The sequence below is a fragment of the Oryza sativa genome, chromosome 5 (genome assembly GCF_034140825.1).
Source record: "Oryza sativa Japonica Group chromosome 5, ASM3414082v1".
NCBI classification, from domain to species: Eukaryota; Viridiplantae; Streptophyta; class Magnoliopsida; order Poales; family Poaceae; genus Oryza; species Oryza sativa.
Window position 1 is genome coordinate 21,070,089 of NC_089039.1, and position 65,159 is coordinate 21,135,247.

General features: G+C 42.5%; 4 protein-coding genes and 1 long non-coding RNA gene across 7 annotated transcripts; 2 read left to right on the top strand and 3 right to left on the bottom strand.

The window, feature by feature from the left end:
* The first annotated feature begins 1,824 nt into the window (after window positions 1–1,824).
* Window positions 1,825–4,424, top strand: LOC112939063 (ankyrin repeat-containing protein NPR4). Its single transcript, XM_066310921.1, has 5 exons — window positions 1,825–2,266; window positions 2,372–2,419; window positions 3,152–3,681; window positions 3,902–4,131; window positions 4,367–4,424. Exons 1-5 carry the CDS (start codon window positions 1,825–1,827, stop codon window positions 4,422–4,424), a joined length of 1,308 nt encoding a protein of 435 aa, XP_066167018.1.
* A 10,226-nt stretch (window positions 4,425–14,650) lies between these two features.
* LOC4338864 (uncharacterized) lies at window positions 14,651–18,216 on the bottom strand. Its single transcript, XM_015781981.3, has 3 exons — window positions 17,814–18,216; window positions 17,222–17,685; window positions 14,651–15,334 (listed from the first exon to the last, which is right to left on the bottom strand). Exons 1-3 carry the CDS (start codon window positions 17,988–17,990, stop codon window positions 14,866–14,868), a joined length of 1,110 nt encoding a protein of 369 aa, XP_015637467.1. The 5' UTR covers window positions 17,991–18,216; the 3' UTR covers window positions 14,651–14,865.
* Window positions 18,217–25,394: 7,178 nt separating this feature from the next.
* On the top strand, window positions 25,395–30,566 carry LOC107280864 (uncharacterized). Of its 2 annotated transcripts, XR_010741428.1 has the most exons (5): window positions 25,395–25,649; window positions 29,073–29,128; window positions 29,203–29,378; window positions 30,075–30,145; window positions 30,260–30,566. It is a non-coding gene; the product is annotated as an uncharacterized lncRNA (long non-coding RNA). The 2 variants fall into 2 exon arrangements; XR_010741427.1 differs by lacking the exon at window positions 25,395–25,649 and having other exon boundaries at window positions 28,946–29,128.
* On the bottom strand, window positions 25,639–37,737 carry LOC9270707 (beta-galactosidase 7). 2 transcript variants are annotated; one of them, XM_015782562.3, is made up of 19 exons: window positions 37,239–37,737; window positions 30,106–30,201; window positions 29,885–29,997; window positions 29,666–29,732; window positions 29,470–29,562; window positions 29,250–29,393; window positions 29,042–29,136; window positions 28,842–28,950; window positions 28,649–28,733; window positions 28,410–28,528; window positions 28,167–28,328; window positions 27,886–28,070; window positions 27,696–27,793; window positions 27,353–27,465; window positions 26,864–26,971; window positions 26,675–26,782; window positions 26,453–26,598; window positions 26,053–26,362; window positions 25,639–25,956 (listed from the first exon to the last, which is right to left on the bottom strand). In XM_015782562.3, the coding sequence occupies exons 1-19, from the start codon at window positions 37,455–37,457 to the stop codon at window positions 25,846–25,848; spliced, it is 2,481 nt and encodes an 826-aa protein (XP_015638048.1). In that variant the 5' UTR covers window positions 37,458–37,737; the 3' UTR covers window positions 25,639–25,845. The 2 variants fall into 2 exon arrangements, with proteins under 2 accessions (XP_015638048.1, XP_025881690.1); XM_026025905.2 differs by lacking the exon at window positions 37,239–37,737 and adding an exon at window positions 34,293–34,466.
* Window positions 37,738–42,841: 5,104 nt separating this feature from the next.
* Window positions 42,842–45,877, bottom strand: LOC4338865 (uncharacterized). Its single transcript, XM_015782993.3, has 3 exons — window positions 45,330–45,877; window positions 44,112–44,230; window positions 42,842–43,343 (listed from the first exon to the last, which is right to left on the bottom strand). Exons 1-3 carry the CDS (start codon window positions 45,738–45,740, stop codon window positions 43,196–43,198), a joined length of 678 nt encoding a protein of 225 aa, XP_015638479.1. The 5' UTR covers window positions 45,741–45,877; the 3' UTR covers window positions 42,842–43,195.
* Between the last annotated feature and the right edge of the window lie 19,282 nt (window positions 45,878–65,159).

Consider the following 65,159-nt stretch of genomic DNA (forward strand, 5'->3'; position numbering starts at 1 on the left):
CCTCCAAAACCACCCAGAGTGTCAAATTGCACCGGTTTCAATAGGTCGGGGGGTCAAAATATCCGGTTTTACGGTTTAGGGTCATGGATTAGATTTATGTCACTTTTAAAGAAGTCAAAGTTAACTTATTCCTAACATTTATTCCTCGTAGAGAGATGATAGACAGATGGCGGGGCGGTCAGTTTCATCTGCGCAGCCCATGTATCCACAGTAGGCGATTCTGCTCACTGCACGGGCGGCGGCGGTGGAGGCGGTACGCCAGGCGAATCGGGTCGAGTCGACTCCACCACAGAAGCGCCGTGATGGGAGGAGCGGCAGCAGCAGAGAAGAGGGGAGAGGGAAATCCTTGAGTAGTGGAGTGACGTGACCACCGGGATCTCGCAGATGAGAGTGACCTCGCAGGGAGGCAGGAGCCTTGCTATGCTGGCCCTAGACGAAGGGCAGCCAGCAAGATGGCTCTCCACCGTAGCAAGATGGCTCCACCGTACGGCGCAGCTGCAGCGCTCTCTCTCTCTCCAGTCTAAGGTTGGCGAGAGCTCGCGGTATGCACGCTGTTGACCGCGTCCTGTTCCATCCTGTTTGCATCTGTGATTGTGCCTACATTTGAAAATTCCGATTAGAGTGATGGGGCTTAGTATGAGTAAATAAGCGGATTAATGCCTGCTCCCTCTGCCTACTGATTTACTATGTGCTAAAAACTCACTAAATTTCATTTCCATATTGTGGCGCTGTGGTTCTTCCACTGTGTGTGTAACTGCCGATAGTTGTTATATACTTCCTCTGTTCTAAAATATAACAACTTTTAGTCCTTAGGATTTATCCTAAAATATAAGAGTAAGTTTAATAGTATAGCCTACTAATAGCTCCAATTCATCTATAGATAATCTAATAGCCAATTTATATAATAGTTGCTTACTATACTATTAATATATGGTCCCACATGTCATACACATATTGTGTCTTAGAGTCCGCGCTGCAGTTGGCTATAGATTTGTAGCCCGCTGCTCTTCTCTCTTATCTGTTGTCTCAATAAAATATGTTTATAGCTGGCTAATGGTCTGCTATTGTACCTGCTCTAACAACTTCTCCACCAACATTCTCTTCCCAGCCAATCACAACCCTCCATCATTCACTTTTTTCGTCTACCTCCACTACTCATCCAATCACAACTCTCCACCACTCACTTTTACCTACTTTTTTAATAACTGTGTTAAACTTTAAAAATTCTTATATTTTAAGACGGAAGGAGTACATAAGAAAATGCATTTCTTTCGTTACTCGGTAATTCACCATATCTTGTCTGATTCTGTGACGCTGGATCATAAATGCCGTGTAGTTCGGTTTCACATTTTTCTTCCCTCATCTTCCAACAGATGGATATGTTTTGCTTATGTGTTTAATCCTAGTATGAGATTTTGGATCTAACAGCATGACAGCTACGATGGGCGCATGCTACAAAGTAGCCAGATGACTTAAAAGTGTTACTGCTCATGTTGACTTTTATACATTTGTAATTTTGTATTACTGTATGTATTTCAACACATTCATACAACCATTTTGCGCCAGCTGTTTTAGCAAAACTGCTGCCAGTGGACGTGGTTAACCATGTTTTTACCGTAGACCTTAATATATTTAATCCTGTTTCTTCGTTTGTGAATTAGCCAGTTGATACCCTCTACTGTTAAAAAAAATTTTGCAGCGTCTTGTCTTCGACCTATATATGAGCATGGGAACCAAAGATCTAATTTTTGGACCATATACCACTAGCATTCCTTGTTTACGTGGGACGGCAACAGTGAGGAACTGAGGAACATGTCCCACACGATGAACCACGAGTTGCTCCAAGCTGTCACAACAGGCAACAGGGACCTCTTTGAGCAAGTTATTGGGTCCAATGTGATTGTCACGGAAGCCCCCCTGACGGGCGTCACTGCGGAGGGGAACTCGGTGCTTCACATTGCTGCCAGCCATGGTTTCTTGGAGCTTGTCGAGGCAATTTGCCGTGTGGATGGCACACTTATCAGGGCAAGGAACAACTATTTTGATACGCCTCTGATCTGTGCTGCCAGAGCTGGGCATGACAATGTGGTCGCTCACTTCATCAGGCTAGCTGCTGCGGAGCATGAGGCGAACGAGGCACTGCTGGGTGCCCGTAACTCAGATGGTGCAAGTGCAATGCATGAGGCGGTTAGCAATGGCCATTTTGCTGTATTGGAGACACTTTTGTTGGAAGAAGCATGGTTGGGTTCAACGGTGAATGCAAGAGGTGTGTCTCCACTGTACTTAGCAGTTTTATCCGGCCGTGCTGACATGGTTCAGTTACTAATAGAACAATCTCCCGAAGTGGTGAGATCTCCAGCATACTATTCAGGTCCTGATGGGAAAACTGCTCTCCATGCTGCTGCTCTTGTGAGCGAAGGTACTATTTATGTATTTAAATTATATATTAACTATTTTAACTTCTTACACTATTTTTTTGAAATAAGCATGTCAGATATTTCAATAGCACCTTAGGCAATTTTTAATATCTGGAAATTTCTGCTGCATCGTCCTCACTAACCTGCTGGGATGACAACCCATTGCTGTTCTCCTGTCCTACATGCTTGAGGTAGTAATTTGGAAATGAGCCAGTGTACCAACTCATCTGTTCCAAATACGCTGTGCATAACAAAGATCTCTGCAGCCCATTTGTGATTTGTTCGATCAGTACTCATTCCTATTCATCTTATGTGTTCCGAATGATTTGAAGAACACACATGAGATTGCAGTGGGTGGTAAATCTTTATTGTTTTTTTAATCGAATAAGTTCATGTAGTTTTTGAAAGAGATAGGTTCATTTAACTTCCATTGGAACTCCGCGCTGTTGTTTCTTCAAAATAAATATTATGTGCAGTAAATACTCAGATAGATTTTTCTTTAGTACATAACCTTGTATGGATAAATCTGATAACTTTGAGGTAATTGCATGCTGAGCATTAGTTTCAGCTATACATGATACAAAGTGGTTGCATATCATAAAGCAGTGCATCAATCGACAATCAAATCTGTGTTCAATGGGTCAACTAATTGTAAATATCGTGCCTAGCTAGCTTTGCAGTTTTACTTTCTTCATACAATATATGGTTTTCACCTTGTTTACTTACAATTGAAGATATGACCGAGTCCCTGCGGCTCTCGATGCCAATGCTCACCAGAAGAGGCGATGATTTTGGAAATACAGCACTTCACTATGCGACTTCGGCTGGTAGAATTAGAGTTGTGAATCTTCTACTGGAGGATCCAACTCTCGCGTATCTTCCAAACAGTTATGGCCAATACCCTGTGCACATTGCTGCTATAAAGGGTCATGTCCATATTGTTGACCAGTTTTTCGAACTGTACCCTAACTGTGGTGAATTGCTTGACAACAATGGAAGAAATGCGCTCCATTGTGCTATTGAACATGGAAGGATAAAGGTGGTGACAAACATCTGCAAATCCCCAAGCTTCACACAGATGATGAATACAAGAGATAAGCAAGGAAACACACCGCTACATCTAGCTATAAAGCTTGGTTATGCATCCATGGCCTTCCCTCTTATGCTGGACGCTAGGGTGAGCTTAAACGCAACGAACAATGAAGGTCTAACACCTCTTGATGTTGCCATCTACAAGCGTGACCAATGGTGTACACTTTCCACAGTAAGTTAATTAGCACACGTTCATTCTGTTTTCTCTCATCCTTTTATTTATGTTCCTACTTTCTGTATAGTTCAACCCACGAATAATCACGATGATAAGCTGCTTGGAATGGCGTGGGGCTAACAGCCGTCCATGGTGCCTCCCTGAACGTCAAAGTGAGCAGCTGGACATGAGAGAGACTGAGAATATACTGTCAAGCTTGTACAGTAACTTGTCGCAGAACCTACTAACAATATCGGTGCTGATTGCAGCAGCGTCTTTTGCTGCGTTTTTTACTGTGCCTGGGGGCTATATTGCAGAAGGAGAGGATGCAGGCGTCCCGGTATTATCAGAGGTGCCGGCATTCATGTCATTCATGGAATTCAATGCTCTAGCATTGGGGTTCTCCATATCAGCAACAATGCTGCTTCTGTTAACTAGTCTACCCGACAGCTCTCAGAGGTATCGCAGGTATAACATTCGCTATTCCATCGCACTCGTGGAAACGGGGATTTTGGCTATGGTTAGCACCGTTGTTTACGTGGTAAGGCTGACACCCCTTCCAGCGGGTGATTGGTATGAGTTTCTTCATTTGAAGGGAGATCTCCATTTCTTCTTGCGATCTATGATAATAATGTTTATCCTAATCGCGAATAAACGGAGTCTTTGGTGGCCGCTGCGGTATGCAAGACTGATATACTCACAGTTTGGGTTGGAAGGTCTATTTGCAGCTCTCCTTGGCCATCGTCCGGTTCGACTGCTGAAGCAATTGAGGTCCATATATCCATGGCAGAACATATTTGGCATTCTGTCTAGTATTGTGATCTACGCCTTGATCATCATCCCAGTATCTCAAATGGACACAGGACTGCCTTGGCAAAGTTCACACAACTGGAACGTATGACTCAGCCACGGAGATGAAATTAAGTTTGTTGTACCCTAGTTGAGGAATGAGGATGTGCAAAATGTCTTGTATTTACTTGAAGGAATTCATTGTGACCGAAGCGTTATTTTTCCTTACGTCCAATAGCGCAGACACTGTTTCTCTTGATCTCGAGTTCGTTAATCAGAGAGGTTAGTTGCAGCAATTCCTTGTTTTTCTTGTTCCCTCGATTGTCAATTTGTCAGACTTCACCTTGTATCTCTAGCATTGCAAATTATATGTTCCTATGTCATGAAAACTATTCGCATATTTGTGTACTACTCCTATGTCAGGAGTATAAGTTTATTAGAGAAACATTTATTGTGGAGATATGTTTCTTCTGCTTTAATTGTCACTTATTTATGTCTTTATTGTTTGTCAGAAACAAGCCAGTTTTCCCGATGCTGTTATCTGATTCCCCTCCGCCCCCTTTTTTGCCGATGGTGTTCTTCTCTTTAATGATTTCCCCACTAGTAAAAAACCACATAAAACTCCCTCTGTTATGTTGATTTTTGAACACACGATTGGTTATTCGTTATATTAATTTTTTTTTGTAAATACATAATATATAAACTAGCATGGTGGCCCACGCAGATTGCGCGGCTAGCATAATTATATTTTCTCTCATATAATAACATATATGTTTTCTTAATGTATTATTCAAATATACTAAAATGATAATATAATTTTAAATTTTGTACTAACTTTACGAAACTACTTATGTGTAATATTCGTATTGTATTATATATATGTGTTAGTTATTAATTATTTTTAATATCAAATTTTAGTTATTTGTAAATTATATTTCTATATGGACTCTAGACTCCTCTTTCAATATTATTTTTAATTCCGAATTTTCGTTATCTGCAAATTGTATTTCTATGTAGACTCTAGGCTCTTCTTTCAATATTTTTTATTTTTAATTCTGAATTTTTATTATTTCTAATTGTATTTCTATGTGGACTCTAAACTCATCTTTCAATATTCTTTAATTTTTAATTTCGAATTTCAGTTACTTCTAAATTGAATTCCTATATTGACTTTAGACTCTTCTTCCCATGTTTTTTTAATTTTTAATTTTAGTTATTTGTAAATTGTATTTTTATATGGACTCTAAACTCTACTTTTAATTTTATTATGTTTATTCCGAATTTTAGTTAGTTTTAAATTCCTATATGGAGTCTATACTCTACTTCTAATATTCCTTATTTTTAATTCCGAATTTATACTATTTCCTAATTGTATTTCTATATGGACTCTATACCCTACTTCTAATATTCCTTATTTTTAATTTTGAATTTCTATTATTTTCTAATTGTATTTTTATATGGACTCTATGCTCTACTTCTAATATTCCTTATTTTTTAATTATGAATTTCAGTTATTATAAATTGTATTTCTATATGGACTCTAGTCTCCTCTTCCAATGTTCCTTATTTTTTAATTCCGAATTTCAACTATTTCTAAATTGTATTTCTATATGGACTCTGTTTTTCTTTTTTTTTCCAATTAATATGAGAATTTTTAGAAGTTAATAGATTATTTTAATAAGTTAATAGATTATACTTTTATTAGTAAAACAGTTCATAACAAAATAAATAATAATTATATAATTTTTAATAAGATAAATGATCAAATAAATATTTAAAAATTAATGCTGACGTCTATTTCGAGAAAAGTAGTACTAACTTAACAACAGAAGTCACCCCTCGATGAGAAACACCGAGGAATTGGGGTGAAAACGTAATGTTAATTCCTGGCGATCGATCGAAACGAAAATGTGCTTAGCTGTGCAACATCGAATATTCGAATTCCTTGGCTACTCGTGCAACAGTCTGCACAGTGCCACAGTGGTACAGGGAGCAAGGCGCAGTCCTGCAACCAAACGGCGAAGTGAGCGTTAGAGCGTACCTCAACCGACCGGTTAGTTTTCCTGGACTGGAAGCAGCTCACCCGGGTCATAAACTTGACCCAGGTACTCAATAATTATTTTTTTAGTGGTACACGACGTACCAGTCAACAGTAAAGTGTTTATGGTAACTTTGCCAATTTTAAAATATATCGGGTCGGTCTTTGAAGATATTTATAGAGATAGGGTATGTGCACGTTTATAGATGCGAGTGTGCGCGTGTTATAAGCGTACTGTGTTTTAAAAAAGGAATAAATTCACTTTGTGACCTTTAAAAGTGATAGAAATCTAATCCATGACCCTAAACCGCAAAACCAGATATCTCGACCCCCAAACTCTTAAAACCGGTGCAATTTGACTCCCTCGGCGGTTTTGCTGACGTGGCGCTTGCGTGGCATTAGAATTATATATATATATATATATATATATATATATATATATATATATATATATATATATATATATATATATATATATATATATATATATATATATATATATATATATATATATATATATATATATATATATATATATCTGCAAGACCAACATACTTTCCCGGAGAACCGGTAAAAACTTCTGCCACAAAAAACGGTTGTGATAAGAAGCGCTCAATTTTTCGTGCTCTTGCTACAGTTAAACGATCCTCCTCCGATAATTCATCCAACCCAAGAATTGCGATAATGTCCTGAAGTTCTTTGTAACGTTGTAAAGTTTGCTTAACTCTTTGCGCAGTTTCATAATGTTCGTTGCCAACGATCCGAGGTTGTAACATAGTTGAGGTTGAATCTAAAGGATCTACTGCAGGATAAATCCCTTTGGAAGCTAATCCTCTGGAAAGTACGGTAGTAGCATCCAAATGTGCAAATGTTGTAGCAGGAGCAGGGTCGGTCAAATCGTCCGCAGGTACATAAACCGCTTGGATCGAAGTTATAGATCCCTTTTTAGTAGAAGTAATTCTTTCTTGCAAAGAACCCATTTCTGTACTAAGAGTAGGTTGATAACCCACTGCAGAGGGCATTCTCCCTAATAAGGCAGATACCTCCGATCCTGCTTGAACAAAACGAAAGATATTATTGATGAATAGAAGCACGTCTTGCTTATTAACATCTCGGAAATATTCTGCCATAGTTAGGGCAGTCAAACCAACTCTCATACGAGCTCCTGGCGGTTCATTCATTTGGCCATAGACTAGAGCTACCTTTGATTCCTCAAGATTTTTTTCATTAATTACTCCAGATTCCTTCATTTCCATATAAAGATCATTTCCTTCACGAGTCCGTTCCCCTACTCCGCCAAATACGGATACGCCCCCGTGAGCTTTAGCAATATTGTTGATTAATTCCATGATGAGTCCTGTTTTACCTACTCCAGCTCCCCCAAATAGTCCGATTTTTCCTCCACGCCGATAAGGAGCTAAAAGATCGACCACCTTAATACCATTTTCAAAGATGGATAATTTCGTATCTAACTCGATAAAGGCGGGCGCGGATCTATGAATAGGGAATGTTGCACTAGTATCTACAGGACCCAAATTGTCAACAGGCTCCCCAAGAACGTTGAAAATTCGTCCAAGAGTAGCTCCACTGACAGGAACACTGAGAGGAGCTCCCGTGTCAATCACTTCCATTCCTCTCATCAACCCATCTGTAGCACTCATAGCTACAGCTCTAACTCGATTATTTCCTAATAATTGTTGTACCTCACAAATTACATTAATTTGCTTACCGTCAGTGTCTCGACTCTTGACTACCAAAGCATTATAAATATAAGGTAACTTGCCCGGGGGAAAAGTGACATCCAGCACGGGTCCAATAATTTGATCGACACGCCTTGTACTTTTTTCTTCAATTGTAGAAACCCCGGGACGAGAGTAGTAGGATTGGTTCTCATAATTATCACATAATTTTCAAAAAAAGGAATTTATCGAAACTTTGGTTTTTTTTTCTTGTTGAATAATGCCAAATCAACACCAAAAAAATATCCAAAAATCCAAAAGTCAAAAGGAAATGAATTAGTTAATTCAATAAGAGAGAAAAGGGGACCAGCACTTGATTTCGTTGCCCAAACGAATCCCATTCAATCGTTTACTCATGGAATGAGTCCGTCGGAAAGTTCGATCAATCTTTTTTTCATATACATTTTGCCTTTTGTAAACGATTTGTGCCTACTCTACTTTCTTATCCAGGACTTCGATATACAAAATATATACTACTGTGAAGCATAGATTGCTGTCAACAGAGAATTTTCGTAGTATTTAGGTATTTCCACTCAAAATAAGAAAAGGGGGTCTATTAAGAACTTAATAAGGATTAGAAGTTGATTTGGGGTTGCGCTATATCTATTAAATAGTATACAATAAAGATGGATTTGGTGAATCAAATCCATGGTTTAATAACGAAGCATGTTAACTTACCATAACAACAACTCAATTCTTATCGAATTCCTATAGTAGAATTCCTATAGCATAGAATGTACACAGGGTGTACCATTATATATGAATGAAACATATTCATTAACTTAAGCATGCCCCCATTTTCTTTAATGAATTGATATTAATTGAATATCTTTTTTTTTAAGATTTTTGCAAAGGTTTCATTTACGCCTAATCCATATGAGTAGACCCTGTCGTTGTGAGAATTCTTAATTCATGAGTTGTAGGGAGGGACGTATGTCACCACAAACAGAAACTAAAGCAAGTGTTGGATTTAAAGCTGGTGTTAAGGATTATAAATTGACTTACTACACCCCAGAGTACGAAACCAAGGACACTGATATCTTGGCAGCATTCCGAATAACTCCTCAGCCGGGGGTTCCGCCCGAAGAAGCAGGGGCTGCAGTAGCTGCTGAATCTTCTACTGGTACATGGACAACTGTTTGGACTGATGGACTTACCAGTCTTGATCGTTACAAAGGCCGATGCTATCACATCGAGCCCGTTGTTGGGGAGGATAATCAATATATCGCTTATGTAGCTTATCCATTAGACCTATTTGAAGAGGGTTCCGTTACTAACATGTTTACTTCCATTGTGGGTAACGTATTTGGTTTCAAAGCCCTACGCGCTCTACGTCTGGAGGATCTGCGAATTCCCCTTACTTATTCAAAAACTTTCTAAGGTCCGCCTCATGGTATCCAAGTTGAAAGGGATAAGTTGAACAAATACGGTCGTCCTTTATTGGGATGTACTATTAAACCAAAATTGGGATTATCTGCAAAAAATTATGGTAGAGCATGTTATGAGTGTCTACGCGGTGGACTTGATTTTATCAAAGATGATGAAAACGTAAACTCACAACCATTTATGCGTTGGAGGGACCGTTTTGTCTTTTGTGCCGAAGCTATTTATAAATCACAGGCCGAAACCGGAAATTAAGGGGCATTACTTGAATGCGACTGCAGGTACATGCGAAGAAATGATTAAAAGAGCTGTATTTGCGAGGGAATTAGGGGTTCCTATTGTAATGCATGACTACTTAACCGGGGGATTCACCGCAAATACTAGTTTGGCTCATTATTGCCGCGACAACGGCCTACTTCTTCACATTCACCAAGCAATGCATGCAGTTATTGATAGACAGAAAAATCATGGTATGCATTTCCGTGTATTAGCTAAAGCAGGCAAGAGATAGGAGAATTCCTTAAGAAAGAAAAAAGAATAAGAACACATATACATAACATAAAAAAAAGAATAAATAAGACGAAATTTGACCTCCCCCTACATATTTAATTTCTTCTCCTATACAAAAACTAGCAAGACCTACTCCATTCGTAATTCCATCAATGACACCCTTGTCGAAAATCTGCGTTAGTTCGGTTAATCCTCTTATACCCAAGGTAAAGATCCTAGTATAGAAAATATCTATATAACCGCGATTATATGACCAACTATATATCTTTTTTTTAGGTGATGGAAAAAATACTTTTTCGGACCCCCTTTTACAAAGGAATTTATTAAATCCAAATTCTGAAAAAAAAGATATATATATATATATATATATATATATATATATATATATATATATATATATATATATATATATATATATATATGACCCATTTATCATTCACATAAAGGATGGCCCACATGTCATCCTCTCACCTCCCCTTCTTCCTCATCCCCCTCCCTCTCTCCCTTCTCTTTTTCTCTCCCCCAAACTCTCTTCACCGGAGCGGCAGTGGGGACGACGGCGGTGTAGAGGGGAAGTGGCGGTCGGGAGCGGCGGTGTCGTCCGGCTCTGTTGCCGTCGCCGGCCACCATGACCGATGAATCTGGATGACGACGGTTGTAGTTGCGGATGAATCTGGCTCAGTTGCCGTTGCCGTCCGTGTCCATGGCGGCATGAAGGTGTGGATCTCGTCCTCGGCAGCCGGGCGAAGAACGAGCGAGCGGAGGAGCGCAACTGCGGCGACGGTGCTGCGACGACGACGTAGACAATGGGGGCGAGGCGGCGGCAGTGGTAGTGGTGGTGGGCGTAGCGCCTGGGGCCGCACGGGAGGAGGCAAGCTCGTCGAAGCCATTGCCGTCGGCGTCCATGGCGGCGTGGGTCTCGTCCTCGGTGGCCAGCAGGATTACAAGAGGACGAGCGGCAGGAGGACTGCAGGAGGAGAGACGGCGGGATGGGGGCGGCATGCCCACTCCGCCTCCTCTCCAGCCCCGCGCCCGCTGCCCACGCACTCCCCCTCGGGGCACGCTGCTCCCACGGCCGGCCTCTCTCCACCGCCGCCGCCGCTCCTCACCGCCCAACCGCTGGACGCCACCGCCGTCCCCATTGCTGCTCCGGTGGTGAAGAGAGTGTGGGGGAGAGAAAGAGAAGGGGGAGAGAGAGACGGGGGATGAGGAAGAAGGGGAGGTGAGAGGATGACATGTGGCCCCACATGTCAGTGGATCCCGCATGTCATCCTTTATGTGAATGATAAATGGACCATACATATATTTTTTTAATTCTAATGCCACGTAACCGCCACGTCAACGCCACGTGTAAGAAAGACCTGGTTAGCACCGTCACGTAGGTGCCACGTCAGCAAAACCGCCCTCTAAAACCGCCGAGGGAGTCAAATTGTACTGGTTTTAAGAGTTGGTGGTCTAGATATCTGGTTTTGTGGTTTAGGGTCACGGATTAAATTTCGATCACATCTGATGGTTACAAAGTGAACTTATTCCTTTAAAAAAATCGGTCACACCGGCAGGTGATTTGCGGTTTCTGTTCCTGTCACTGTCACGCCATCAACCATCACAGGAGACGGCCGGCCCGATGACCTTCCTGTCACCGCTCCTACGCTTGTCCGGTCCATACATGGCCCAAATGAGGGAAACTTTTTTATAATTATGTAACTGGAATAAGATCACTTTGGCTCCCTCAATTGACCACCGAATCTAAATAGCATCCCTCAACCACAATACCCGAAATCTTGACTCCGAACTTGCAAAACCGGTGCAATTTGACTCCCTTAATGGTTTTCAAGGACGGTTTCGCTGACGTGGCGCGCACATGGCAGTGTTGATCTGGTCTTTGTCCCACGTGGCATTGACGTGGCGCTTATGTGGCATTAAAATAAAAATATATATATGCGGGGCCCATTTGTCATTCAAAAAATAATTGTGGGACCCACTGACATCTGGGTCCCACATGTCATCCTCTCGTATCCCTTCTTCCTCCTCCCTTTCCTCCCTTCTCTATCTCTCCCTCTTTCTCTTCGTGCGTGGGGAGCGGCGTCCGGATCGGCGGCAGCAACGGCGGGCGATGGATGGAGCGGCAGCGGCGGGCGGGCAGCCATTGGAGTTGTGGACCCGAAGGCCGGATATGCCCCTCGCTTCCCTTCCTCCTCCTGATAGACCGCGCCATGGCCGCCGCTGTTGCGCCGCCGACCATCGCTGGTGACCTCTTCGGCCGTGTGCGGCAAGCGAGTGTAGGAGCGACGGCGGCAGCGGTGGCTTGTCGCGGTGGACCACGATGGTGGTGGCGCCGTTGACGGTGTCGCGCAACCATGCATGAGGAGCTCAGGAAGGCATGGCGACTCCGCGGCGTAGCACCGAGCTCCACCAGCCCAGATCCAGAGCTCCGAATCGGCCACAACGGGCGGCTAGAGGACGAGCTGCAGCAGCAGGGCGGCAGCGGCGGCGGCCTGATGTGGTCGCAGCGGCGGAGACGATAATGGCTCGGTGGAAGGCGTCGGCCTTTGTTGTCGGTGGAAGGCATCGCCGGAGACCACTCATCGTTTCACGTTGCCGCCTCGAGGCCAAGACGCGCCCACCGCTGCCGCAAAATCGGAGGTGGCGCTCAACCTTGAGCGCCCGCTCTGCATCCTCAAGGAGGAGCTGCTCCCGCGCCCGTCGCCCGAGGTCCACCGCTCACCGCCGCCACCACTCCGGCACCCGCCCGCCGCCACCGCCACCAAGCCCCCGCCTACCGCCGACTCATGTCAAAGGGAGAGAGAGAGAGAGAAATAAGGGGGAGAGGAGGAAGAAGAAGGGTATTGAGAGAGAAGATGACGTGGGACCCACATGTCAATGGGTCCCACAATTTTCTTTGTGAATGACAAATGGGCCCCACATATATATTTTTATTTTAATGCCACGTCAATGCCACGTGGGACAAGGACCAGGTCAACATTGCCACGTGTGCGCCACGTCAGCGAAACCGCCCTTCAAAATCACCAAGGGAGTCAAATTGCACCAGTTTTGCAAGTTCGGGGGTCAAGATTTCTGGTATTGCAATTGAGGGATACGATTTAGATTCGGTGGTCAGTTGAGGGAGTCAAAGTGATCTTATTCCCATGTAAGTGGATATCTATCCATTTATTACATGTCAACTAAATAATTGTATTTTTCTAAAAGAACTAAAAAATATATTAGTATGTTGCTACACAAATATGAAAGTCTAAATTCAACCTCTATAAATTATATAAAAAGGTATATTTGTATAAATTTGTTTATTTTTGTTATAACTTGTAGAAATCAAATATGATTTTGCATGTTTATTTGTAATTAGAAAAAATGCCCGTGCGTTGCAACGGGTGAAGTCTATTTTAATCTTATTATTGTTATATGGTTTAGTTAAAATGAAATTCACTGTGCGAGTTCGCTTGTATATATATATTTTTAGAAAATCATGAGTTGCAGTTAGGAGTCCAATCGTCTTAAATTAGCATGCGAGTTTTTTAAAACATATTTCTTATATGATTCCTTTTATATTACCAAAAGTGAATGATATTAAAAACCGACTCAAATACGGATATGTATTTCTAAAAGCAAACGAACTTAAAAACCGACTCATACACGGATGACGTACCAAAATACCGGCAAAAACATTTTCAATTTTTATAATAGTAGAGATAAGTACAGTTACAGTTTAAAAATAAGAAAAAAACACCCTTCGTCCCATTTTAAGTGCAGCTATAGTTTAAACATGCAAAATCAAAAGTTACTGTAACTGCACTTGAAATGGGACGGAGGGAGTATTTTTTTTGCAAAAAAAAAAATCTATACAAAAGTTACTTTAAAAAAAATCATATTAATTAATTTTCCAAAATATATATATTTAATACTTAATTAATCATACGCTAATAAATTGCTCCATTTCACGTGTGAAAGGGATTTGCTCCCACCATCTCAAACTGCCGAACACAACCATATATATTGGCTTACGCTTGAAGGCAGGCTACAATCTCGTACAACGCAAACAAGATGGTACAACGCCAAATCGCAGCACTCAGTCCATGGCGGCATGGCCCCATCTAGCTATCTCTCTGCACTGCATGAACTGCCTGCTTCGGTTGAAATCACGTGCCTGGTCATCAATTCTGCATTCTTTTGCAAATAACCAAAAGTTTGTATACACTACGGCCTCGCCTCGCACGATCTGATCGCAGTCTATTTGGCGTGACCAGCGTTTACGAAACCACGTGGTTATCGCGGTTACCATACACGGTAACCTTTTCAGTTTTTAAAACCACGGTATGTCTTGTGGTTACCGCGGTAACCGTCTTACCGTGGGGTGCGGTAACCACGCCAAAAACGATAACGCCGAAAACGATAACGGGAACCTGGGCGTGACCGCGCGCACGCACGCAAGCTAAGCTGTATATGAATGAATGAAGCGATGTGAAAGAAGAGCAAGGCGCCAAAACGTACACATAATGGCGAGAACGCTTGTTCCTGCAACAACCATCCCGTATTTATATACGTATATGCGTCAAAACGGTCGCTCAGATCTCATACTCGATCTTTATGTACTCACCTGCAGGGTGATCGATCGATCGATCCATCGCTAGTATATCAACACCAAAAAATGAAACCAAAATTTTCTACACGAGTAGAAACAAAAAAAAAAAACTTGTAAAAATGTGTACTACTATGCGTGTGGTAATTCGATCACGGACAGGCTCTGAGGATGCTGGCGAGGCCGGCGCGCTGCTCGCCGGTGAGGTTCTTGGGGAAGACGACGTCGAACTTCACCCGGAGGTCGCCGCGCGCGGCGGCGGCCTTCTCGCCGCCGCCGCCGGCGGCGACGACGGGCATGCCCTCGCCGGCGACCACCTTCTCGTACCCGGGGGAGATGACCTCGTCGCGGAACGTGAAGCTCATCTTCTCGCCGCCGATCAGCCGGAAGGAGAAGGACCAGCCGGTGAGCGCGCTCACCAGCGGCACCTCGGCCTTGAGCACCAGGTCGTTGCCTTTCCTCTTGAACACCTTGTGCTTCCTCTCCGAGATGGTGAACACGGCGTCGCCTGGGAGGCAGCCCGGCCGCTCGTCGCCCATCCCCTCGAACGTCACCTTCATCCCCTTCTTCCAACCCGGCTTCACCCTGATCGTCTTCGTCTCCTCCTTCTTGGAAACCAGCCTAAATAATGCACATATTTACATAAGGAGTCAGATATATAAATATTTGACGTTTTCAACAAAATTTGATCAAACCTTCAAAGTTTTAAAGATCAAGTTCATATGAAAATAAGTTTACAAAATCTACTGCCTTCATTCCAAAATATACGCCCAGATATATTTTGAGAAACACGCAAAAAATGATTATATTTTGTAACTGGTGTAGTAATCCCTCCGTTAGTTTCATATTATAAGTTGTTTTGACTTTTTTCCTAATCAAAATTTTTTAAGTTTGATCAAATTTATAAAAAATATAATAACACTTTAAAAAACATATTATCAAAATATATTATGCATTTCATTTAATTGAACTAATTTGGTGTTATAGGTGTTGCAAAATTTTCTTATAAACTTGATCAAATTTTAAAAAGTTTGACTAGAAAAATAAGTCAAAACGGCTTAATATGAAACAACGGAGGGAGTAGTAAATACTAAGCAAATTTTGCCATCAACGACAAATGTTTATGATTAGAGGGAAATATTATTTCTACCTCTGCATATACTAGACGCATATAACCAACAATCAATTGAACAATTTTGAATTGAAATCAGATTAGGATAACGATGAACTAACTCCATCTGAGAGCCACACACTCGGAAAAAAAAAGGGGGAAGTACTAAAATATATCAAGCCTGGTTGCTAGTACAGTAGTTGCATGATCAGTGATCAGTGGTGTAAATACGTGAGCTTAATTATCGGTAAGCAGGCAGTCCAATCAGTGGTACAACTAGGAGAGGAGAGTCCAAGCTGAAAGGAAGTGCAGAGTCACTGTCTCCAATCCCTGCTACACCAGCAAACCTCACATGCAGGCAGAATACATAACACACCACCTAATCCTAATGCCACACAAACACAAGGACCACTTTTGATAGGTGATATCCTCCAAAAAGAGAGGCATTTCATCCCCAACAAACATGAGCCCTAAGAATTGTCTACTCAAGATAAGGGCCTAATCCCTACTAACTGCTAAGGAATTTTCTTTCTCCAATTGCATGCCTTGTTGATGGTGTTAGGTCTAGATAATCTTTTCTTGCAATAATAGGGCAGCTGCAATATAATGCTAGGTAGATGTATATGCACATACAAGGACGGGAGAGGAGGGCAGACAGCAAAGGACGCATGAGTGAAGATTTCATGTTTGCTCTAAAGGAAAAGCTAAATATTCTAGTGATAAATGCAGCCTGTACTGGTTGGCTGGAAAAAAGGAAGAAAAAAAAACTCACCTGAAAGATTGCTGTACTAACGATGTTAAAACAGTGTTTCACTTAATGAGCTAGGAGATGGATTGTTGACAACTTACTTAATTTCCTAGAAGTACAGCACATAGTTAGCCTAATTAAAAATGCATTTGGTATCACAGTAACAGTTCTGTTTGCCTAGCCTGAAGATTTTTTTTCTTCTTCTTTTTTATGAAGGGGCGCCTAGGCTAAGGTTTCAAACGCAGTATGATCCTTCTTATTTATTTTCAAAAGTAGGCCCTCGAGTACTTAACACTAGCATTGTCAGACTCAGAATGAAAATTCCATTTCCACGCTGAAAAAAGCTTACCACTAAAACTAAATCTCCTTTCTAAATGCAGACACGCATGCATGATAATACCATGTCAGTAGTAAGACATATTACAAGCAGAAAACAATCTGTCATCTGTATATGTCAAGTAATGAATTATGGATTTCGAGTGATCAATGAAGCCGCAATGATGCTGTCGCGAATGAGTTAAAAACTGGGCGCATATGAACATTGTTTCCATGTATTTGTTGCATGCGAGACGCGCGATCGATCGATCAGCTGCATGCCATTCCTAGCAGGTAGCAGAGGCAGGCAGGTACTAGCGACAGCTCAACTTACCCGTTCTTGGCGACGACGTCGCGGGTGTACTTCACCTCCTTCTTGCACCCGCTGCAGAGCTCCTCGAGGGTGCACTCCACCCTGCGCTCCAGCGGCGGCGCCTTGCGCACGACGCAGCTCGAGAACTCGGCGAAGGCGCGCCGCCGCCCGCCGCCTGCGGCCTCGCCGAGGCCCGTCGAGCTGTACAGCACCGGCTTCTTGAACTCCCTCGCCGGCGTGCCGCACGGCGCGGTCCTCGTCGGCGGCGGCGCCGCCGCCGAGGGCGCCTTCTTCTTCTCGGCGCCCTGCGCCCGCGGCATTGCCGACGACGGCGCACGCCCGTCGCCGCCGACTCCGCCGGTAGTGGTGGCGCCGCCGCCGCCGCCGCCGCCGGCGGCAGCAGTCCTATCTCCCTTCTCGTCGACGGCGTCGACGTTGCCCCGCGCCCCGAACGCCGCCCTGTTCTCCTGCTGGTCCAGGAGCGCCTGCAACGAAAAAGCACAACACCGCCACCGTGTCATCATCGCCATCGCCATCGCCGTCGCCGTCGCGTCGAGAACTCGAGATCGACCATGGAAAGAGAGGAGGAGGAGGAGGAATTGGCATGTCTGACCTCGTAGGCCTCGGTGATGGCCTTGAAGCGGGCCTCGGCCTCGTTCTTGGAGGAGGGCGGGTGCTTGTCGGGGTGCCATTGCCGGACCAGCGTCTTGTACGCCGCCCTGATCTCCTTCGGCGACGTGTCCCTGGAGATGTTGAGGATCCTGTAGTACAGCTCCGGCGGGTTCCCCATCGGCCCGCACAACGACGACGACGAGGTCCAGGAAACGGGAGGAGCAGAGAGAGTGAGAGAATTCAGGAGCGGGGGTTGCAATGCAACGAAACACACTACATGTCAGTGCTATAATAGGCTTGTAGAGCAGAAACGGGGCGAGATATGCGTGTGGCTCCTTTGTAGGGATAGTTCGGACCAGAGAAGCTGCAGAGAGGGGGAGAGGGGAAAGAGCGATGGGTGGGGGTTGGTTGGTGTGAAGTGGAGGTTCAGTGGCATTACATGTAGGCCAAGGCGCCACGGGGGACGCGCTACCGGGGAAAACAAAGATTTGGATTCATAAGAATAACTCTCCCTCCGTTTCATAATGTAAGTCATTGTGACACGGATGAAGTAATTTTTATATATGTCATTTGGTTCGTAAGAATGCGAGTAAAGGAAAAGTAAAGATAGTTTCCCTTTCCTACTAGATGTAGAGAGAGAACGTAGGGAATTTTTCATTCACTCAAACCGTTTGAAAAATTCCTATGGATTGATGTGTACATGTATTTCTATTTCTCCATTTGTCCTATTCCTATATGTTGAAATTTCTTTAAACCGAATAAGCCTGAAGTTGGGTTTGAAAGGGCACTTATATATATTGGTTGTCAAAACGCAGAGGGTTAAAATCCAATACTCTAGCCATCACCCATCGGTGTTCAAATCTTAGAATTAACTTAGGTGATCATCTAGAATTATTATCTACGTATTTTTGTTCTACGAAAATCGCATATAAATTTTATGGTCATTGAGTCGTCATTAGAGGTATCATATTTTCTATAATAAAAATTGATAACTTTTTGGTGCCACCTCAGGCACCATTTTTTGAGATATTTTTTTGGGATCTTAATTAAGAGACACTGAGAGGTAACTATGCTACTTCTTGGTACCTATTTGTGAACGGTAAAACTACCTCAAAATCATATCGTTTTGCGCATATGATCAGTTTGTTGATATTTTACATTGAGTGTAACAATAATGCTCTTCTCTCATTTTAAAGGTTTCTTCTTACCTATTATGGATGAATAGATCAGATCATCAAAAGTTCAAAACTGAGGGCCTCATGGTCCTACACCCACACATTCTGTCCCAGAACTCATCTAGAGCAATATCACCAATTTTGTAGTATCCGAAATAGTGCCACCGTACCAGATAATCCTAGATATGCAAGTTCTTCATTTCTGATCCAACGCTCATGAAAGAAACACATGGTAGGGTAGCACTGTGAATTTATTACCTGAAAATGTGAGATTTGTAGCACTGCATTTGCACACTCAATGTGATGATTCCAACTTTTGGGAGGATGGGGGCCTAGGAGCAAATGTTCCTCCAACTTTCCAAGAATTGGTTGAGATATCATTAGTGTGGGAAAGAACAATCACAGGTGAGTAGTGAGGCAGGTAGGGGCCCTCTCATGTGTTTCTGCCATTGTGGAGATCACCACAAAAGCCTCCCAAGTGTAGTGACTCATGCTACTAACATTGGCTGCATGCACTGCTTGCTTTTTTAACTGCTTCCATTTACTCCACAAAGAGCATATAGATCTAGTACATGTTGAAGCCATCTGGACCTAAATGCAACAAAAGATTCTCCAACAAGGCCAGATCAGATGGTGTCAAAACCCCCTCAGTAAAACAGAGAAGGGTTGCAAAACATGACAGAATCAAATCAATGGATGATGAGATATATCCAGTCCGTGATCAATCGAGTTAACCACGGCCGTGAATGTGCTGATCGAGGCCGTACATGCAAGAACAGTTGTGATGCTGTCCATTTGCAATGATGTACTTTCAGGTATTTAGCTGCTGAAGCTATCCAGCAAGTATATATAGGCATGCAATGCATCCAGACTCTGCAGTAAAATTAGGCAGCAACGAGGCATGGTGGCCACTGGCCAACTTGATTAGGAACCGTGTTCTTGTGATCATGGTTTATCTGCTATGAAAAATAATATTAATCGTACGTGAGGCAAACAGTTGGGAATTGTTCTTCCCATCCGTACTGACATGTACAACAGCTAGCCATATTGATTGTGTTCGTAGACGGTTTTGTTTTGGATCTAAATCATCAAGCCAACCACAGTTACATTAGTTATTGATTCACTATTGTTGTCCAAGAATCAACATTGTCCTAGTGCAAATTTGGATGCATTTAAGTATGTGAAAACTGTAGATTGTACATTTGTCCCTATTGAATTGCCAGTAACTTCTGCACTTTTGCAATGTTCATTTATGATCCAAGCATGAACGCCGAAAGTGGAGAAGTAACAGGGGAAGAAAATAAATACCCACCTGAACTCCTGAAGTGATAACTGGGAGCAATTCTGATCCTTCTCAGCTGTTCTGATAGCTTGGCTGGTCCATTTCCATCAACTGTTCTCCATCAAAATAAGTTGCAAAAAGAAAGGGTTTCACATAGGGCAGCAAGATAGTGCCAATTATAAAAGAATGCGCCCCTACAGTTCCGAACTTGGAATCTTGTTTTATGTCTCGAAATTGAAATTTTTAGATGTTGTGGTCAAAGAGAGCAACATGATAATGACAATTAAAGAGAGGCCGAGAAAGGCCACTGCTTGTAGGTAGGGGGTCACTTTAGGCTGACAAGAATGCCAAATTGGAATCATGTAATCACAATGAGTTATACAAGTTTTAATTTCTTGATCCAGATCCATCAGGTGTAGTCAGCTTACACGTCGAGCTTATCCTCCTGGAGCCAATTTGTACAACCAACATAAGGAAATATGGCTGCAAACGCATTTCAAAAAGCAGAAGGAACCTACTCCATTGGCAGTTGATAACTTAATATACACATAACTGAGAAAAACAAAAATAGACTCCTAAGATAGCATATAGGTTTAACTGCTTAAGTAACACAAATCAACTTTTAGGTTTTACCTTATGAAATTTAAGGCTCCTGCAGTCTTGCTTATTCATAAGGCCTGAGATATTCTCTTCTCTGCTTCGCTCTCTTCTCCTAGATATGAGATTAGGATTCGCTCATTTGAATGATGTCTCCCATTTTGTCCTTGACTCTTAGAGGAAATAATAGAGTAGTAAATACCAATTTAATTATTGTCACTTGACAATGATGCAGGCCAGCAAGAACCGGATTAGACGACAGATTACATCATTCTGAAAACTAATACAGATGAGGGGGAATGTGATGACAGTTTTGGCACGCTCCTGCAGTCAAAATCATGGCACTATCAATTCCCAGGTAATTAATTAATTGAGTGGAGTGAGGAGGAGTGGCCCTGGATTTTTTTTTCCCTGTCTCTTGAATTGGTTTTATTTTCTTATGTCCAATTTGTTTTTCTGTTCCAAGGTGTCTTTGTTACTTGTTAACATCAGTGAAACGACCTGATGTAACCTCAAGATACGACCTCTGAAATACGATCATTATTGGAGCAGCAATCTTTGATTGTGAGCCGTTGAATTAAGACCTATGATATGTTCATGTATCTAAAGTGTCGGCAGATGGTGAAAAATGAAGAAATCCAGCGGAGCAACTTTTTCATCAAAAGAAATTTCTGAAACATTATCAACAAAAGTTTGAACCTTCGAGACAGTTAGCGTACACAAGTCATTGCTAAAAAGAATGATTTTTATAAGGAACGGGTTGCCTCATGTACAGTCATGCATGTTGTACAACAAAATCAAGCAATAATCCAAATTAAATTCTTTTTAACTCATCATCCCTTCGTTTTATGATGTTAGACTTTCTGGCACTGCCTATATTCATATAGATGTTAATGAATCTAGACCATATATGTGAACAGTGCTAGAAAATCTTACATTATAAAATAGATGAAGTAATTCTGTATTTTAATCTACCAATTTTCTTTGCGTTGCGCTACATCTTCTCTGACGAAAATAAAATAAGATGAAAAGAGAGGAGATAAGGGCGTTTCAGTTCACCCTTGCTGCTGACCTGTATGTGTTAGGGGGAATACACGAAGCAATCGTATTGAACACTCGATGCAATCAGATGCTGCCACTTGCTTTCCGACAAAAATCTGCACGAAATCGTCCAAAACCCAAGTGGAGTTCTGAGTTAACCTGCAGGATGAGCACTGCCACGAAAATGCAGACAAGATAGATAACCTCTGCGCCGGGAGCCCCCGCCTCATCGAGCTGAATTGGCCCGCAATCTGGCGGCGCCTTCCGCTAGCCGTCGGAGTGATCCGTCCCCACCGGCCGGCCCGCCACCTTGTCAGGCTCGCCGTCGACGGCGGAGCAGCCAGTACCACGAGCCCCAGTTGCGCCTAGCCACGATCCAGGAACCGGCAAAGGCGTGGCGTGGTCGCTCAACGAGATGACGAAAAGACGGCTTCGCCGGAGCGGCGGCAGGAAGAACGGAGGCGGCGGCGATGTGGCCATGTGGCCATGTAAAAAGTCGGCAAATATTTTGCAAACGTATTTGGGGCTAATCCGTTTATAAAATCTAGAGTAGATTGCATTAGTAGTATAAAAAAATTGGTTGGTGAGCGCGATTAGTGTAACAACTTAAAAAATTTCAGGCTTGTACATGAAACTTGGCAATTAAGTGCATTTTGATAAAAACATTTGTTACATACGTACGATTCAACCTATTTTATTGGTTCTATTATAAGAATAACGGCTACTCCCTCCATTTTATATTATAAGTAGTTTGACTTTTTTTTAATAAAAAATCTTTAGGTTTGATTAAATTTAAAGAGAAAATTAGCAACATCTACTACACCAAATTAGTTTAATTGAATTTAACATTAAATATATTTTGATAATATGTTTGATTTGTATTTAAAATATTAATATATTCTTCTACAAACTTGGTCAAATTTAAAAAAGTTTAACTAAGAAAAACAATCAAACGACTTATAATATGAAACAGATGGAGTAGATTATTGACCAGAAGTATGTTTTGCACTCTTTGTCACCGGAGACAATTGAATATGTTTGATTAGTTGAATCGCTTGGAGATTATGTTAGTTTGTATGCACTTGGTTTTGATAATCATGGAATTTCTTGATTTCAAACCAGCAGGTTATTTTATTATTATAACCAAGCAAATACAGCACATCTTGATCATTATTTTTTTCTGACAATCATTACTATTAGATTGTTGACAACAAGTAGCTGTTTTTTTTACATGGCTTAAAAAGTGTGGTGTGGAATATTTATCTTTTAATCAGAATGTATGTACTAGCCAAGTTGTTCATCTGCATGCTCATTTTTCAAATTGTTACACTGTATCGCACCCACTTACCAAGTTTATATACCGTGGATGTAATTTTACTTAAAATCTATCAGTAGATCATAGATATCGGATTAACTAGTAAATAAGGGACTATTCTAAACATAGTAATGGTCTTTCTAAAAATTCAGGACAGGTGCATAACGCAAGAGATTAGTATAATTGCAAATTTTATACTGGTTTGAATATTTTTTATTACTAGCAAAAATGCCCGTACGTTGCAACGGGTGAATAAATTCTAATGATAATATACGTTTTTCATACATAATTATGTCAATGATAATGTTTGTATTTTAATGAACGGTTTGTTTTTTTATAAACGGCGCATTTCTTTCTAACAGTTTCTTCTTAGCATGTTTTTTTTTGATTTTTTTTTACTGACAACGAAAATCTCCTTTTTTTTGCTTTTCTTTTCTCACGCGTTTTTTGCTTTTTTTTAATGTTCTTTTTTTTTGCTTTTTTTCCAATACATGAGAATATATGACGAAATAAAAGCCGTGTAATAGATGGCAAAAAATCGATGGATCCTATCCGACTCAAGCGTCCATCAATTTAGCTTTTTTTTTGACAGTTTTTTCAGAGCAATTTATTTTTTAATAGACGGTGTTTTTTTCTTGCACGGTTTTTTCAAATCATTTTTTAGAAATGGCGTATTTTTTCTTACATTTTTTTCCTTGCATGTTTTTTTTAAAAAATTTACCGACGATGGAAATAATATTTCTCGCACGTTTTTTTTATGGAAGATGGAAAACCTTCTTAGGATTTTTTTTTGCGCTTTTTTCTCACGCATTTTTTTGAACCGTTTTTATTTTTCTCATGCATTTTCTCTTTTTAAATAGTTAGATTAGATTAGAGATAGAGAAGAGATATATACTGATTAGAAATTGGAATTTGTTTCGCCCTTTCCATTTTTTTTTCTCGCGTGCATTTTTTATTTTTTACGAACCATTTTTTCGCCACTTTCTTAGGGAATCGGACGAATTTTTTTAGATGTTTTTTCAGATTTTTTCGCCTTTATAGGAATCAGACTTTATTTTTCTGTTTTTAAAGGAATCGGATCTAGCCTTTATTTTTCACCACTTTTTTTTGCCTTTTATAGGAATCGGATCTACGGTTTTTTTCGCCACTTAGAGGAAACAAAATCTTATTGTTGTTGCTTTTCTTTTTTTTCCCTTTTTTTCTTTTTTTTTGCAGTTTTTCTTTTTCTTTTTATGCACCTTTATGCCCTTGTTCTCTCCCTTTTATTATTTTTTCTTAAAAAAAGATCTCAAGTATATTATTGCAAGATTATAGGGACTCAAATGTAAATATAAAAATTATAGGGACTCACATAAAAAAGTACAAACCCAAAAATTAAAATCATATAAAAATGGAATACTCTCGACCAGTAGGTTCTGTTTTTGCAAACAGATCTTCAATCCGGCACATCAATTTTTTTTACCAAAATGTATGGGATATCATGGTATAGATTGAAACCGAGAGGAGTGTGCCTGGGATCTCGGACTCAAACCGAGACCGAGAGGAGGGGTGTGTTTATTTTCCTTTTTAAGGGGGAATCGGATCTTAGAGTCGGACTTTTTTTTTTCTGAGAGGGAGTTGGACATTTTTTTTACTTTTTTCGCTATTTATTTTGTTTTGACGGGAGTCGGACGTGAGAGGGAGTCGGACTTTTTTTTATTTTTTTCGCTATTTATTTTGTTTTGACGGGAGTCAGACTTTTTTTTTATTTTTTCGCTATTTTTTTTGACGGACAAAGGAAACATCTCTTATTTTTTAAGTAGTAGAGAAATGTCCAATTTTTTTAAAAAATTTTCGTGACATTTGTTAGTTAGTGTGTATGGAGTGTGTACGAGAAGCTGTATAGGCTATGTTACTATTGCAAGACTGCTATAAAAATTAAAAAATACCACTAAAACTATGTTACTATTGGCATGCTCGCAAAATTGAAAAGAAAAACAGTTGCAAATTTGCAAATACCCCCAAATACTGCAATTTACAGCGGCGCAAGATGGATTGTTTTGCAAATTGCCGGGGAAACGGCCGTGCCGCAGCCGGGGAAACGCCAAACCCGCCGCCGCCGCCGCCGCCGTCGTCCAACCAGAATCTTCCCTACACGCTGATTCAAACACCGGCCGCCCCTTCCCTCCACGCAGGGGGAGCTCCGCGATTACGCTAGAGTCAGTGTGACCTACTGCTCGAGTTCCCCTCCCGAATGCCGCCGCCGCCACCACCACCAATGAGAGGCTGCGACGAGCTCTCCTCGCGCCCGGAAGAGACGGAGGGAGGGGAGCAAGATCAGCATTGCTACGCGGTGGGGCGCAGGAGTCCCGAATCCGAGCGGCATCGAGTTGGTGTTGAGAGTTTCAGAAGTTCAGAATATTCAGAGTTGCAGTCATCTGAACGAAGGTATCGCACAGAACTGCTCTTGAAAATAATGGTACTTATATTTCACATACAATCAATTTACAGAAGAATTTACATGAGAGGCGATTACGCCTCAATTTTATTCCCAGCTTGATCAAGAATAGTAGGATTGCTTATTTTGATTTTGCTTCTCCTATATTGATATTGCGATTCCCCATGATTAGTTTCCTGTGTTGCATCACCTGCAATCCGCCACAACTAGAAGACTTTTTTGGATCCCGGGGCACGGGTCACCTCCAAACTTGGCTGCCATTACGGGAATAGAACATCCCCTCCTGCCTATGCAAGACTGAGAAAGAAACAAACAGTTAAATTGCTAATTAGAGAGCACATTATAACCTTGTGTGTATAGTTTACAAGTGATAAGAGGGTTGTATTTCTATACCTGCTTTACGACGGATTCTGATGATTCTGCATGGCAACTTCCAATTCTAAAGCTTCGGCAGTCTCCCACGGGGTTCCCGTAACTTGCGAACTCAATTGATGAGATACGATTGCCTCCCTGGCACCAGATTCGCACTTTTGGAACCTTTCCTCTAGACTGGAGAGGGGGGACGGAGAACTCATCGACATTTCCACATACTGTTGTGACAGACATTGTATTCACGGTAATCTGTAGCGGGTCGCCTCCCATTTCCTCAACAAGGACGAGGAGATTGTCTTTAGGTGTCAGGAAGCCTCGTGGTATGTGATATCTTCAGAAATGCATTGCGACGATGATTTTGTTCCTAAGGTTATAGTGAATACACAAGAACTTTGTGCTGAGAGGCAGAGGCTCTACTTACAGTGATTGAGAGGGCTGCCCACTTGGAGCCTTGAAGGAGACCCAATACCGTCCGATGCTCTCTCCATTGACCCATACTTCGCCCTTTCCCATGCTAGTAAGGTTTAGTGTCACTGCATCATTGCCCGGTGGTGTGGAAAAGGTTGTCTAGATCACAAAATAAACGATGTTAAGGTGTAGTTTAATGTTATAAAGAGGAAATCGAGTTTGCTATTTTCTTTACCTTATACCAAGTAAGCGGATGATATATCAAATTGTTGATATCCATCCATCGAACACTGTTTGTTCCTTCTTGCGTGTAGATACTATCCTTTTCTCCAAATAAGCCAACCTGCAATTAATATTTCAGCACAGGATTGAGCTTGTGATATTGCACTTTTTGTTTAAATTCCAAATGGATTGACTTATTTACTTGGTATCCCCATAGGTCGTTGTTGAGGAGATGCATTGGCTGTTGTCCCTGCTGTATACCCACTGTCTGAATCCCAAATGTTCTTCTTTCCATGTAGGCGCCAGAATCCTTCCAATTAGCAGATAAAGCTTAACTTTCATGGATGACTAGGTAGCTCACTAAGTAAGAGAGTGAATATTTATTATACAAATTTATGGTACTCAGGCTCAGGGGTTTATGTTGTGAAAATTATTGAATCAAGAAGTGTTAACACCCATGTGCCCACAAACAAAACACATCAAAAAACCAGGCAGCCATCTCCCATCCACCCAACCAAACACACCCTTACTCAATTTACTCTGAGTGCAACTTGCATATAAATATATACATATCACACCAGCACAACTTTCTCATTTGTTGAAGGCCCTGTTTATCTGAACATAATGGCTTCCTCCATCATAGTTTCTGCAACATTTTTTAAATTACCATGACAGATTGCAGGGTTCTTACCGGTGATCCAACCATTACACTAAGCAATGATATGGTGTTATCTCCTTCCTTAAGAGACATGTGCGTGTTGAGCACTATATTGCGAGGTCCATCATGACTGCCGTGTACACTCCCTAACCAAATTATTGAGGGCAATTATTCAACATTAGATAAAAGTGAATTCTGATAGGAGCAATGTAACGTATCATATGTAAAATATAATGGAGAAAATACCATTATCTGAGAGACAAAAATAGTGCACATTTAGTTCATGGCAATATATTGTCTAGTTATTGGTGTTAATTTTCATAAAAGTATATATTCAGAAACTTGGGGGACGACATTTATCTAATAGGATACTTACCTACATATTCATTGTTGACAAAAGCATGCAATATATGTGCTAGTGACTTGACATAGAGATGGGCAATCTGGTTGCCATCACTTGCTCTATTTTTGTAGCTGCATTTGAGTGAATTTCTCTTGTCATATAGTTATAATGATTGAAGACAAGTAAAAGTAGATCATGAACACTAACTTCGAAGCTCATTTACCTGACAATGTACCAGAGATAATCTGTCTCATCTTTAGTTGTTGTGAGCTGTTCAAATAGTTGGTTTCCAGTGTACGTAGACTTGCTCAAGTCTTGAGGAACTGGCTCTATGAATGCCTTCCAATTATTAATGTCATTGAGAGACTGTACTGCATTAGCTGTTCTTGAACCATGCTGAGCATTTACCTGTGATGAAAACAAATAAATAAATGAACATGAGGGGATGTGTTTGTATTTACATGTAATTAAAAAACAGAGTATATTCCTTAGTAGATCACTCACCTTGGCTGTTTCAAAAACTACATTTCTGCAATCTGAGAGAACACTGATGGACTTAGGGGCCAGCTCCAGAGATATATTACGGAATTCTACCTTTGGTGTGTTATGCTGATCGAAGTTTACTAGAAAAGCCACACACTTGAAATCTGTTTCAAAAACATGTGCCTAGAGTACATCCTAAATTATGTGCTTGTCTTGTGGAACTTTATTAAAAAATAAGAACCATAGTTCTTTCAGTAATTTCACCTCTTGTTGTTGGCCTAATGAAAAATTGGAGTAGCTCCCAAATAGTAATGGTTCTGATGATTGCTTTACTGCACAATGCAATTCTCTAAGATGACCCCATGTAGGTTGCCATATTAGACCTTAAGAAACAAGAAAGTTAAAATATAATATTCTTTCGTGGGGAAAATATAATTATTGTTAACTGTTAGTATATTGGTAAATGTATTTAGCATGATTTGTTTTGCATAAAAAGGATTTACCATATTCATCAAGAGGAGCTCCATCATAGTAGCTTGTTGTTACATATGAAGCAGCAAACCTCCCAAAGTTTGTCCCTCCATGGTACTGCATCATAAATTCGTCATCAACAATGAAACATTTGAAGGTTGTACTTTTTTTCTGCCGAAATGTAGCATTGGAAAATGTTCAGTGTGTTTCCTCTAAAGTCCATACCATGTAGTAGCTCACAAAGCTACCTTTCTTCCTTGCTATAAAAAGTGCAACTGCAAACGCAATATCTTCTGGAGCTCTCAATTTTGTATCATTACCATATATAGGGTAGCTGAATGCAGAGTTATTTTGACCGTTAGACCTTATTCCATCAGAACAATAAGATATATGGAAATCAAAGGACAAGTGCCATTTCAACATACCGAGATGTCCAATTTTCTGTCCACAATGCAGGCTTGTTAGGTGAGTTTGGTCCAACAAATGTTTCTCCGCAAATGAGCCCATTACAGGTATTAATCTAAAAATGAACTTGTCATGGGTTTATTTCTTTTAAAAAAAAAGACAGTATGTTTAATATTTTCAGGTAGCCATGTGGAAAATCATGTGAATTGCTGTAAGCATGACACTAACAACTGGATCTGGAGCATCATTCTGCTTGCACATCATCCATGGAACACCTGTTTGGAGACCAACAGCCATTGCAGCTGCCCAACGGACATAACGTGGTCCACTTGCGCCAAATGCAGGCTCAATCATCTGGTATTCATTCTCAATCTACATGTCAATTGATGTAGTTAGATGTAAATAAAACAACTTGATGCAACTATTAATTCAACTTAACATTTCTAACCTGAGAAATGATGATGGGGCCTCCTTGTGGGTAATAAAGCCCTTCATGTTTCATCATGGTTACTATCTTTGTGACAAAATTTTGCATGTGTTGCTGCATGGATAAAAACATGTAACTTATTGCGGTGTACATGACTGGAAAATGGAAACAGTTTTAAGATTATGGGATTGAAGAATCTTATCTTGTATGCACTTACTTTAAAGGGTTCATTGTCACTTCGGAAGGTAATGCTGGGAACATCATGTAGCCAAAATGGAAACCCTCTGTACTAACAAAGACTTGTTAAGGTAGTTTATGAAAGATGAGAACTTGTACTCTGATTTGAACATATTGCTTCCTTGAGTTCTATATACCAGAGCATTTCTCAAAAGATAACCTGTTATCTGCATAGGAAAATATTTCAATTCATTCATACCCGTACTTCCATTCTGCTTCTACGAAGGGACCAATCCTGAGGCTTACATAAAGCCCTTGAGCTTGAATTTCTCTGATGAATTTTACAAGATCATATCTTCCCTCAAAGTTATACTGTTACAATGGTACATTTAAGCATATCTTAGTTATGGAAATTCTTTTACTGAATATCTTCAATGCTCTTTTGACAGACAAACATATCAGACTGGAAAGAGTGAATACCTGACCCTGGATAGGCTCGTGAACGTTCCAGAAGACATAGGTTTGTATCACATCGAGGCCACCGTTCTTTGCTTTTGCTATGAGTTTTGGCCACATCTGCCAATTTATTGTGCACAAACATCCTAATAAATGATTTATGTGATGAATTGGAAAGCTTGGCAAACCAGAGAATTGCTCCAAGGAAAGCCGGAAATGCTATCGAAGTTCATAGTGATTGTTGCTTGAAAATTGTCCCAAATAACCAGACCTTTAGGCTATATAGGGTGCATGTTTTTGATGACTCAAACGCTGAGTGTAATTATTTGTGCTTTCCACTTTATATAACACGCTGAGCTAGAATGTAATTCTGGGAAATAGATGCATGTCTCAAAACTGCTACTTCTCTGGAAAGAGGAAACCAATATCTATTAAGCTGTTAGTTATCTGAAAAGAGGAAACCAATATCTATTCATCCTCGTCAATTTAAGATTCCCTTTGTTCGTAGATATTACACCTTTTGGAAATCACAGGTCTAATATTTTTCCCCTGATGGCTCAAGCTGTGGAAAATTGATGTCTTACCAAGGGGCCGGGACTATATATTTATAAACCAAAAAATTCTTTTAATAGAAGAGATAATACGAAGGATATGTGGAAGGCAAGGCACAAAGCCACAGATTATAGTTGTGACATAAACGTGCACAAGGGTGAAGTAGCATTCAAGTTATTGACTTCGTTCCTCGCAAAAAGGAAAATTTGTTAACTTGTTAGGAATCGTTCCTCAGAACAAGTTCATGTATGTTTCTCTTTTGTTTTCTGTAAGGTCATGCATGCTTAAAAATTGAGAAGTATAGTGTTGTAAGCTCTTTAATTCTCCCTTTTCCTTTCGATTTTCATCACCAAATTCACTTAGAAAATATAGATGACAACTATAGCAGCACCTAGTTGCACTACAAGTGTGATGAATGTATCTTGTGCATATAAATTTCAGGGTAAAATTTGCTACATGACACTCAGAATTTATGTAATTTGCTGGTAGACATCTAAAAACTGTATCACGGCTAAAACATATTGTGAAAAATTGGTAATTTGCTGAAAGACACTTCCGGTTTAATTGGAGAGAAAAATTCTTCAAAAAGACAAGAATACCCTTAGGGTTAAAAGCTTTTGAGATTGGAGTGAAGATGGAGTACGACGTATGCTAGTGATTTACTTTGGGTGATGGTGAATTTAGAGTTGCATGATTTCTAGATTTTCACTCTAACATTATGTTTGAAGCATGTGGTCCTAGGGGCATCCTCGTCTTTCTTAAAATTTATCTTTTCAATTGAGTCAGAAGTGTCCGCTAGCAAATTAACAGGTTTTTAGGGTATCTTTTAGCCGTAACACATTTTCTCGATGTCCATAAGCAAATTACACAAACTTTAAATATCCCGTAGCAAAATTTGCCAAATTTAAGGTATACACACCAATTTACAAGTGTTATTGAAAATTCGAGAAAAATTTGTACGTGAACTTTCAATAATATTCCACTTATGTATAAAGTCTCGTCTTTAAATTCATTATATATATATATATATATATATATATATATATATATATATATATATATATATATATATATATATATATATATATATATATATATATATATATATATATGTATATGTATATGTATGGAGGGGGAAAAGGTAAAATTCTAACAAATTTATACCCTTAAAATTATCAGATTTTCCATTTTTTAAGGCTAAAATATAATGAACTAGTATGGTGGCCCTCGCAGATTGCACGGCTAGTGCAATTATATTTTTTCTCATATAATAGCTTAAATATTTTCATATTTTATTGTTAAACTATATTAAAATGATAACATAATTTTAAATTTTGTACTAACTTGACCAAACTAACCAATGTGTGATATTCATTTGTATTGGATATACGTTATACCCTTAAAATTATCAGATTTTCCATTTTTTAAGGCTAAAATATAATGAACTAGTATGGTGGCTCTCGCAGATTGCACGGCTAGTACAATTATATTTTTTCTCATATAATAGCTTAAATATTTTCATATTTTATTGTTAAACTATATTAAAATGATAACATAATTTTAAATTTTATACTAACTTGACCAAACTAACCAATGTGTAATATTCATTTGTATTGGATATACGTGATAGTTATCAATTTCTTTTTAAAATTTTTAGTTTTAGTTATTTCTATATGGGACTCTAAACTCCTCTTTAACTATTTCCTATTTTTTAATTTCGAATTTCTGTTATTTATAAATTTTATTTCTATATGGACTCTAAACTCCTCCTCCAATATTCTTTTTTTCTTAATTTTGGATTTTAGTTATTTGTAAATTGTATTTTTATATGAACTCTAAACTCTTGTTTCAATATTCCTTATTTTCTAACTTAAAATTTCTATTATTTGTAATTTGTATTCCTATATGGATTCTAGACTTTTTTTCCATTATTATTTTTTAAATTTTTAATTTTAGTTATTTATAAATTATATTTCTATATAGACTCTGGACTCTTCTCGCAAGTTTTTTAAAATGGAAAACTTTCAAATGTAACTATATAATATAATTCCATCATAATTATACTATAACTTATATATAAGTATAAAAATATAGGCAACTTTTTATACCTAAATTATATAAAGTTGTAATGTAGTTACAATGAGTTAAAATTATTATAACTAGTTGTAACTATAATTTAACTTATATGTAACTAGTGTAGCACGAATCTTGACATAACATCGTACGACTGAAAATTCGGAAGCTAGGGAAGGAAAAAAGCTTGCGCAAACTTACTAGCAAATCCGATTAAGATGACGGAGACATTTGCAGTTGAACAATTTTGGTCCTAAATCCTGACACCTGTATAGGCCTATATATTGAGAACCCAGAGAGTGATACAAAACTTTGCGTGTGTCTTGAAGCCACTATTAAATATTGTATTAGGAGCTACTCCTACATGACTGTCAGTGTTTTGTAAAATGAATATAAACTGGTACAACATGATAACATGTCATGTAAGGGGGTGTTTAGATCCGGTGTGTAAAGTTTTGGCATATCACATCGGGTATTATATAGGGTGTCGCATGGGGTGTTCGGGCACTAATAAAAAAAATAATTACAGAATCCATCAGTAAACCGCGAGATGAATTTATTAAGTCTAATTAATCCGTCATTAGTAAATATTTACTGGAGCACCACATTGTCAAATCATGGAACAAATAGGCTTAAAAGATTCGTCTCACAAATTAGTTGTAATCTGTGCAATTAGTTTTTTTAGCCTATATTTATCACTTTATACATGTGTTCAAACGTTCGATGTGACAAACGTTTGATATGACAGGGTGAAAAAATTTTGGGTGAGAACTAAACTGGGCCTAAATTATATGTTATGACTAACTGCCAGTGAGTTATTGGATGTACTACCGCCTTCCTAAAATGTCTTTATTTTTTATCCATTCCATTTGTCTCTCCCTTCTATAAAATCCAATGCTATGATTGCTTAAAAGAAGTTATTTTGGTACAAATAAGATAATAAAAAATCGAGTTATTTTAGGTCGGACGAAATAAGGTAACAAATAGTAGTTGCAGTCATCCATATCAATAAGCACTGAGAGTAGGTTATGACAGGCTCATGTGAACAAGCTATATATTCTTTTCAAGAATAGAAAAAGGAAAACAAGAAAACATAAAGTCTCCATCACCTCCATCGCAATCAAAGAAAAACTGTGACATTTCCCTTTAAAAAAATTCCCTTCAAAAAGAAAAACTGGACAGCCGAACCTAGTTTAGCCCTGAAAACTACACGACCATCTATGAACTCTACGAAGACTACTCCCTCTGTTTCAGGTTATAATACGTTTTTACTTTAGTCAAAATTAAACTGATTTTGACCAAATTTATAAAAAAATCAATAACATTTTTAACCCAAGATAAATTTATTATAAAAATATATTCAATTATTGATTTGATGAAACTACTTTAGTATTATAAATATTATTATATTTATCTATAAACTTAGTTAAATTTACAACAGTTTGACTTTGGCTAAAATCAAGATTGTAACCTGAAATGGAGGAAGTACTTAGCTACACGACCACCTTGAACGTTAATTAATTAAATGAAAACCGGGAGCTAATGCTGTCAGCAGATTGGCATCAAAGCAGATGAAATGCAGCTACCTCAGGGGTGCTCCTGGCGTAGTGCATGTCGCCGGAGAAGAACATCCTCCGTGCGCCACTCACCACCAGAGCCCGGCCATCGTACGTGATCTCCCTTCCCAACTCCGCCCACCGGCTCTCCGCCGCCGCCGCGACGACGACGAGCGCCGCCGTGATGGCCATGCCTCCCCGCATGTCTGATCACTGACTGAATTTGCCGGCCTTTTTCAGTTTCTTCTCAGCTTTCGTGACCTCTCATGCCACCTTTGTGGAGGCATGGACGGACGACTTTGGGTGAAACCGGCAGTTGAGGAGGGAAATATGTGTGTGTATATATCGGTCTCTTAGTTGCAACTTTGTGTGATAAGATTTGCTATGTTTTGCTAATGCTCGGCTAGTTGGGTAACGAGTACTTCCTTCATTTTATATTATAAGTCATTTTGGTTTTTTTCCTAATCAAACTTTGTTATATTTGACTAAATTTATAGAAAAAATAGCAACACTTTGAATATCAAATTAGTTTTATTAAATCTAGTATTGAATATATTTTAATAATATGTTTGTTTTGTGTTAAAAATGCTACTAAATTTTTCTGTAAACTTAATCAGACAACAAGAAGTTTGACTAGGAAAAAAAATTAAAACGACTTATGATATAAAATAAATGGAGAGAGTAAAACTTAGGTAACACATCCACAGGGCAGAACTAATTAACCTCAAGTTTACAGTGATCACTGAGATCAGAGTAGTAGTTTCGAGGGTCACTGTTGTTGGTTCAGGTCACTTGTTATGCATATGCCTCGTTTGACTAACGACGTGACCTATTTTCACCGCCGAATTACGTTGTATACATGTGGTTCGAAACGTAGGTAAGAAAATCACCGTGATGCGAGGACATCGAACGGCATGCGATCGCTATTGATTTAAAGCACTTTGTTCAGTGTACCTGCTAATTGATTTTGCACTTGTGTGTGTTTGCTCTACGCACCGACTCATGTCCAATTTTCAGTTGGGATCCCAGGACGAAATGGTTCACACTCAACACGTACGCTACCACTTTTCGGTGATCGTAATTATATCGTCTATCACCAACTGAATGATCAAGATTCAAGAAGGACGTGTTCTTCTGATGCTTGCCCTGCGACATGTTCCTTTTTCGTTGAAGTTTAAATGCAAAAAGGAACATGAATTATTATTATTGGTTTAGTAGCAGCCAGCAACAACGCAGCCAGCTCTCGGGCAGATTGAGCGATCACTCAGGCTCCACTGCCAGCAATATAACTACTATCCTAATCGATAATTAACACACATAAAATTTCCCGGTCACTAGCATATAAGCTTTTCGCTGCCTAGACTCGATGGTGCAAATCTAACATTTAGGCCCCATCGTTTCGTTTTTTTTTCTAATAAGCTAAAATGGCTTATTAGGAAATAAAAATAAAATTGTAGGTAAAACTTTTATATATGTGTTCTTGGTGACTTAAAAGCCAATGCTGAAAAAGAAACTACGTTGAAAATATCTCAAAATCACTCTCAAAATTAAGTTTGAAAATTTAAAATTTGGCTTTTTCTTTGGTTTAATGGGCCATCCGATGGGAGCCTAAATTTGTAGTTTGAGAATGTCAGTGACAACCCAACCACACGTATGTAGTTTGAGGCTGTGTTCAGATCCAAAGTTTGGATCCAAACTTCAGTCCTTTTCCATCACATCAACATGTCGTACACACAACTTTTCAGTCACATCATCTCTAATTTCAACCAAAATCCAAACTTTACGCTGAACTAAACACAGCCTGAGTACATTACTTTTAGTACCACAGTGCTGAGCCAAAAGGAGGCTTGCACCAAGCCACCAACATAAATGTCACTTGAGTCCAAGCCACTAACGAAAGTGTAGAAGACCTGACACAACTGTGTGATATTATATTTCCACTGCTGCATACTGTATTTTTATACTTTACATAATATTGGATAATTGAACTTTATTGTAGGGAAAAAATATACTTGCACAATTCTTTAACAATGTGGTTTAAAGATGGTGATATCTCCATCCCAAATATGTAGTTGTTTTTAACTATGATTCTAGATAAGTATTTATTTAGATTTATAACTAGATATATTTTAGGACACAGATAGTAGTCATCTTTGGCCAAAGAAAGGCTGCTTATTCCTGGTAGAAATTTCATAGAAAACGAGAAAACTCCTGGTATTTCAAAGGAGGTCGAAATTCCTATGGAAAATGTGAACTGGCCTATTCTTTGGAATTTAGGAGAAAAATAATTCTTTCCTCCTCTTGTTTTATACTATATTTCAAAGGAGGTCGAAATTCCTATGGAAAATGTGAAATGGCCTATTGTTTGGAATTTAGGAGAAAAATAATTATTTCCTCCTCTTGTTTTATACTAAAGAGTTTTTCCGTGTAATATCCAAGCAGCAATTTTTAAAGCTTTTTCATTTTTGAAATCATATAGGAATTCAGATAACTAAATTTAGGCTATATGATTTTTTTTCAACCACTCCATCTGTCGAATAATTGTGTTCGGCCATTTCACTTTGACCGTTAATTAATGTGATTATATCATGATGAATGAAAGTTGTATGGTCATACGTCTGTCACTAAAAACTTCGATAATATAACATATATATTTTATAATTCTTCTGAAAAGAGATAAGCCGTCAAATTTTAAACTTAAATATTATCTACGTCAATTATTCGAGAATGGAAGGAACAGTATTATATTTTCCAAGAACTATGTGTTTTAAGGAGTTCCTAATAAGAAGTATGTTGTATGCTAAGGTGCCAAGAACCGATGAAAAACTCTCAAAATCAACTCCATAAACCACCGGACCAAAATTAACGAAAAGGAGTATACATATACAGAAAAAACAGCAATGTCCAATATGAAACTAAATTATGTATGTAGCTTAATCGATTCAAGGCATGCAGTGGAGGCGATCACGTACGTACCTCAGGGGTGCTTCTGGCGTAGTGTATCTCCCCTGAGAACAGCATCACTCTCGTGCCGTTAACGATCAGGGCCCTCCCGTCATACGTCACCTCACCTCGCTGGTCATCACCGTCTTCTAATTCCTCCTTCGTCCCCGCCGCCGCCGCCGCCGGCGACGACGACGACGACCACAGCGCCACCCCGATGAACAACACCACGGCGAGCACAGCAGCCTCCATGACGGCGGCTAGCTATGCTGTCTCGTCGTCGATCGATCTCAATTCTCAAGCTGGCTCCTCCTGCAGTATCTATCTATCTATCTGCTCTCTACTTAGATGCAACCTTGCAATCTACAATGGCAGCATATATAGAGACATATAGCTATAGGTAGGTAGCTAGAATGATTGGGTATCTATCGAGGGACCCCTAGTATTGTCCTCGGCTAATGCAAAGAAAAGATAAGGGCACGGTTTCGGCTGACGAAGCCCCTCTCCTCTCTCTGTAACTAGAGAGGTAGGCAAACCTCAGGTGCAAGTGAGAAAGGGATCGCGTGCAGGCGAGAGATGGAAGAGGATTAGGGCCATGTATTGATGCCTTAATGATGTTGGCTCGATATGTTATCTGCACTATAGTCATGCCTTTTTTAACGTAGAGTGCACCACTGAGCCACTTGATCCTCATCTAGCTCCTAGTAGGGTATAAGGGGACTATACTAATTAGAATGGACTATCATAAGCCTCTTCTCATCCATTGATTAGTTTGATAGGGAAACTTTTACCTCGTATTCAATATTGCCTATAGCTGTATATGCAAGCTTGCCAAATCTTTTCCATTTTCCAATCAAGCAAGCAACTTTTGGTTGCAGATAATTACCCCTTTTCTCAGCGCATTATGTGACAAAATGGACGATATGTTTATGGTAATAATTTCCAGCTCGACGCATGCCGTTCAAGCGAACAGAGCGCATAACTAACATGTGACTTTCTGGTGCAGGTTTCACCACATAATTCTTCAGCTTTGCAGGTTTCACCGCACTCAACTTTCAGCTCGATCGTGCGAGTCCGTTTCCGGTGATCATTGATCAGCGATGAATTGATGACGATGAACGAACGGGCAGTTTGTGCCGCTGGTTAATTACGTTGTGTGTGGCTTAATTTTCCAGGCCGTAATAAAGCAGCAAAAGCATTGGTCCTCCAGGCTAGGATAGCCGCCGTGCAGAAACCTAGTATACACGCACTACAAAGCTGCCATTATGCCGGCTTCAAGCGTGCACGCACGGCGTTCACGCACGTAACAATCTGTGGTTGTAGATGCATGTTTATATGGTCCCCCAAGAATCTGTGAGCCTGGAAGCGGTTCGGTGGCTGAGTGTTTGAGACAACAGTTCACGATCAGCATAGTTTTTTTTCTTTGTAATGGAATAAATTTTGACATTCGCTCAACAAGTTACAATCAATTATTATACAAATTCATTCAAAAGCGACCACATATCAAAGGGTTCACATGAACACACCGAAATTTAACAAAAACGGCAAGCACAAATTAATAAGCACCAACACAAAATAAAAGAAACCACAATTTAATGAATCCTATTTATGAATCTTCATCCGAAGTTGATATATATTAATTGGGTTTCCTTTTTTTCCCTACTACCTATATATAATTTGCAAGTTCTTTTTTACCTACATATAATCTTCTTATCCTTTAGTCCTCTTTTAATCATCTCAATGTTTCTCGAGAGAAAAATCATCTCAATGTTATCGTCTTCTCATCTCACCTTCGAGCACAAGAACCATACGATAAATACTTCATACATCCCATAATATACGGGATGTTAGAGAGATTTGACTCATTTTAGTACTACAAATAGAATGAGTTACATCTCTTATTCAGATTCAGATGGTGCTTTGAGTTTTGCATTAGATGTGATTGTTCAGTAGACTTAGCTTGGATGTAGGTACACACAACAAGCAGCTACAGAGCCCAAGACAAGACCTCTACGGCATCGATTGCTGTAGCTAGGACAACCGAACACATACCGGCCCCTAGAGTGATTTAGGCCCGGTTTAAATCCCATGGTAAATTTTTTCACCCTATCACATCGAATATTATACACATGTATGAAGTATTAAATATATAAAAAATAAAAACTTGTTACACAGATTGCGTGTAAATTGCAGGACGAATCTTTTAAGCCTAATTGTTTCATGATTTAACAATGTAGTGTTGTAGTAAATATTGGTAATGACGGATTAATTAGACTTAATAAATTCGACTCGCAGTTTACAGGCGGATTCTGCAATTTGTTTGGTTATTAGACTACGTTTAATACTTCAAATGTATATCCATATATTCGATGTGATACGGTAAAAATTTTTATCCCTGAATCTAAACACAGCCTTAAAGTAACAAAGTAATGTGTTTAACGTATCAATGAAGCTCAAAAAATACTTTGATTTACTATTGAATATCCTTTGTAGTGCAACATGCTGTTTTGGACCATCCAATGAAGATCTATCGTCCAAAAACATGAGCTAATAGCAAGTGTAACGTAGCACCTCTGCATTTTCTTCTTCGTTCTTCGATGCAGAGGATCTCATTCCCCACCTTTTACACATGTAACCTACAGCCCTTCTCTTTCTCATGCACTAATATATCTTCCTCAAAACCGATTTCCTCGGAACTAACACCGACTCTTTTCTGATCCAGAACTTTTGTCAACACCAATAACCGAGCCCTTCTCTCCACATGGCCTACACACCCAACACACACAAACACAAATTTCCTTAGACCTTGTTCGGTTAATCCTTATAAGAGAAGAATTAGAGAGAATTTATTCCACATTTATTGTGTTGTCGAATTGTTTCATTAATCCTCTCCGATCCTCTTCAATACCTTTTAAACCGAACAAGGGCTTAAAAGAAAGTCATCCCCCTCTCTTGCCTCAACCCTAACCCTAAGGCACTTGGCACGATCAGAGGTGGATAGAGATGTAGGGGTTGTTTGGTTCACTACCACAATTTTGTCTCACCATGCCACAACTCTAGTTAGTTAGGTTTGATTAAATTAGGCATCTGTTTGTAGGGGTGGGCATTCGATTAGACCAAAAATTCAGTCTCGATCTTCGGTCTTTTTTGAAAGTTCGATCATCTAAAGCGCAAGACCATTCGGTCTTGAAAAATTTTGAAGACCAATCAATTCGGTCTCGATCTCGGTTAGACCGAAATTTCAGAAATACTCCCTCCATTCCAAAATATAAGGCATAACCACCCTTAACCCAAAGACCAAGAAATAATAATTATTATCTTGTATTTTGGATCATCCTAATAAATATGATGCATGCATCCAATAGAATTAGAGAATGTGAGAGTGAAGGATTTAAAAATATAATAATTTAATGGAGAAGATGTCATGGTTAATTGCATGCATGCATGCATACCTTATATTATGGAACATCTTAAAAAAAGTGGTTTTGCCTATATTATGGAATGGAGGGAGTATTAAGAAGAATAGCACAAATCCTCAATAAATTTCAGATCCAAAAAAATCACACAAGAAGAAAATTCATAAAAATCCCAGATCGGCTTTCTTCACTGTCATATACTCATCCAAAAAATCATACACATGAAGAAATTTCATAAAAATCCTAGATCGGCTTTCTTCGCTGTCATATACTCATCCCAAAAAATCATACACATGAAGAAATTTCATAAAAACCCAGATTAGCTTTCTTCGCTGTCATATACTCATCCTAAATCGGCTTTGGCGCCACTCGTTGCCGTTGGGGTGGAGGAGGCACCATCAGATGTGCCCCCGAGGCGATGGATGCCCGCGCGGTGGAGGGCGGAGGTGGCGCCGGCACGGTGGAGGACGAAGGCGAGACGACGCCGGAGCAGTGGAGGGCTGGAGGCCGAGGCCGAGCATGGTGGAGGCCGAGGCCGAGAGGATGGGGAATGCTGTGCGCCTCTCCACTTCTTCTATGGTTAGATAACTATTGGGCTTATTGGGCTTCGCTTGTTGCGCCAAAATTTCGGTCATTTTCGGTTAATTCAGTTAACCGAGCCCAATAACTGAATTGACCGAAATAAATTCGGTCTTTCGATGACTAGGACCGAACAGGTAAACGAATTTTTTGATCTCGGTTTTTTCGGTTCGGTTCGGTCTAAATGTGCCCAGCCATATCTGTTTGGTTCGTGCCACACTTGTGGCAAGATTCCTTCACGATGATGTGGGTCTCACATGTCATTGGCACGTAAAAGTGTGGCAAGCTTACTCTTCTATGGCTGAAGTGTGGCTTTAATTTCATTGGCAACATGTTAGGCATGTTAGCTAAATGAAGTATAGCAAACTTTGACAATATGATTATGCCAACCAAACAACTCCGTAATTTTCATCCGGATGTTGTTTATAGCATTGTGGTTTTACGAGGACGATATCTCATGGGGTAATGTCACTGAATCTGCGTCCATCTCGGTTTCCCTTGGAGCGGTCAGGACAAAGCTGACTTCACTTCAGCGCGTCAGGTCACGCAACCAAAGATACTGTAGGATCAGGCCCACACCGCGACGAGGCCAGGTGTGCTCTCCACACGGCCCAAACCCGTGGGAAGGTAGCAATCTCGCCGTTTTCCTTTCCCTCCTCGTCACTGCGGTGTGGGCCGTACGGTGGAATCCGGAGCATTTCCCAGCCCTCCCCCCGCGGCGGCGCAAATGCGCGGGGAATCCACACGCTTTGTCCTCGCCTTCCGCTCCGCCGAAACCACGCGCGCACGGCTGCAACGTACTACTACGAGCGTGCACGACTGCACGAGCTCCCGTGCGGCCGTGCGCCGGGGGGGTGCGGGTGCGGGGGCTCGCGTTGCTTCGTCGTGTCGCGTCGCACGCGGCGCCCGTGAATCCGCGCGCTGGTCGCCACTTTTCCCTCCCTCGCGAGTACGTCGACTCGCGAAGCAGGAAGCACGAGGCTAGGTGTTCCGCCATCAGGGGCCACGCACAGCAACGTGACCATTTCATGCACAAGAACAGATGATGAACCAAAATGTCTTGATTCCTACTGCCAATTTCTTTTTTTTTCACGAAGCAGAGAGAGAGAGAGAGAGAGAGAGGAACTGATCATGGATACCGATCAGGCAGGATTGAATTGCGAGTACAGTGGAACGGTTGAGCCTTGAACGCCCACGAATCATGATCCATGATGGGCCTGCCTGCGCCCGTGGGAGCAAAAGCCTGCGCGGCTGTGTGCCTCCTCCAGTCGAGCTGAGGCTGAGCTATGAGATCGCTGTGATGAAGTTAATGGCACAATAGTAGCATTGCCCAGTCAGTATAAAACCATGATAGCACCGAGCTACTCCTTCACTGCACCGCCCGGCTTTTAGTTTTATCATTTCCATCGCCATGATGAATGATGCATGTTTCACCGGCAACCGCTCTAGAAGATTCAGTGCGTTCTTGTTGGGTTCAACACGGCCATACAATACAAATTCTGGTCACTGGTGACCATGCATGTTGGGGGTGAAGTTAACTATGGAATGGTGCAATGAGAAGAGAGTTAGAACATGGGAGTGAGAGAAGACAGTTGGTCAAACGCCACAGATGATACCAGACATACAAACAAACACACCGCATAATACAAATTGTAGAGTGCTTACTACTTTATGCACCATACCGTCCCTGCTCAAACAAACAAGCAGACACGCAGAGAACAGCACAGGATTACAGGGAGAGCGGGGTCAGCTTTTTTGGCTTCTTTACAACAGCAAAGTGAGAGGCTACAGCTAACCAAAGAGGGATAGAATCAAAGAACACACACAACACACCATCACACTGTCAAACACACATGCATATGCACACATACATACACACAGACAGCACACATGGGCTTTGGGGATCAAGTTATTGGTGTAGTTACTAGTCACTGAACTTATTGATCTCTTCTTGTAGAAGTAGGAGAGAAGCTCGCCTTTGGCAGTAAAAATTTGTCAAGCCAGCAGCCAGAAGTTCTTCTGCCACCGGGTGCTGATGAGGTAGCCGCCGACGCCCTTGCTCTGCCGCCTCACCGCCAGCGTCAGGCAGTCCGCCCTGTTGATGCACTCCTCCACGAACTCCTCGCCGCTGCTCCTCATGAAGCTGCATTTCAAGCACACAGGGAACAAACAACAGAAAATTTTCTTTAATCTCAACAAGGACTATAGCAGGTGCACACAGCGTGGCTGCGTGGCCAGTTTTGAGTTCATTTGCACTTGGTGAAAAGGTAACTTTCCCTGAGAAACTTTTCACTTTTCAGAGTAACTTTGAAAGGTTTTCGTGGAGTTTTTAAAACTTCAGATGTCTACTACTACTACATAGTAGTACGACAGCAGCAGCAACTCAAGCAGTGGTCAGGGCCTCAGTGATACACTACCACACAGTACTATTATCATGGTTCTTGCTGCTTGATTCATTTAGGAGAGTTTAAGCTGCCTGGAAGGACATCTTTGACTACTACGAAAGGCATCTGTGATTTAAGGATGGTATTGGCACATGGCTCTTGCTGTTGATGAGTTTTCACACAAAAGGCAGTGACCCCATTCCTGGCCTACTTACTGATAAAGTTTCTTCCCAAAATTTCCTGACTATACCAAATAGTGTGATCCTATATTTGTACATTTTAGAAACACAACTTAAGCTGTTAAAATATTACTCTGAGGAACCTTCAGACATGACCAGCTATTAAAGTACTAACATTTTGCTTATAAAGAAACAAGGGACTTGACAGTGCGATGGGCTGTGCTACTGTGCCAGCTATGTAAAGATTCTCTCTCTTTCACCTTTGTGCAGAACTACTATTCTGTGGGCATAGATGAGGGATTGTGATGCATGCATGCATATGCTTAGATGTAGTAGTACAAGCTTTACCAGCAGAAAGGAGATGGCTTGCATTGGCTCAGCACCAGCACAGATGCATCCAGCTTCTTCACCTGGCTGAGGACGGTGCCCAGCTTGGGCCCTTGGATCACAAGCGCCTCAACCTCCACCTAACATTCATCCAAACCAGCTTTGTAAACATTGCAGAGTACAGTGAGAATGTGAGATAACCGTGATGGATGAGCCCTCCGTTTTCACGGGCAAAAAGACGAGGAACAGTGCATGCATCCTCTGCTAAACAAAACAAAGACAAGTACATTCACGAATAAAAAAAATGGAGATGTGAAGTACACTGGGATGCTGGTTTTTTTATTCGTGCAACAGGGTTACAAGGTCACAAATGTTGAGTTCTTTACATTTTAGCCCCAGAAAAGGACACGGATTTTGCATTAAAACCCTTTTGAAATGCTTCTGAACAACTTTTGGTGCAGTCCTTAAAGGCCATCAAATTTTTGAGAATTTGACTATGGTTATGAGAGCATCTAGATGGGAGCCCCACGATTTTTTCTTTATCTTGCTTTTATGAAGTTGAGGCCTTTTAGGCTTTAGCTTTAAGTCTGCCATGATCCATCAATGAAAAGTTGGCTATGATTCTTTTTCCATGAATGTTCTGATCTGATCTACTCCATCTACCTTGCATAACTCTTGGCTCCAGGTTGCCCAAGAACCAAATGCACATGTGAAAAAGAGCAACAAAAAACAACCGAAGTTCTCTTAATATATGCTTAATGAGAACAACAGAGTACTTTCTTGAAAGCGAGGAGAACCATAACCTACAACCAGTTCACTTGTTACAGTGTCAATTAAACCAAACTTTTGCCATTCATAGTTCATACACTGTATGACTTATATGTTCCTGAGCAAACTAGAACGCCCTTTACTGTAGTCTGCCACTTATAAGCTCGGAATGCAAAAATGTAAAGCACCTCGCCGTAATTATATTAAGTGAGTGACAAGCTCAGAATGGCAACCTCAGTGTGTCACTCAAGTTCAAAATGATAAGCACAGTGTGCCACCTCAGAAGTCAGAATGACAAGTATAGGAGAACAAGAAACATATCACATTGTGCAATTCATAAGTTGAAAAAAAAACAGTGCAGTTCTACACGATCAATGAACCAAAAACACTAGAAATTGAAGTGCTCATTCCTAAAAAAAATTAATATTTGGGCTTGCATGATTAGAAAGCTGGGTAGCTTTAAGCACGCACCTCGGGCTTGCAGGCCTTGCAGAGTGAGCCGAGGGAGTTGGCGAGCGCGGAGGCGTCGCCGCCGCCGTGGGGGAGGACGTGGAGCAGGGTGAGGAAGTCCCCCTTGCTGGCGACGTGGGTGAGCGCCCACATCATGGCGTGCTTGGCACCGGAGCTCTGGTCCACCACCACCATCACCCGCTTCCTCCCCGCGGGGGCCTCCTCCCTGCTCCTGCAGAGCCCGCCGCCGCCGCCTCCGCCCCCGCCGCGGCGGTGGTGCCCCCTCGCCTTCTTCCTGGACCACCGCCTCGACCCCCTCCTGCCGCACTCGGCCGCCGCCCACTCCTCGCCCAGCTCACGCGGCAGCGGTGCGCCGTCGCTCGCGCTGAACTGGCGCAGGAAGTGCTCGCTGCTGCCACCGCTGCTCCCCATCGGCGATCTCCTCCCCCTCCTCTCGATCCAGTGGCGTGGTGCACTGCTCGGCGCGTCGCGTCGCGGTGCTTGCTGCTAGCCGCTGCCGCTGCCGCGCTCGTGTGTTTGGGCTTCTGGTCTGGTGTTCGCGTGTGCGTGTGTGATGTAACGTTGTCTCCCGTTTTTAAAGCGGACACATCACACATGCACGCACTGGATGACTGGAGACTGGAGAGAGCTACTGTACTTCTAAAATTTTGGGCTTTTTTCTTCTAAAATTTGATAATGCTAAATGAAGAGACCGAAATTTGGTAAAGTCAAGGAATATGGAGTCCGTAAGATAATGATGGCGAAAATGTGTTTAGCTTATTACCCAAATAAATTTTTGTAATACCAAATTGGTGACCAAATAGGTCATTTGTCTCAGGTTTTCTTTTTTTACTTTATGCCACCGGATGGTGTACTCACAAATGTTACTATCCCAAAAAAGTTTGATTATTTGTCACCTCGGTCCACTAAATTATTTCTATTTTGTTATTTTAGCTAGCCAACTCAACAATTAATCTGGATAAGAAATAGCACTGTCGTGTTCATCTTCTTCGTCTTGCGGCTTGCCTATTACAGAGGAGAAGAAGCTACAATGGAACAACATCTGTGCAGGTTAAACGGTCATGGCCTGAGCTCTAACAACTCTAGATCAGCGCCTCCACATCGGATGGTGATGTGGCATCTCGATCTCCAACACCGCCAAATCAGTTGGTAGCCAATCAGTGTGCCGAGCTCTAGTTCCTCCAAATCGATGTGGCTCCCTCATCCTTGATTCCCTCAAGCACGATGAGGATAATAGAAGAGACGATGTTAGTCTGGCTCTCTTGGAGGAGTGATAATGGGAGGGTTGCCGGCGAAGGTTCAGCTCGCTTGGAGCGGCGATGGCAAGAGGGGGAGCCGACTGCGAGCTAGCTTGCTCGGAGCTTAATCGGTGTACCTAGAGGTGTTGTTGCCACATGGTTGTTGTGGCCACACGGTCTTGACCACCATGAACACCTCCACAAAAAGACGGCCTAGGTGCAAGACGTTGTCTCACTGATCGGCGCCCCGTCTCCACCTGGATTGATGTGGTCGAGTGTGGCCATGGCCGAGCTTCTCGTCGTTGATCCAACCACAATGAATCTAATCAGTTACGTCCAATTCGTGTTAACGTTTATGAGATTGTAGACACTAAGATTTAAACATGTAATCAAATCTTCACCATAAAGATCTCTCTAGTGGTACTCCTTGTGTTCTCTTAAATGCACAAAATTCAGTAATTTTATTTTGTTTTTCAGTGTAAAGTTGGGAAAATTCCCAGGCTACAACAGAAGACACTCAAGTGAAGTTATTATACGAGTAGTATAAAAAAAAGAATGCATCGAACTAAAATAGTTTTTGTTGAAGGGTGAACAGTGATTTGTATGTAGAAGGTCAAGTAGCTGATCAATGCTGAGAGAGAAGGAACAGATCCGTGCATACCAATTTTGGGACCGGTTCTGTGGGCACATCACATAGGTAGTAGGTGCCTTTGAAACAGTAGGACGGTGCTACTGGGCGTAAAGTGGAAGTTCGTACGCGTTTCACGTACTTGTTGGATAGTCATTCCGTTTTCAGCTTCGTATGATCGTCCCGTGGACTGCAATGGCTTGAGCTACAGGAGACTTGTTTGGCTGTGATGTTGCGTGACACCAGCCTAGCTTTCGTTGCACTGTGCTGGAGGGTGACTCGTCCTACGACGACTGTTTCTCTCGTGAGCACCGATGTGTTGTGTCCGGTTGTTGCAGCAGTATACTCCAAAATCCATTACTGGTTACTACTGGATACGGCTTTTTTTTGTTGGGACTTGGGGACTGATTGCTCCAAAATCCATTGATTAGTCGTCGGTTTATTACTGAGCTCGGCAGTCGTAGTACATCGCACTACGTGACAGAAGTACTACTACCGTTACAAGTTGAAAAAAGAAAAATAAATAACAAGTACGATTCTTTTTTCAGAAAAAAAGAATTGAATTACATCGAACTATCGTGATAATCTGAATTGCATACATATAAAACTAAACATTTGACGTCCTCCAACTTTTGACACCGAACGAGTACTCCATAACAGTGTTTTGAACGGTTTCCGAACACGTTAAAGTGTAAAACGTGACAATCCATCCATAACAAATACTCCCTCTAGTTACATATTAATTGACGTTTTAGACAAAGTTAAGGTCAAACTTTTATAACTTTGACCATCAATAACTTTAAAAATATTTAGTTTAAAGGAACTGGAACAATATATATAAATTTGTCTTTTAAAGTACTATAATAAAAGTAAACATGCATTTATTTATTATATATATTATAATAGAAAAATAAGATCAAACATGTATCTTTAGACCGTGTCATTGTCCAAAACGTCAATTAAAATGAAACCGGAGGAAGTACTCCCTCTGTCCCACAATATAAGGTATTTTGAGTTTTCGCTTGTAACATTTGACCACTCGTCTTATTCAAATTCTTTTTTACAAATATAAAAAACGAAAAGTTGTGCTTAAAATACTGTAGATAATAAAGTAAGTCACAAATAAAATAAATAATAATTTAAAAAATTGAATAAAACGAGTGGTCAAACGTTCTAAGTAAGAACTCAAAATCCCATAAATTATGGAACGGAGGGAGTATCTGTCATCTCTCTTTCTTTTCTCACTTTACCAATGCGGCTATGCCTCTTCCTCTCTCCCCAATCTCCTCTAGATGGACACGATGGCGGAGGCGGGCGCTTGGTGTAGCTCCACGGCCTGATGCTGGCTGCTCTTCCTAGAGCACACGCTGCCCCTAATAATGTCTCTCCGCTTTCAACAATATTGAGGGATTATTTCTTCGGTGTTAAAAAGTTAAAGGTGTTAAATATTTGGTATCGTAGTATTTTGAAGGTAATGTTACTTGAACTTATTTCTCTTTTTATTTCAATTATACGGATACACGCACATATACCATTACACGTGCACACAACACTTAAACACCCGCTAGCAAACTCTTAGCCTCACCAAAATCCTATTGAACATACACCACATCTACGTAATATCTATGAACATCAAAATTTAAACCCTGATTGATAGAGTTATGCACAATCTATCACCATAACAGTTGTGCTTCCCCCATAACAAGTATTACTAGTACTATCGCTGTCCCACAATACTTTGTCACTCCATATAGTTTAGTAGAGATTAAGGTTGAAGAAAAAAACTATATTACCTCTTATTTAAATGAAAGTGGGAGGATGATTGAGGTAGAACGGGAAGAAATTTAAATAGAAGGTGGTTGATGGGACAACTTGTAGACTAATGATAACTAAATTGAGATAAAATTTAAGCTCTAGAAAGACAACTATTTTAGAAAGTATTACTAAAAGAGTAAATTTCACTTTGGGTCACCTTTGTTAATTAGAGTTTCATAACGGACCAGATCTAGGTTGATATTTTTCACATAACACCTTATATAATTTCATTCTTTTGCACTTTGGATCAGGCTTCACAAAGTTGCAAGCAACAAAGACTCCATCCTGCTTGATCGACTATTTCAACTTGTTGATTTAATTTTCAGATAACTCAATTACCTGCCATTTTCAAGAACTATAATTAGGGGTGCGACAATTAAGGGTATTCAGTTTGAATATTTTGGAAGTACTTTCAAGTTATAAGTCTTTCTAACATTGCTCACATTCATAAAGATGTTAATTAATCTAGGCATATATATGTGTGGGGGGGCAATGCTATAAAGTCTTATAATATAAAACGGAGGAAGTAATATTAAGTACTTCCTCCGTCTTAAAATAAACCAATCTATAATTATATAGGATATTACATTACATAGTACAACGAATCTGAACATACATCTATCCAGATTTGTTATACTACCCATCTAATCCTAGGTTGTTTATTTTGGAACTAAGGGAGTCTCTAATTATTATTTTTAGTTTGATGTATCAATTTGAATGCCCTCAATTTCTAGGTAGTGAAATCTGATATGTGAGGGACCCTTTGAATCGTAGGAATGTAAAAATGGAGGAATATGAAAAATACAGGATTCTAATAGGAATGTACGTGCAAAACAGAGGATTGCAAAATACGAAAATACAAAAGAATGACTGTTTGATTAGACCACAAGAAAAATACTGGAATAGGATGAGAGAAATAGACTCAAAGGGAAATTTCTAAGAGGTTGAAGCTCTTGCTAAATTTCCTTCAAAATCTCTATAGGATTGCCTATTTCATAGGAATTTCAAAGGATAACATAGGATTCAATCTTTTGTTTCAAAAACCTTTGTAGGAAATTTTCCTGTAGGATTGAAATCCTCCAAAATTCTTATGTTTTTTCTCTAAATTAAAATGGCACTGAATGTTCATATGTAGCAATAAAATCCCGAATTGTGTGATAAGGTATACTATAACCTGACATCAGTTGTTCTTGTGCTAACATGTGTACAGTCTGTAAACTCTAGCCCAAAGTGCAAAGAATGGTAACTATACATGTGTGGTGGGCTGGTGGCATATAAAAGGATAGGTTTGATTCTAATCCATTATGAAACTTTAGTTAGTAAGGGTGTGTTTAGTTTTTTGGGTGTAAAGTTTTTAAAGTATACGGATACACATTTGAAGTATTAAATGTAAACTAATAACAAAGCAAATTACAGATTCCGCCTGTAAACCGCGAGACGAATTTATTAAGCCTAATTAATCCGTCATTAGTAAATGTTTACTGTAACATTACATTGTCAAATCATGGCGTAATTATGCTCAAAAGATTCGTCTTGCAATTTACATGCAAACTGTGCAATTGATTTATTTTTCCCACATTTAATGTCCCATATATGTGGCCAAACATTTGATGTGATGTTTGGGCAAAATTTTTTGGGATCTAAACAAGACCTAAAGATGGTTCAAAATAACAAATTTGGGTGTGTTTAGTTCACACCAAAATTGGTAGTTTGATTGAAATTGGAACGATGTAACGGAAAAGTTGAAAGTTTGTGTGTGTAGGAAAGTTTTGATGTGATGGAAAAATTGGAAGTTTGAAGAAAAAGTTGGGAACTAACGTATGTTTAGTTCACGCCAAAATTGAAAGTTTGGGTTGTGTTTAGTTCAGCGCAAAGTTTGGATTTTGGTTGAAATTGGAGATGATGTGACTAAAAAGTTGTGTGTGTATGATAGGTTGATGTGATGAAAAAGGATTTAAGTTTGGATCCAAACTTTAGATCTGAATACAGCCTTGGTTGAAATTGGAACGATGTGACGGAAAAGTTAGAAGTTTGTGTGTGTAGAAAAGTTTTGATGTGATAAAAAAGTTGAAAGTTTGAAGAAAAAATTTGAAATTAAACTCGGCTAAATTTAGGATAACACAGGATAAACCAGGCCCTACTCTATAGGATAACATTGGAAGATCAGAGCAACCCCACGCCACGCCAAGTCGCCAACCCCACGCTAGAGCTAGCAGCAGCCTCCTAGCACTGAAGATTCTCACCTCAAATCATGCCAGCACAGCGCACCCGCACCCCTGCGCGTCGGCAGGCAGGTACTAGGCAGGCAGAGCAGAGCACAGCCGAGAGCCCGAGACAGACAGGGACGGAACCTACCATTTCCTGATACATTACCCCCACATCTCCTCGCGCTGCGCCGCGGCGTCGAACGTGACGCGTCTGGATCCACGACGCCGCTGCCGCTACCGCGAAGGCCGACCAATCCGTACGTGGGTGTATGGCCGCGACTCCGCGAGGCCGGCGCTGCAATGCGTTGCGGCTGCGCGCATTCGTGAGAAGAACATACGCTAGCTCGTGCGTTTGGTCGCACTGGAGATTATGGCAACAATGGAAGGACACTGGAGATTATTGCAACAATGGAAGGACACGCTTGTTCGTCGTTCACGGATAATGCTCGTGGTTTCACGCTTTCAGCCGAGATGACAGATTAGAAGGCCACGTATACATGCACCCAAAGTAGCCAGTCTTGTCTCTCTTTAAGGCTGCGTTCAGTATAGGAAGTTACCAACCCCTCCCCATTATTTTTCGCATGTATTATTTTCAAACTTCTAAACGTTTTGTTTTTTAAAAAAGTTTATATATGAAAGTTGTTTAAAAAAACCATATTGATCTATTTTTTTAAAAAAGCTAATACTTAATTAATCACGCGTTAAACATTGCTTCGTTTTACGTGCCAACCCTTACTCCCGAACACAGTCTAAAAGTCCTCCTGAATCAATCTATGATAGGATAGGATATGTTCGTTTAGATACATTATCCTAAGATATATCACATTCTATTCTAGATTAATTTTTCGTGGGACGAAGGGAGTATGTACTATGTAAGTGTCTTTCGTGTAATAGAAAAAAATAACCAGTTGATAGCTAGGGTTGGTCAGGTTTACTGGTGATTTTGATTAGCCACACGGTTTAAATTTCAGCATGTTTCCGAGGGTCCGTGCGATTTGCTGAGGGGGTTCCAACTTCCAAGCACTCTCAAGAAAATGGAGTACGGAGTAAAGCCCTTAAACCCTTTATGGACGGTTAATGTGGATCCTGTCGAAGTAGGATCAGAGAAGGCATGATATCATCAGCATGAAATTGTGCGGATGTACTTCTCGTTTGATATTGGCAAGTGCTAACTAACAATATAATCATATAAAGCATACTTGTAAGGTTTAAAATGCTTAAATAAGGGACTGTTCACTTTGATGCCATTTTCAACCTTACTAAATTTTGATAAAGTTGCCAAAAAAAATAGTTACATTTAGTTTGCTGCTAAATTTTGGCAACTATATAAGAAATCCTGCCAAAATTTTGGTAAGTTGTCAAAATTTTGACAACTATGTTAAAATTTTGATAATACCAAAATTTGGTAAGGTTTTTTTTTATCAAAGTGAACAGGCCATAAGTATTTGGTTTGTTGATCTGTATCTTCCCTAGTACAGAAGTAGTAATATACTTCTACTCCTATACTACATGATTTCATGGCATTAATTAAACACCTTCTTCAAGTATATACTGAAAAACCTTTCCTTCTACCACCACGTGACCTGACCTGTGAACAAACAGATCAAAAGGAAGGGATTCTTTTCTGGAAAACACCGAATAAATCGTCGCATCGCATGCAGAAACTATCAAGAGTCCTGTGAACGTTCAGTCAGCTCAGCCAGCCACCCAACATCGATCATGGCACAGCCTGAAGATCAGGTCCTGCCCAAACTGAACCCTAATTAAGAAAAAAAAACACATGCAAGATTCTCATTCCATTACGCCACTTTTGACACTGTACCTGCTGCAGTAATCGTGATCTAGGAGTAGTTAATTTAGTTCGCCATTAGGATGTCAGCACAAAAGAAAATGAGTGAGCCTGGAGGGGACGCAGCACCAGTGTAATTACTGCATCACTGCAGGGGTGTGCTGCCTGAAAAGGCGAGTAATAATCAGTTTCAGTCCAGATTGCAACTGGAGCAGTGGTAAAGGATCTTGTCTTTACGTGTGAAGCGACTAGTTGCAGTACACCACCGTGCCATCATTTTCAGAGAGAAAGGGCAGCATGACAATTGTGGTTCGATGTCAGCAAACAGTAAGTAACAATGTACAGTACCATACGTACACAGTGAGGGTTGTTTTCGAAACGGAAATATTTGGAAATGGACTATTAATCCATGGTAGTAGTAGATATGTAGTTAGAGAATAAACGCGCACTTTTTAAATATGTTTCATTTAGACTTTGATTTTGGGCTTTGGGATGACGGGCTTTTGGGCCTTGAACTTAAAAGTACGATCCGTATGTGGGTCACGCGTGGCTGCGTGGGAAGGAAACTCAAAATCAGTGGACGCAGAGGATTCAGAGCCTTGACACTGTGATCAGCTGAATTCAATGCTCCCTGGGTCTTTATCCTGCTGACCTCCCCGCTTAGTTGACTTCTAGTGCCTGCCAAGTGCCAACACAGCTTGCCACACCGGCTCCATATTGCTCCATATACTCCGTAGTTCCTCAAAACAATACTCCGACTGTTCCATAATATAATAAAAGATTTTAGCTGAATCTAAACAGATAATAGCATGTGTCACGTCCACTAAAAGTCTCTTATATTATGAGATGGAAGGACCGAGGGAGTAATAGTAGAGGGGTGAGCTCCTCACAGGAGGTGGCTCCGAGAATGGCGACGACCTAGGAAACCGGGGTGGTGGAGCCAAGATCAAAGTGTAGACCACAATGACTAGATTCTGTGGATAGTAGGGCAGTGTCAGTGGACAGGAGCTTGAGTGGTGAGGCCAAGCAAGAGGGAGGAGCTTGATCATCAACCTCTCCTAAGTCTGACGCGACCGAGCGCCTTTGGTGTGGTGTGCCATACTGCCGTGACCTCTCCCGAGCGGCCACCGGTGAGTTCAAGTGCCTCGAGCTCCACGGCTCCGAGACGGTAGATAGATGGTAGGGGTGAAAACGGTACAGAAACGAATGGAAACCACATTTATCATTTTCGTTTTCATATTTTTTTGGGAATCGGAATCGGAAACCCCGAATACTAAAATGGAATCGAATATTATCGAAACCGAAAACATCGCGAAAACAAACCGGCGTGAATATAGTAACGAAAAATTATCGAAATACAAAACCCCTTAAACTAATAAATCCAATTCTTAAGTCTGAACGGTCAACAATTCATCATAAAACACAATCATATAAGTCCAATTGTTAAGTCTTAACAGTATATCACAAAACACAATCTATGGAATAAATTGTCTATATTTAAGAAAGTAATGTTGTTGATAAATCCCAATGTAGGAAAAAAAATATTCTTACGTAACTTCATATTTGCATAACAAATATTTTTAAAAAAATAGCAGCAAACACCATGGTAATCACTATTCAGTGCTTCAAAAAAGAATCCAGGGTATTTCACTCACAAAATTTTCGGAAATTCTGAGAACATTTTCGGAAAGTTTCCGACCGATTTCGAGTTCCGACGGAAACTGCCCTTATCATTTTCGATTATGTTTCCGAGAAAATATTTCTGAATTCGTTTCCATTTCCGAAAAAATCCGACCGACAAATTCCGTTTTCGAAAATAGGTCCGGAATTCGGAAAGTTTCCGTACCGTTTTCCCCCCTAATAGACGGTGGTCCAGTCTAGGTGTCACTTCGCCGATGGTCTAGACCAGCGACGAGATGGTTGGGAAATGGTGATGGGACTTGGGACATGGCGATAGCGGGATGGTTCATCAGCTAGATGGTGGGGCACGACAATGGTAAGTGTGGGGCTCTGTCTTAGCCTTCGATGCTTCGCTTACTCTTGTCAACATCGACGGGACAACGATGAAGTGGGTGTAGCTTGGTTGCGCTTGTGGATTAGTCGCGGTAGGTGAGGGGATGTGAGAAGGAGGTTGATGTAGTGGAGGAAGAGGAGTTGACACCATATTATGGAGGTGGACAAGAAGAGCGTGAGAGAGAAGGGTGTGCCCATGAGATATGGGCTCTATGTATTTGTTTTATTTACTAAAAACTCTCTACCACATAGTCAGCCAAAACCGCTCTCAAAACAGTCTAAGAAAGGTCAATTAATCCGATTTTAATAGTTAAGGAAATGACTGATGTGACGCCTACGTGACTGGTTTGACTTGGTCCTCGTCCTACTTTGTCACGCCCCGAACTAGTCCCGACCGGAACTAGCCCGTGACGCTCCAAATTAACCTGTTAATCGATACCAGTCCCAGGAAACAGTGCTGGTATCATAGGGAGACAGAGTATCACAGCAACAGAGGTCTCTTTATTATAGAGTAGAAGTACAGTCATGTTGGGCTGCGGACAGATCCCGAGCTCACAACTGCATTACAAAAGGAAAGCGGAAGCCAGGACTTGGACCAATCATCACAGGCGCGACTTGGGAACTAGGCCGAAACCATAAAACTCATCGTAGCCGACTTGCTCCTGGAAGAACTCCTCGTCAGCAGGATCCACTTCATCTTCTTTAGCAACTGGGGGGGGATTATTTATATAGAGCAAGGGTGAGTACGGGAGTACTCAGCAAGCCAGGGGAAATAAGTGTTTAATGCAGGCTTCAAGGAAAGGCTGTTGTTTTCGTAATTGATTTTGTTTGAACTCTTTTCTAAAAAGTCTAAGTGAGTGCTTCTCAAACGACACGAATGAGACAGTGCGTCTCGTCCGGTCGGAGTATGTGCAATGTGTCAGTCTTTAGGATTGCAACAAGGTTGGCACCCGGCCAACAGCTTTTCAAACGGCCACCCGGGCCAACAACTTTTCAAACGGCCACCCGGGCCTAGCTGATCCCATCAGCTGCAGATTTTTCAAACATCGAACCCCTTTTCACAACAGCAATTTCACAAGCAGTAGTCAAACAAAACTACGCTAGGAATCACCTCACATCCGCCCATGACCGTGGGCACGGCTGTTCGAGCAGTTTGTTAACCTCTGCAGAGGGGGTACACTTTACCCACACGACATTACTAACCCGGATCACCCAGCCCGTGGGGATCAGCCACGTCGGGAGACCTCCAAGCTTTCATGACAAGGCATTTCGAAAGCCGATACAGGTTTACCATATGCCGACGAGAGGGGTCCCAGACCAACAACAGGTTAGGTCCCAGACCATACTGTGCCAGGAAGCCCAGGGGTCCTCCCCGACACCACCCCGGCGAATCCACATGTCTCTCGGCATCAAGGCTCCCCTGATAAGCTAGTTACTCAGCCAGGGGTGTCCCATTCCACCCATGTGGTTGTACTTGTCTTATGTTTGGATGAAATTCCAAGGGAATCGGTCCTTAAGTGCGAGAGCGGGAAACCGTACACCTGGTACGTTCCCCGGTCCGCGGTTTTGGAAATTCATTTAGTTCGCAAGCACCGACCCAGGTGTCGGGTTTTCCAAGTCTTTTGTAAAACTCCAGTTTTACCCAAGTTGTTACTCAGATTTTAAGTTTGAAGGCGACCGTCGATACTCGCACAGAGTGCACGAATATCGAGGCGCAACTGGGTAGTTACAAGGGGACATGGTATAACAATTAACAAAGGAAGGATCAAATGTAACAAATTAGGTAGGTCTGCCAATCTGCCTTGCAGACGGGACAACAGATTAAGTGTGATCCTATCAATGCATAATATTTCGCAAGCAATATAATTAAATTTCAAATATAGGCTCAAGATGTTCAAAGGTGGCTTGCCTTGCTCGAGATCCGGAGCTTGATCCTCGAAATCCTCGCACTGCGGGTCTTCGGGCTCCGAAACTACACGCGAAACGGGACAACTCAACAAACGGCAAAAATAAAGCCCTATTAATGACCTCTAAGCGTGCCATTAGATAGATCTCGAGATTTGAGGAATTTTGGAAGTTGAACGGAGTCAATCGGATTTACGGTTGGGAAGATATTGAATTTCTAAGATTATTGGATTTTTGGTCTAAAGGAAAAAGTATTTATTTAAATCCTTTTTGGAAAAGAAAAAGAAAAGAAGGGAGGGAGGGAATATAGACTTTTCTCGGACGGCTAGGGCGCGGCCCAAGAGAAATGGAGCGGTTTGGCCGAGCTAAATGGGCCGGCCGGCCCAAGGCGGCCCAAACTCGCGCGCGCGCGGGAGGGAGGACAGAGAGAGCCGGTGGACCGGGCTCACCACGCGCGGTCCCGGGTGGGACCCGCTTGTCAGCGGCTCGGCTCACCGTGCGGAGGGAGCACGCGACGCACACGCGCGGGCGGGGAAGGGACGCGGTGCATGCGCGCGGTCCGCGGTGGACGCAGGTGCGGCGGGCCCACGCGCAGCTTCACGGCTCGCGGTGGAACGCGCGCACGGGGAGGGACTGACCGGGGTCGGCTCGATCCGGTCTAGGCTGAGCTGGCGCCGACGTGGCGCCTACGTGGCTGCCACGCGGGCCGGCGGGAGGTAGACGACGACCCGGCCGCGAATGGACGGCGGGCGGCGGTGGCGAGCGGCGGAGCGAACCACGGTGATACGGGCAAAAGCGTGCACACCGGGCGGTTGCACGTGACAAGGGGAGACGAGCCAACGGCTCGGATTCGCCGGAGGTTGCTCGACGGCGGCGGATTGCGGCGGCGGCAACCGGCGGCGGGAGAAGAGGGAAACGGCGACGAGGTCACGAGAGACCGATTCCCGGCGGTGAGAGCATCCACGCGACCACGGGAATCCGATGCTAGCGTCAGATTGGACGGAACTACGCCGAGCGAGGCCGGCGACGAGCGGGTGCTACGGAGCTCGGGCGGCGACGGCGGCGAGCACACGGCGAGCGACGGCAACGGTCGGGGCGGCACCGGCTAGCTACGGGGAGGCTACTCGTGCTACCACCGAAAACTAAGGGGGGGAGATGGAGCGAGGAGGAAGAACGGAGAGAGGCACTACCGTGCGGGTCGGGGCGCTGTGACGAGAGGCCGACGGCGCGGGAGTAATCTCTCCGGCCTCGGGCCGGGGAAGAGGAAGGAGAGGGCGCGGCCGGAGTCCTCTTCCGCGTCCTTGCTCGTGCCGGCTCCTCCGACACGCGCAACGACGATCGGCGACGGCGAAACAGAGGACGGCAATGGCGCGGATGCGAAAATGAGGGAGTTTGGAGGGGAAGGAGCTGGGGTTTAAAGGGGGCGGCAATGTCGGTTTGGGAACCGACTTAGGGCGGTCAAGGCGCGAGCTGGCGCTCGGCGGTCGCGGCCAAAGCGGCGACAGGGAGGATGACGCCGGCGGGGGAAAAAGGGGAAAAAAGGAGGGGGAGAAAGGGGCTTGCCCTTTTGCCGATTCGGGAAAAAGGAGGAGGGGAGCGGGGGCGACGCGGCAGAGGGAGGAGGGGCGCTGCCTCCGTCCCTTGGCGGCTTGCGCGCGGAGGGGCGGGGGCCGGGCGATGACGACGGCGATGACGGCGGGGCGGTTTGGAGCGGAGCGGCGACACTGGCGACAGGCGCGTGCAGAGGCTGACGGCGGCGGCGACCGGGCGGTCGGCCACCACGGCACGCGCGCGCGGGAAGCAACGGGCGGCGTCCGCGCGGGCGCGCACACGCTGGCTCGCGAGGACGAGCGGCTGCGCGGCTGCAGGCGCGGCAGAGCGAGGGGAAAGGGAGGGGGCGCTCGGCGCGGCGGCTTACGCGCACGCGCGCGCGGCGTGCGGGCGAGGCTGAGCGGGGGGAGCGGGGAAAGAGGCGCTCGGGGCGGCTCTCGCACGCGCGAGCAGCGTACGGGCGAGGCCGAGCGGGGGGGGGGAGAGATGGGAGAGCGCGCGAGAGAGAGAGAGAGAGAGAGAGAGCGCCCGGGGAGAGAGGGGGCCGGGGAAGAGGGGAAGATGGGCCGAGCGAGATTCGGCCCATCGATCTCGGGGGAGGCAAAATAGACTTTTGCGGAGGAATTTGATTGGAAGGATTTGGATTCGGAATTGAACTCGACGATAGATCGGGGATTGAGATCTTGAGATGGCACGGACACTAGACAACAAGCAAAGAAACAAATTTCGCAGTTAGGGTTTTTAAGAGATAATTTTCCCGCTAGGCGCCACGACGGAACGGGCGTTACAGACCAACCCCCCTAACAAGAATCTCGACCCCGAGATTCAGCACCTAAGGGAGCAGGTCCGGGAACTCGGCGCGGAGAAGATCTTCTCGCTCCCAGGTTGCCTCGTCTTCGGAATGATTGCTCCATTGGACTTTGTAGAACTTGATGGTCTTCCTTCGAGTCTGACGTTCTGCCTCTTCAAGAACCTTGATCGGTCTTTCCTTGTAGGTCAGATTCTTTTCCAGCTCGATATTACCCAGGGGAACTTGCTCTTCTGGAACTCGAAGACATTTCTTTAACTGGGATACGTGGAACACGTTGTGCACGTCTGCGAGACCTTCAGGTAGCTCAAGCTGATAAGCCACTTCGCCACGTCTGGCGGTTATGAGGTAGGGGCCGATGTAGCGGGGTGCTAACTTGCCGGACATCCCAAACCTTCTCATACCACGGAGGGGTGATACCCGCAGGTACACATGATCTCCACACATGATCTCCTTTTTCGAACTCAAGGTCACGCCTCCGATTGTCAGCGTAATTCTTCTGACGGTTCTGTGCTGTCTTCAAACGTTCTCGTATCAGCTTAACTTGTTCTTCTGCTGACTTGAGTATGTCAGGACCGAATACCAGTGCTTTGCCCACCTCATTCCAGCACAAGGGGGTGCGGCACTTTCTTCCGAACATTGCCTCATTCGGCGACATCTGAATGCTGGCCTGATAACTGTTGTTGTATGAGAACTCGGCATACGGCAAACAACGATCCCAAGTGCCTTCGAAATCCAAGGCACACGCACGTAGCATGTCTTCTAGGATTTGGTTTACCCTTTCGGTCTGACCATCGGTCTGCGGATGGTAGGCTGTACTAAAATTCAGATCAGTTCCGAGGGCTTCATGCAACTGCTTCCAGAACCTTGAGGTGAACTGAGTGCCTCGGTCTGACACAATTTTCTTGGGACAGCCAAATCTACATACGACATGGGTCATGTAGAGTTCTGCTAGTTTCTTTCCATCATAGGAGGTTTTCACTGGCACGAAATGAGCTGATTTCGTGAGTCGGTCCACGATTACCCAAATGGAGTCGTACCCGTTGGGGGTTCTTGGCAAACCGGTGATGAAATCCATTCCGATCTCTTCCCATTTCCACTCGGGAATCGGTAGGGGTTGCAGCAGACCAGCTGGCCTCTGATGTTCCGCCTTGACTCTTTGGCAAATGTCACACAGGGCTACGTATTCTGCGACATCTCGCTTCATTCCAGCCCACCAGAAGTATGCCTTGATATCTTGGTACATCTTCGTACTTCCTGGGTGAATGGAGTAGGCGGACTCATGAGCTTCCTTTAGGATGAGATCTCTTAACTCCTTCTTGGCCGGTACACAGATGCGTGGTCCGCACCAAACTGTGCCTTGATCGTCTATGGAGAAATTTGTGTCTTTCTTCTCCTGTATTCTTTTTATTAATTCTTTTATCCCTTCGTCGTCTTTCTGAGCCTCCCGGATTTGCGACTCCAGGGTAGGCTGTATTGTCAAGCTGGCAGGGACACCTGACTGTACCACGGTCAGTCTTAACTTCTCCAATTCTCTGCACAGGTGATCTTGGTCAGGCCGTATTTGAGCTACATTGCAATAGGCCTTGCGACTTAGCGCATCAGCGACCACGTTGGCTTTACCAGGATGATAGTGGATTCCAAGATCGTAATCCTTGATTAGTTCCAACCATCTTCTCTGTCTCATATTTAACTCGGTCTGAGTGAAGATATACTTAAGACTTTTGTGATCGGTGTATACTTCACATCTGTTCCCGATTAAATAGTGCCTCCAGATCTTAAGAGCATGAACCACAGCTGCCAACTCGAGATCATGGGTGGGATAATTGGCTTCATGAGGCCTGAGCTGCCTGGATGCATAGGCCACAACCTTTTGTTCTTGCATTAGGACACATCCTAAGCCTTGTCTTGATGCGTCACAGAAGATCTCGAAATCTTTTCGGATATCTGGCAAGGTGAGAACTGGGGCAGTGGTCAACCTTTTCTTCAATTCTTGGAAGCTGTCTTCACAGGCTGCAGACCATTGAAATTTCTTTTCCTTCTTTAACAGCTCGGTCATAGGTCTGGCTAGCTTAGAGAATCCTTCAATGAATCTTCGATAATATCCAGCTAAGCCAAGGAAGCTGCGGATCTCTGACACGTTCTTGGGCGGGTTCCAAGCAAGTACAGCTTCAACCTTGTTGGGATCTACTTCGACACCGTTGGAGGAAATCACGTGTCCAAGAAATGCTACTCGGTCCAACCAGAATTCGCATTTCGAGAATTTAGCGAATAGTTGATGATCTCTGAGCTTTTCCATTATCAGCCTCAGGTGTTCAGCATGTTCTTCCTTGTTCTTGGAGTATATCAGGATGTCATCGATGAACACCATGACAAACTGGTCTAGGTATTCCATGAAGATTTTGTTCATTAAGTTCATGAAGAATGCTGGAGCATTGGTGAGTCCGAAGGACATAACTGTGAACTCATATAGACCATAACGCGTTGAGAAAGCGGTCTTCGGGATATCTTCAGATCTGATTTTCAGTTGGTGGTAACCTGACCTCAAGTCAATTTTTGAGAAAACTCTTGCTCCTTTAAGTTGATCGAATAAATCGTCAATCCGTGGCAACGGGTACTTGTTCTTTATAGTTACTTCATTCAGGGCTCTATAGTCGATTACCATTCTCTCTGAGCCATCCTTTTTCTTAACCAGAAGCACTGGGGCTCCCCAAGGGGATGAGCTAGGTCGCACATAACCTTTACTTTCCAGTTCTTCGATTTGTCTTTTAACTTCTGCTAACTCATTAGCTGCCATTCGGTAGGGTCATTTTGCAATTGGAGCTGTGCCTGGTGCCAGTTCTATGGCGAACTCATTCTCTCGGTCTGGTGGCATTCTTGTTTATTCTTCCGGAAATACGTCGGGATATTCATAGACTATGGGCACCGACTCCAAGGAGGTGACTTGTAAACAGGTTAGGATAGACCGACTTGCGGTAGGGGTGTTAGGGGTAAAGCGGACTTGCTTTCCTCCAGGTCCTTGCAAGGTGATGGACTTTTCGGCACAATCTATCTGTCCTTTGTGCTTAGCCAACCAATCCATCCCTAGAATGATGTCCAAGCTTTGCGAGTCTAGGACTATCGGTTTGGCTAGGAAGTCAACTTCCTCAATTCTAAGGTTAACTTCCGGGCATATTTGAGTTGCCCTTATATTCCTTCCAGGGGAATGTACTATCATTGGTACACGCAAATTTTGGGTTTTCCAACCATTTCTTTTCACAAAAGCTTGCGATATGAAAGAATGGGAAGCTCCCGAATCGAACAGAACTATTGCGGGTACGGAGTTGACAGAGAACATACCCATCACAACGTCTGGAGCATCCTGAGTGGTTTCTGCTTGAATGTGATTCACACGGCCTCGACCAAAGTTGTTGGAAGCACGTGAACCTTGTCCACTTGCCTGAGAGCTAGGACGAGACTGAGCTGCCGCTAGAGTAGGAGTTCTGGCAGTGCTACCATTAGCATGCCCTGAGTTGGTGTTGGTAGGATTCTGAGGACACTGTCTAGCATAGTGACCCATCTGGTTGCACCGGAAACACTGAACTGCTGACGGTCCCTGCGGTGACTTGAAAGAGGTAACACTGTTAGGCGCAGTATCGCTACTAGGGGCACGCTGCTGTGGCTGAGGTGCCGGACGGTTTATCTGAGGACGAGGGGCGTAGCCTGGCTGGCGGTTAGCCTGGGTGACCGACTGGTGGTATTGCATGGGTTGACCGTAGCGAGGGCGAGGTGCGCCTCGGGAAGAATTTCCCTGATGGTTAGACTTGCGTTTCTTGTATTCTTCGGTAGCCTCTTTTCTGGCATCCTCAAGTAGAAGTGCCTTGTTGATCATATGTTGAAAAGTGGGGAAGTCATGAGCAAGCAACTGGAGTCTCATTCCAACTGCGATTCCTTTCAAGAATTTCCTGATCTTCTTCTTATCTGTGTCTACTTCCTCAGGGGCGTACCGAGCCAACTTGTTGAACTGACTTAGGTACTCATTGACACTGCTGTTGCCTTGCTTAAGTCTGTTGAATTCTTCTTTCTTCATGTCAATAGTGCTTTCAGGCACATGAGCTGCACGGAAAGCCGTAGCGAACTCATCCCAAGCAATGTTAGTGGGTTCAGGGTGTGCATTGCAGTAATTCTCCCACCAATCTGCGGCAGGTCCTCTTAGTTGGTGAGAGGCGTAGAGCGTCTTCTCAACAGGAGTACACTGCACTAAGTTGAGTTTTCTATCAACATCTTTCAACCAATCGTCAGCCTCGACGGGCTCGACGGTCTGAGAGAACTCTGGCGGACGAGACCTCAGAAAGTCTGTCAGCTTGGATCTGTTGTTGCCCATGTGAGGGTGGCCATTTCCATGCGCATTATGCTGAAAACTGGCTATGGCTGTGGTTAGTCCTTGCAAGATTTGTGTCTGAACTGCCATTAAGTGTTGCATGTTGGTTTCCACATGAGGTGGGGAAGGGAGGCGTTCTTCTCCAGAATTGTGACTGGCAGTGCGGTGAGAGCGGTGAGACTGTTCCATCTCTGCATCACGGGAAACTGTGCGATGCGAGCGGCTGCTGTGGCGGGGTTGCTCAACCTCTGCGTTGCGGGAAACAGTACGATGCGAACGGTTGCTGTGGTGAGACTGCTCATTAGCTGATTCATGATTTTCTTCTGGCTCAACTCTACCATCCTCAAAACCAAAGCGGGCTGGTGCACGAGCTGCACGGCGGGGACGGCTAGCCATCTAAACTCCCAGAAGAGGGCGGGGTAAGAGTCAGATAAGCACTTAGGAGGGCAAGGAGCAAAGCAAATAGCAACTCAGATAGCACACACTAGGCATAAACTGGATTTTTCAAATCATAAAAACACCTGATACAATGGGTGTGGACAAGTCACAGAGCTACGCCGAGCTTGACTGTGCGCACACCACCTAGGAGAACCAGACTACCAAACAACACCCACAACAAACACACGCACGCACTACCTCGCCACGACTCCAAAAGAGTTGGTGGCGGAACAAAAGGGCCTATCACACGGACGGCTGCTGAAGACTGCCTCCTCTACTCCTCGTCGGCCTGGCTGCCTCCTGTAGTCGGCTCCTCAGTCGAAGAAACGTCGATCGGCTGACGCGAAGGGACCGGCGGAACCTGTCGAGGGCCAGCAGCAGCACGGGCCGCTGGCGGTGGGGGAGCTGGGTAGTGGAAACGGAACACGTTGGAAGAACCAACAACACGCTTCCGCGCGGTGCGGATAAAGCGTGGGCCACGGCGGGAGGAAGCAACTGGGGTGTGTCCGGGGGTGTAGGAAGGGCTAACTGGGTGTGGGTAGGGGGAGTACACTGGTGAGTACGGCGCACGCGAGCTGGGGGAGCGCGGGCCACTGGGAGTGAGGGCAGAGCCGCGGGAGCTGTGGGAGGACAGGTGGCTGGCGTGGCAGAGGCGGCCTGAGTCCCAAGAGATAGTGTCAACTGAGGTGACACCCTCCTCGGCTAGACAGGCCTCCAAAGCGGCGTAGCGGCGGGCAAGGGAGCGGTAAGCCTCAAGGAGTAGGTCGTGCTGAGTGGCCTGAGCCTCCGAAAGCTCGACCATGCGAGTCAGCGCTGGCTGAGACTCGTTGTACGGACAAGGGTACCTGGCGTCTGAGTGGCCAGAGGGAAGGCGTGGAAGCTAGTTACTCAGCCAGGGGTGTCCCATTCCACCCATGTGGTCGTACTTGTCTTATGTTTGGATGAAATTCCAAGGGAATCGGTCCTTAAGTGCGAGAGCGGGAAACCGTACACCTGGTACGTTCCCCGGTCCGCGGTTTTGGAAATTCATTTAGTTCGCAAGCACCGACCCAGGTGTCGGGTTTTCCAAGTCTTTTGT

Excerpts from the sequence above, each read along its gene's own strand:
- LOC112939063 (XM_066310921.1), top strand. The coding sequence starts at position 1,825 with ATGAACCACGAGTTGCTCCAAGCTGTCACAACAGGCAACAGGGACCTC. Across the intron at positions 2,267-2,371 it reads TTCAACGGTGAATGCAAGAG|GTCCTGATGGGAAAACTGCT; the intron begins GTGTGTCTCCAC and ends CATACTATTCAG. Across the intron at positions 4,132-4,366 it reads AGCTCTCAGAGGTATCGCAG|TTTGGGTTGGAAGGTCTATT; the intron begins GTATAACATTCG and ends ATATACTCACAG.
- LOC4338864 (XM_015781981.3), bottom strand. The coding sequence starts at position 17,990 with ATGGGGAACCCGCCGGAGCTGTACTACAGGATCCTCAACATCTCCAGG. Across the intron at positions 17,686-17,813 it reads CCATCACCGAGGCCTACGAG|GCGCTCCTGGACCAGCAGGA; the intron begins GTCAGACATGCC and ends TTTTCGTTGCAG. Across the intron at positions 15,335-17,221 it reads GACGTCGTCGCCAAGAACGG|GCTGGTTTCCAAGAAGGAGG; the intron begins GTAAGTTGAGCT and ends TGCATTATTTAG.
- LOC9270707 (XM_015782562.3), bottom strand. The coding sequence starts at position 37,457 with ATGGAGGCTGCTGTGCTCGCCGTGGTGTTGTTCATCGGGGTGGCGCTG. Across the intron at positions 26,972-27,352 it reads GTGTAATGGTTGGATCACCG|GATTCTGGCGCCTACATGGA; the intron begins GTAAGAACCCTG and ends GCTAATTGGAAG. Across the intron at positions 26,783-26,863 it reads ACGACCTATGGGGATACCAA|GTTGGCTTATTTGGAGAAAA; the intron begins GTAAATAAGTCA and ends TATTAATTGCAG.
- LOC4338865 (XM_015782993.3), bottom strand. The coding sequence starts at position 45,740 with ATGGGGAGCAGCGGTGGCAGCAGCGAGCACTTCCTGCGCCAGTTCAGC. Across the intron at positions 44,231-45,329 it reads GCAAGGCCTGCAAGCCCGAG|GTGGAGGTTGAGGCGCTTGT; the intron begins GTGCGTGCTTAA and ends GATGAATGTTAG. Across the intron at positions 43,344-44,111 it reads AAGCCATCTCCTTTCTGCTG|CTTCATGAGGAGCAGCGGCG; the intron begins GTAAAGCTTGTA and ends CTTGAAATGCAG.